The 71,643-nt window shown below is 46.6% G+C and overlaps 1 protein-coding gene across 1 annotated transcript; it reads left to right on the top strand.

The window, feature by feature from the left end:
* Nucleotides 1-11,951: 11,951 nt before the first annotated feature.
* On the top strand, nucleotides 11,952-47,998 carry KAT7 (lysine acetyltransferase 7; the record flags this gene model as incomplete). Its single annotated transcript, XM_079903967.1, is given in 16 exon segments — nucleotides 11,952-11,967; nucleotides 11,970-12,245; nucleotides 14,975-15,070; nucleotides 17,318-17,494; nucleotides 18,715-18,954; nucleotides 24,503-24,585; nucleotides 27,775-27,864; nucleotides 29,285-29,383; nucleotides 32,047-32,157; nucleotides 33,763-33,954; nucleotides 36,388-36,477; nucleotides 36,709-36,849; nucleotides 37,946-38,039; nucleotides 39,809-39,955; nucleotides 41,092-41,198; nucleotides 41,827-47,998. Coding segments are annotated over 16 exon segments (2,061 nt in total). The 3' UTR covers nucleotides 41,929-47,998.
* Between the last annotated feature and the right edge of the window lie 23,645 nt (nucleotides 47,999-71,643).

Genomic DNA, 71,643 nt, shown 5'->3' with positions numbered 1-71,643 from the left:
CCGCATGCCACAACTAAAAGATCCCACGTGCCACAACTAAGACCCAGAGCAGCCAAATATATAAATAATAAATAAAGCAACACTATAAAAATAAATAAATAAAAGCCCTGCAGACTAAAAGTAGGGAAGGCTCCAGGTTCTGTGAGGTCTAATACTTATATAATTTGGGGGTTCCTCTTTAAGTTAAATAGTAAAATAATTATAGAATTAGGGAGGACTTGGAAGCGTTCTGTGTAAGTGAGGGGATCTGACTCTTAAGTTTCATTAGCTTCATTGTAAATCTGTTTCTGACTGAAAAAAATGAAGCCTGGTTACATCCCATCCAACTCTTCAGCCCTGATTGATCAGGCGCCTATTCCTGGCTTTTCCTGTGGATATCCTGTACCCAGCACATCTATTCCACAAGAAGGTTCTGGCTCAACAAAATGGCCTTGGCAGCCAAGTCTCTCTATTTAGTGAAAAAGTCCCAAAGGGCTGGATTAACACTCCTCCCACTTAGTAAGTTGGAGGCACTTAGAATAATGCTCCTTTCAGAGCAGGTGATTTCTTGCTATGCATGGTGGAGGGTGAGGACCTTGTATCCAATTCTTCCTGGAAGACCCTGATGGCTCAAAGCCTCGAGGAGTTGCATTGTTATGCAGCAGAAGGGCCTGGAATGTTCCAGTACATTCCACCAGTGGCCTCTGTGACCCCTGCTTCTATTCAACTTGGGCAAAGGCCTGGTAATCTACAAAGTAGCGTGTATTCTGCTGGGGTAGGAAGCAGCTTGGTCTTACTTCTTCCATGCCACTCTGATAGTATCATACAAGTTGGCACCTTCCTTGGAAGTCCCACCCAGAAGCTCCATCCAATTCTCTGACCTACTGGGTGTTTGCCCAGAATGTCAAGTCAGGGTCTAGATCTCAACCCTGTTAACTTTTTGGCCATATACACCCAATTTTGAATTCTTCCCCAAAAATTCTTCCTGGGATCTCTGAATCTGTGGTGGGTCTGCATTCCTCAGAATTCCCAAGAAGCTTGTGCCACCTGTGGAGACACAACATCAGGGCCCCGGAAAGAAGGTCATATAATTAGGATGCTATAGACCATATGCCCCAACTACACAGCATAAAAGAATACTTCTGCTTTCTGGGAGCTTCCTATAGGCTAAGTAATTTGCACACATAATATCATTTAACCCTCAGTCCTAGTTATTATATCCTATCCAGTTGGTGTAACTATCCCCAATTCACAGGTGAGAAAACTGAGGCTCAGAAAGGTTAGGAAATGTATTGGAGGTTATCTAGCTAGAGAAGACAGGTTCATCTGCTTTCAAAGACTGTGTATAACCACTACTGGGGGGTTCAATGGACTAGGTCAGAGGGATGCAGACCTAGAGGTCCACCCTTATCCAGAAGTTGAAGGTCAGAGTTAGGAATACAGACCAGATCCTATAACCCACTTCCCTGCCTCCCTGTCCCCTCCCCTAGCCCTAAACTCTCTAGAACTCTGACTTTGTCTATAGCGCAGAGAAGCAGTGCTCAGAAATTATGGAGGTGAGTCTGGCAGGTTCCAGCTGTTCTTGGTGAGGGAGTTGAACATTTTTTGGAACTCCTCCTTGAAAAAAGCATGGACTAACTGCACTTCCTTTCTCCAAGCTTCCTACCTTGGGGAAGGAGAGAGATGGGGAAGCTGGGGGATTTCCATTTAGGAGAAACCAGAGACGATCAAAGGAGGTAGAACAGTGGTGCTGCCCTTTAAGAAAGACTGCCAGAGCTCTGGAACTTGGACTCTTAAACTTCTGTAAGGTGCCAAGTAAAGTGAGAAAGCTCTTCTTGGGGTCAAAAGAGGAGCTACAAGAGGAGGCCCTAGGGAAGACTTGGCAGAAAAGGGTGGGAAGGAAGTCAGACTCTATCCAGGACCAAAAGTGTGGTTTAATTCTGAACCCACCAAAACCAAAAAAAAGAAAGGGGCTCACCCCTTGACTCCCTATGTCCGGGGTGGGACAGCCAAATAAGGGGAACTCTTGCCGGACTGTGCTCTCCATTTTGACACAAAACACTGGCTGTACTGCCTGCCCAGCCTGCCAGAGAGCTGCTGGAAAGAGCCACTGACCGCTGCATTTGGTTGATAAATGATGGACACCCCTGCCTGCTGCCCATTCTCTTTTTTTCTCCCTGCTTAGTTTGCAGCCTTCTGCCTGGCAGGGAGCCCCAGAATAAGGGTGGGAGAGAAGGGTCCTCCAGACAGTATTTAATCCTTAGTGATTTATAGGCTGCTGGAAGGGGGTGGGGGGGAATGTCAGACAGGGGAAGCCCCTGGGACTAGTTTCCATGATGCATCAGCACACCATTGACAAGAGTCTAAGTATTTTCCTGATGCCTGTGCCTTCGGGCCCATCTTTGAGAGATGATACAGCCCTTACCGCTCTGGTACCAGGTAGGATGAGACCAGCAGAGCTGGCTGGGAAATGAACAAACAACCAAATCCTCAACCTTTACTTTAAGCCACACACTGCTGGGAGAGGGAAGAAATAAGTGAGGATGAGCAGCTCAATAGCTGTTTTTGGAGGATTTATTTTTTTAATGTACGAGAATTCTTTTGAACCCTCCATGGCTCTAAGAAAAATTATTTGAAATGTTCCTGCTTAAGGGGCCGGGGTGTGGTGGGGGGCGCGGGTAAGTGCCAGGGATTGAAGGCTAAATGCCAGGGAGGCTGGTTGCAGGGATTCTTGGAACCAGGGCTATTGGCCTCCCTGCTGTGGGCTCAGGAATACCAGCCCCAGGCTCTGGTTGCCCTGAGAGATGCAGCCATTTTTACTTCTGATTGAAGGGCACCACCTTCTGGGATTTTCCCTTCTTTGGTGAAAACCTGAGTAGAATATGCCCAGGGAACCAAGAGGGCATGTGCCCAAGAGTCTGGAGGGCACTGGAGATAACAATGTGAGAGGCAGGGTGAGATCAATGCTTTTTATAGTTTAGAGTTTTGTTCCTGTTGGTGGAGAGAAGATGCATTTTGTGAGAGTGTATGGTAATTGCCCTTCATAAGGATGATCTCAAAAGGTCAAGGGATGGGCCTTGAATAGCCCTAATGTCCCTGAAATAGTCTATTGTATAGCTATTGTCCATACATGTAAAGGAACCCTTCTTGACCCTATTCATACTTTTCTGCCTCTGGGATTTCCCAAGTGAAAATCATATTCTACTTTATCCCCAGACCCAAGTCTACCTCTTTTAAGCTTCAACAACAAAATAGTTCAACATACATTTCTTGAGCTCCTACTATGTGCCAGGCATCGTGCTAGGTGCTGGGAATATAGAGATAAATAACACACAGTCTCTTCTCTGGCGAGTCCACAGTCTAGTTTTTGAAAGATTTTCCTTCGCACTGACTTTTCGGATTTGGTAAATAAATCTGCATCTATCCCCTTTATATTTTCATATGCACGGATCATAGTCTCAGCTTCCATCTTTCCACAATCTTTAAAATTTTGCCTCATATGGTAACCTCCATTTTCCCCTTGACCAATTTAGATAACTTTCTTTGGACTCTGATATGTCTTCTTAGGAGTTGAGTGACCAGAATTAGACACGATATTTCATATACAAATGCTATATGAATGTGTGTACGAGAGTAATCTTATGTTGTCTAACTTCCTTCATTTATCATTACTATTGCCATTCTTTCATACATCCAATAGTTACTGAGTACCTCTTAAGCACTATGGACTGTGCTGGGTGCTGAGAACGCAATGGTAAGTAAAATGGACACTGCTCTCATGAAACCTAGCCTGGGTATGTGTTGGGAGGACAGAAGCAAAGAATCCAAAGAGTCACATAAATAGATATATAATTATAAACTGAGACAAATGTTATGAAGAAAAACGCCGGGTGCTGTAACAGTATAGAAATAAGGGCTTTGGTCTAGTCTGGAAGCTTCGGGAAATAGTTTCCTGAGGAAATGACATTTGACCTTAGAGCTGAAGGATTAGTGGAAAGAGGTGAAGAAGAGAATGAGGAAAGAACATTCCAGACAGAGTAAAGAGTATGTGCAAAGATCCTGAGGTGGAAGGAACCAGGGGACTCCTGAGAACTGCAGGAAGGCCAATAAGGTTAAAGCCCAGAGAATGAGGTTGTGTGGGACGGGCTGGAGAATTAACCAAAGGGCAGATCATGCGGTCATTGCAGCCAGGTAAGAATTTCAGTCTTTATCCTACAGAAGATCATGGAACCAAAGTCTTTACAGAAGAGCTTTTTTCCCCAGATTATTAATGTTGCTTATACTTGTCTTGAAGGGGAACAGTAATGATAGTCTGAACTGTTAGGAACTTTCCCAGTTTCCTGGCATGGTGTGGCTATGTCTGGCTGGCCCTGGGGAGGCCCAAAGCTGATGAACCGGCCCCAGCCTGGCAGCCCTCAGGCAAGGGATGGACACTGTCAGTATGGACAGAGGGGCAGGGGTGGAGGGTGGGTGGAGTGCTTTGCCTGAGGTATCAGCCCCACAGTGACATTTGGAACAGCCCCAAGCCTATGGCTCTTGTTCCTTGATAAGTCTATCATGTGTACCCCCCCCCATTTAAATGGTCTTCTCACCCTGCCACCCTTCCTACAGCAGCTGTGCGCCCCACCCAATCTGGGGAAGGCCTCTGGATAAGAACTCTGACTCTGCCCAGAACCTGAGGTCCTGGCCTTCTGAGTTCAGGCCTTAGTACTGTCTGGAACCATGTATATACATATTCCTGATAGTTTGGAGTTATTAATGGAAGCCATGGGAGAATAGGGTCATGATGGTTGGACTTGGCCTTTCTGAAGCCCTCTCTTTCCTTCTGGGCCTATCTTTGGAGAATGTGGTCTGGTGTAGTGACATCTACTGGCAAGGCTAGGCAGGTAAAAAAAATGACCAGATGCCCACTCATCCTCAAGTAATTTCCAGACTAGTAAGAAAATCATCCTTAACTTCTGAGATTGGGTTGGGTCAGTAATCGCAGTTGGTTACAGCAAGACTAAGAAGAGCAGGGTTGTGAGTTTGGACCATGTTATGTGCTGATTTACCTTAAATAGAGAAATTATTTTCCTAGTTGTAGCTCGCATCCCTTACCCTGGCAGTTGATTCACATTTGGGTACAATTAGTCACAAGGGAGATTGACTGAGCATGTGTAAGTGACTCAGAGAGAACCATTCCTGGCCCCAGTTCCTGGGAAAGCATCTCCCAACAAATGAAATGACCCTCAGTTTACAAACGGCAGAAGGCAGGGTCATTTTTCATCCTCCTGAAGTTGACTGGTTTGCGAATTTTTTTCCTAGTACTCAGTTTCTCCTAGGTCATCAGGAAAATAGTGTCAACACGACCATCTTCAAAGTTTCTACAGTGGGCAAGAGTGACTACAGCTTTTTTTTATTTTTTTTTGCGGTACGCGGGTCTCTCACTGCTGTGGCCTCTCCCGTTGCGGAGCACAGGCTCCGGACGCGCAGGCCCAGCGGCCATGGCTCATGGGCCCAGCCGCTCCGCGGCATGTGGGATCCTCCCGGACCGGGGCACGAACCCGTGTCCCCTGCATCGGCAGGCGGACTCTCAACCACTGCGCCACCAGGGAAGCCCCGTGACTACAGCTTTTAAAGCGGCCCCTCAGTTCTTGCTGAGGTAAGACATAACCTGCCTCCCCACTGCTTTCATCCATGTCATCTACACATTCTGTTCATAATATCATTCTCCTTAATAGCATGCATAATTGACAAAGAGTTTACCACTAGAGGTAATAGGGAAGCCAGAGAGAAAGAGTGAGGAGAAACAACTAGAGAAATTATTATGAAGCAAATCTTCTGCTTTCTTAGTAACACTGATTCCATAGCTGAATGTGGCTCAGACAAAGCATCTTTCACACAAACTTAAAAGAAAATCATCAAGACCTCAGTAGAGAAATGAGTAATACATAGGATTTCATGGAAGAGGAAACAGGAAACAGAAACACATGGAAGACTGAAGTCTATCCTAACTAGAAATAAAACGAAAAGCACATTTGAGGTGCAGTTTTCATTTTTTTACTAAACTTGCAAGATTTTATTAAGTGGTAACACTCAGTTCTGGGAACATCTTAAAATTGGTATCCTCCCACAGTGATGGTGACACTTTAAATTTGGGCAAGTCTTTGGGGAAAGAAATAAAGCAACGTATAAGAGGCAGAAATAAAAACAGGAGAGCTACAGATGCATGCAGACTCTCACTGCAGCATTATTTGACTTAAAAGACACTCAATAATCCCAAATAGGGGAGTGAGGGCACATTATGTCACAGAGCCACATTGCAATGGCACACGGCAATTACAATTATGAGGACTACAGATAAACACGGGAAACATTGAGAATGTGTAAAAAATATGAAATTTCATGTAAACAATGAGTGCATTTATACAAAACGTGTACATGTAATAAAATGTACACATGTGGAGAAAAATTGGAAGGCAATATGCAAAAAATAAAAATAGCTCTATGGCACCAGTGAGATTAAGGATGTCTTTTATTTTTTCAGACATTTATTTAGTGTTATTATACTGTGTTAGTAACTTTTGAAAAGGTGGAGGGGGTTGGTGCCGGTGAACGTCATACTCCCCCAGCCCCCTCCTATACACACTTGTCCTAAATCGTCAGCTGGAGGAGGAAAAGACCATGTGTGTTTATTCACAGTGTGCACTCAGCTCCTACCCAATGCCTAGCACTTATCAGATGTTCAATAAGTTGAATGAATAAATGAAAATGTCTGCAGTCTAAAAAGTCTCAACCCATGATCACAGAGTACATTCTATCCTGGGGAATAAAGAATTTGGTTTTGCTAGAATTAAAAATAAAAAAAGAAGGCCCGTCCATAACAGCAATTCCCTGGTTTTCTTGATAAGTGAATTTGGGCATGGAGAACCCAGGGAGAGACAGTCTGTTAAAGCAAACCCAATTACCACCCAGGAACATATGTTGCCCTGAGGCCTCTGCTGCCATAACAACATTGTGTAACTATAACTACAGCCCTGGAGGCTCTGGCCCTGTCAAATAAGGAAAAGGATGTCTTCATTGTATGAGGGCTTTGTGCTCAGATTGGCTTCCCTAGGGAGCTTGGATGGGGAAAGGGAGGTAGATAAGTGGAAGAAAGGGGGAGATGAAGGGCAGGAGTGGGAGAAGAACTGCTACTGAATCAGGATCAGAGTGATTTTTTTTTTTTACTTTTAGCAATTTTCAAAATGCAGTTATTTGACTATTTAGTTTTGGCCGTTATTTATAACCCCAGCTACAGAGGTGGGCAACAGTGACCGAGCCTGCTGGGATCTGTCCAATACCTTCCCCCAGGGCAGGGCTGGTGTGGGTGGTGGATAAGGTGATCCAAGAACCAAATTAACCAAGAAGGTAAGAGAAGTTTCAGGCCATCTCCAGCAAGAGTAAGAAAGGAGGGACCACTAATGACCTCACTGATTCTATTTTTTTCAATTAAAAAAAAGTATTTACTTATTTATTTATTTCTGCTGACTATTTTTAAGGCAGCTGTGAGTGAAAAGATTTTAATATGAATTATGGTCACATCAGCAAATTCTGAGATTCTTGCAGAGGGACAGAGACTAGGCCAATACTTTTACTCAGAAGTTACGAGATTGGCCTGGCTACACTAGCATTGTCTTTAAAAGGTCAAGGCATGCTCTCCCACCTTACAGGACAGTTATCTGCACACAGCGGAAACTGCTATCCCTAACCCCTCCTGGTCAAAAAGAGGCTTAGAGGTGAGAGGGTGGCTGGTTCTGTGCAAGTCTTTCCTAACTGAGCCAACACCTGGCAGAGGCCACACCATTTACCGAGCCCTTTTAGATGCCAGCAAGGGAGAAGCTGGAGACGATGTGGCCAGCCAGGCAAGGCTCCCAACCTCCAGGAACTCCCAGGCCTTTGAAGCAAACAATGGACAACTACACTTTGTATTTGAAATATGGTACCCACCATTTTACTGGCAAGGGGAGCATTTGAAAGGAAATTGAAGGATCTTTTAGGGAGCTTCAAGTGTAACTGAGGAGACAAGATACAGGTATGAGAAAGAAACTTCATAAGAACATACACAAAAGATTACCCCCGCTACCCCTGCCCTGTTTGGTTCCTCCTCAGCTCTGGGTAAGGGTATTATTATGGAAGCATTCTGACTGGTCTCCCTGCCACTCTGATCAGTCCCCCTCACAGCTTTCAGAAAAAGATCTCTAAAGTTCAAGTCTAATCGTGGGACTCCTCTGATTAAAGTCCTTCGGAGATTCCCCCTCACCTCCAGCCCAGGCTCCTCAGCAGGGCATTCAAGGCTCTGCATGAACTGGTTCCTAAAACCATTCATGCCTCTTCTTATGTCAACCACTCCAAATCCAGTCATGCCCTTAGTCACACACACACCGTACTGCTCCACACCTCTGTGCTTTTTGCACATGCTGTTCCCTCTGCATAGGAAGCCCTTACTCTCCTTGTCCGCTGGCAAACTTATTCGTCCTATGAAGTTCTACTCGTTTCACCTCCTCTATGCATCCTTTCCTAAACTCTCCTGATAAAACCGTCCACTTCCTCCTCTGTAGCACTTCTGAACCTTGCTCATCTTTCTATTTTTCCATTAATACCCTTATAGTGTTTTGGAACAACAAGCTTACTGGCCTGGGGAAACACGATGTTTTATCCATCTTGCTTTGACTCAATGCCTGACATATAATGCCTGGGTAATCAAACATCGAGACCATATAAAGCTATATTCACAAACATTAAGATGTTACTGCCATAACTAGGGTAACTGGAATAATAAATATCAGTAACAACAGCCATTTATTGCCAGAGTAAGAGCACTTACTCTGTCAGGAACTGTGCTAAGCTCTCTATAACAGTCATTTCCTTTAATCCTTGTAACAACCCTGTGAAGTGGCTATTCTCATCTCCACTTCACAGATGAGAAAACTCAGGCACAGGTAAATTTTATAACTTGTCCAAGAGCAATGCAGACAGAAAGCGACAGAGCTAAAATTCAAATCCAGATCTGACATCAAACCCTGTACTGGATGCTAGAAGACCTGATGAGTAAAACAAAGAGGAGTTATGTTCCTCTTACTTTTTAGGGAAGGAGAGAGGGAAACAGAACATCTACCAAACTGTATAAGGAAAAGTACACATAAAGCAGTAAGTGCAAAATAACATAAATCACTATGCCCTAATACCTTAGGAAGAATAAATCAGGAAAGACCTTCTGAAGAAAGCAAATATTAAAGAAGGTTGTGAGATGCATCAAGGCAGGAAGAAAAGCCTGTGTGAAAGCCTAAAAGCAGGAAGAGCAGTGGAGCTACCCATGTGAAGTCTGGCGTACGAGTGTGGGCAGGGGGCAACTGGTAAAAGGCTTTGAAACGAACATCAGTTCCTGCTTTGAGCAATAACTGTATCATGATGAAAATAAAACTCAAAGTAAAGATTATGTTTGGTTCAAAAAAAGAAAGGAAGAGAGCAGAAAGCTTTTAGGATTTCCCCTTCCCCATTCTAAATATACCTAGCTAAAAAAAAAAAGGGACTTCCCTGGTGGCGCAGTGGTTAAGAATCGGCCTGCCAATGCAGGGGACACAGGTTTGATCCCTGGTCCAGGAAGATCCCACATGCCAGGGAGCAACTGAGCCCGTGCGCCACAACTACTGAACTACTGAGCCCACGTGCTGCAACTACTGAAGCCTATGCACCTAGAGGCTGTGCTCTGCAACGAGAAGCCACCGCAATGAGAAGCCCACGTACCGCAACGAAGACCCAATGCAGCCAAAAAAAAAAATATATATATATATGTATATATATATATATACACACACACACCTAGCTGTTTGACTTTCATCTTTAGTACACACCTTTCTTACAATCACATTTCTACCTTCTTGGTGTTAGTTTTTTCATCTTTCTGCCAAAGGGTACACCTTCCCAGGACAAGAACCATGTCTAAAGGAAACTGTAAACTCTTTTAATGCTACCTGCAGTGTTTGAAAATTCGGTGTAAGGGATTAACTAATGTTGAACATCTGTAATGCTGGTGTTTGTATTTTGAATGGCTAAGTCAGGATTTTATTCTAAAACACTAATTTCTAGGGAGGGATACTTCACCATCTTTGAGTGCTATACATTCAGAGACTGTGAAACAGTAAACATATTCTGATTGACTAGCAAGAATTTACTGTACATAGAGCGTGGTCTGGGTACTATTTATTTATTTATTATTTTTGGATGCGTTGGGTCTTCGTTGCTGCGCGCGGGCTTTTCTCTAGTTGCAGGAAGCCGCGGCTACTCTTCGCTGCGGTGTGCAGGCTTCTCACTGCGGTGTCTTCCCTTGCTGTGGAGCACAGGCTCTAGGCGCACGGGTTTCAGTAGTTATGGCGTGTGGGCTCAGTACTTGTGGCTTGCGGGCTCTAGAGCACAGGCTCAGTAGTTGTGGCACATGGGCTTAGTTGCTCAGCGGCATGTGGGATCTTCCCAGAACAGGGCCTGAACCTGTGTCCCCTGAATTGGCAGGTGGATTCTTAACCACTGTGCCACCAGGGAAGCCCAGCTCTGGGTAATATTAAGGATGGTATTAAAAAAAATCAGATATGCTCTTAACATTAGAGCTCCTTACCAATAGTCGGGGAGCCACAACATCCAAGAGTAACCTCAGGAACACTCCAGTAAGTGCAAAATAACAGTAATAGTGTGAAATTAAATGCTTAAGTCCTGAGGGGATACAAAAGAAGAAACATGAGCCCTTTCCAAACAAGCTCTTACGTACAATTCAACCTAAGTAAATTATTCAAAGGTATTTATAGTAAACATTAAAAGCTAAACACTAAATACTAAAAGCTTCCTGTGTTAACACCAGCCCAGGATATCTCCAAGGAGAGTACTAACCAAGGGTCTGGAACTTCAATTCTTCAGCGTCCTCTGTTCAGCACATTAATCAGTTGTTTACCTTCTGCGGCTTTGTTCCTTAGCTCAGCTCCAGGGGGAAATCTCCATCTTAGCTACCCTCAGGTGAAACTGGGGTCCAGGATCCTAACTTAATGACTGAGCTGGGCTGGATTCCACCCATGAGCTCTGGGCCAAGCCTTGGTCTTCTCAAGGCTTTTCTTCCAGCGAGGCTAAATCCTCAATGCCTGCTGTCCACTTCCCAGCCTTTTCTTATGACTCTTCTAGTCTTACATCTTCCAAAACTTCTCCTTTCAAGGCGCTCTCACTATTATTTAAAAATCAACGCCTTTCTGAGCTCCAGCTTTACTAAAAATATTCCTTCCTCTTCCCCCTTCCCCCAACTCCTGGCTCAAGCATCTGCATTCGAGAGGTCACTTGGGCTAACGGGTTCAATGCTTCTCCGGCTCTGCTATGGCGCACACTCTCACCCTGCGGGCCACCCAAGGCTCTCAAACCCATACAGAATGTGCTCACCACAGAACTAAATTGGTAATTCTTTGGAGCTACAGCTTCTGGAGAATGGTTCTGTCTCCTTTCGCGAGTGATCGGATTAACTTACTTGCTGTTCGCTAAGGGCAAGGACAATGTCTCCTCTACCAGACAAGAAACTTCCCGATGACAGACGCTACCCTTTCGTTCCTTTCACAAGCCCCCATTCTCACCACTTTGAGACACAGGATGGCTGTTAAAATATAGTTTCTTCTGCAAAATATCCCTTCCCAACTTTGAGTTTATGTCATAAACGGAAACGTCCTTTAGCCAATTCGGCGACGAAGGGGTTAAACCTCAGCAACCTGATGGATTCTGGGGCTTTCCTTCTCCGACTTCGGAAATTAAAACGACCGGGAAGGGAAATGTTGCCCAAGGTAAAGATGAGAACCGTTAACTTCAACTGTCGGGCTTCTGCCCCAAACAGGAATGGCTACCCACGCCTACAAAGGGTGCCATTCCCCTAACTAAACACGGCTCACCCCGGTTTCCACCATCGGTGTCACTTCCTGACCAAGTCCAAAATGGCGCTCAGTAGCCTCACCGGAGGAGCGAACCTCCCAGCATCCTCTCTGACCCGCAACGTCAGGTGACGCGAACCCCAGCCGGAAGTAGAGGAAAAAGCGCCTCAGCCCGCGGCGCCTGCGCAGAAGGCTGTAGACGCTGTGAAGCAGGAGGCACTTGGGATCGTACGCAGGATTGGGACTGCTACAGAGGCCGCCACGGAGCCCGCCGGAGCCACCGTTCCTACTGCTGCTGCCGCCGCTGCCCGAATCGGAACCGTCGGGCCGCAGCCGCCGGCAATGCCGCGAAGGAAGGTGAGAGGAACGGGACAGGAGGGATGGCGGGTTTCTAAGGACAGTCTTTTGAGCAACGTGACGCAGTTGGCCACGCCTCACAGTGGTTGGATTCCAACTTCCCGCTCCCCCGAACCTAGCTCAGCAACCCTCTCTTCTGTCCATACCCAACAGAAAAATGTGGGCCCGACCCTGGCCTCGGCCTATGCTTGCAACTATTCCCGCCCTCTGCTTGCCTGGCTCGGAGGCGTTCTTCTCGTTAACTGGTCGCTGAAACGTCTAGAAGCATATTGATTGGCTGGTGACACCGCCCATTTGGGCTCAACGGTCACCTCCCCGCGTGTGGGGGCGGTGTCTGGGCCCGGCCCCACCGCTCTCCTACTGGCGGTAGAGAACGATCCCTTTTCTCTTGATTGGCTGGGCTTGGCAGTCTGTCCTGTGGGGGCGCGGTTTAGCGGGGCCGCGATTGGGTGGCACGAATCCCCCTCTCTTCCGTCTGGAGATGCTCATAGGAGGAGAGGCGGGGTTTTGGAGCATCCTTCCTTTCCCCGCGGGGGACACAACAAAGCAGAGGACTGGGTGGTGGAGAACCAGCGCCCACTCCCAAGGGATCTCACTCTGGCCTGTTGCTCCTACGCTGTAATTATTATTGTTTCCTTAGTTGGACAGCGCCTAGAAAATGCAGTTCGTAAAATCAGAAACTTTGTAGAATTAGATGGGACTTATGAAACCACCTAAGGACACTCCCATCCCTTCTTTTCTCAGCTAAACAGAGGCTTATTGGAGTGCCCCAAGCTACTCAATTAGGCAATGGCAGAGCCAGGACTACAGAACAAATCTAATTCAGTTCAACAAATGCTTATTGACTACTTGCTACGTGCTGGTTGCTGGGGATTCAGAAATTAATTAGACGTGAACCCTGGCTTAAGGAAATCAGAGTCTGATGGGGAAAACAGACATATAAATAACTGTAGAAGGATCTAGTAAATTCTCTACTTGGCAGTAATGTACAAAGCTTAATGTCAGAGAAGTGGGAGAGCAATTAAGTCTGTTCTGGAATAAGATGAGAAGTAGATTGGTGAAAGCCAGAGAGAAGAACTGAGTTCTACAGTCAAGCCAGGAAGGGATGGTCAGAGATGATCAGGGATTCAAATATCTGGGTAATTGGACTAGATGACCTTTAAGATTCCCCCTTTTATCCTGTCAATTTTCTGTGACCCTCTCTGGGGCCTCCACTCATTATCTGGGCAGATTAGACTTGAAATATTTGGAAAATTGGGTGGTATTGTTCACTTCTGAAGAAATGTTTCTCTTCACAGAGGCTTTCAAATATTTACACTTTTTAATGTCTCCTAAAATGACGTACATTGACAGGTGGTATTTATGTTAAGGCTTACCAAATGCAGGAATAGTACTGGTGCCTTGGAATAGGCCCACAGTCCCCTTTCTTCAATTCCCATATACAAAGAGCTCTTGAAAATGTAGATTTTCTAATAACTTATTTGGTGACAAAACCTGTCCTAAACTGTCCTGAGTTTTCGTGTGTCTCATTTAGTGTGATTGTTTACATATTTTGCTGCAGAAATGGTGTTATTTGCAGCATATATGCAAATTATTCCCTTTCCAAAATTCTAAAAAGTTATGAATTCTAAATACAGCTGGTCCTGAGGGTTTTGAATAAAGAATTGGGGACTTGTAATTTGAAACTTTGGTGTTTTTTTGTTTTTTATTCTTTTAGCAAATACATTTCTCTTTCTGGTTTAGTAAAAGGTATAGTGTTAATGCTCAGTTGATAAAAGTTATCTTTATGGTTAATCATGCCTCAGGAGGCTAACAGTTGACAAATAATTATTTAAAAGATGATTTTTTTTTTTTTTTTTGCGGGGCGCGGGCCTCTCACTGTTGTGGCCTCTCCCGTTGCGGAGCACAGGCTCCAGACGCGCAGCCTCAGCAGCCATGGCTCACGGGCCCAGCCGCTTCACGGCATGTGGGATCTTCCCGGACCGGGGCACGAACCTGTGTCCCTTGCATCGGCAGGCAGACTCTCAACCACTGCGCCACCAGGGAAGCCCTAAAAGATGATTTTTAAAAACCTTTTGTTTTTGCATACCTATGAGTCTTCATGTGCAAGCCGCTCCCTTCCCCGCTTTCTTAAAGCACTTCTGCCATTCATGTGGAGAAACTTCAAAAGTAGATAAGAAAGAAGAATGTTACTCTTTTTCTCCTTAAGTTCTTTTGGGATCAGAGTTGTGGACCATGACATTTTGAATTAGTGTGTAGTTTTTAAAAATGTAATAGCTGTTGATGGAGACTTTGTACAAAAGCTACTCTGAATTTCAATGGGGTCTAGTACTAACATTTTTCTCATTACTCTGGACTTTCTGTAAGTACATGGTTATGTCAACCGATCTGTTTTGAGTAGAATACTTTCCAGTTTGTGGTACTGACCTCCAGATGGACTTGTTTCAGAATTAACGATAATACAGTAAGAATTCTCTTTCTGTGTTTATTTAATAAGGGTGCATTATTTGTAGGTTGTTTCATTTAAATGCTCTAAATAAAGGAAAGTTGTCTGTGGAATCCTTTCTTAGGTTTGAACTTGGTGTTTTCAGTATCACAGTTCGTTTTTTTCCCAGTGTTAATTCAGACCCACAGAGTAAATGTTTCTGTGCTAATGTTTGGATCTATGGTGTTACAGAGGAATGCAGGCAGTAGTTCAGATGGAACCGAAGATTCCGATTTTTCTACAGATCTTGAGCACACAGACAGTTCAGAGAGTGACGGCACATCCCGGCGATCTGCCCGAGTCACCCGCTCCTCAGCCCGACTAAGCCAGAGTTCCCAAGGTAAAAGGCGGCTTCCTTCTTCCTGACCACACCTCACAGCTGACTGGACATCACATTATGGTGCTAGTTACTGTGGAAACTGGTCCCATGTCTTGATGTTGATGACAGAATCTGGTAAAATACAGAGTAAATGACTGCGAAGTATCAGGTTTTTAAAAATGGTTCTGTTGGGGGTACTGTCCAATTTGTAGACCCAAAGGAACTATGTCTGGTTTAATAGGTGTGTGACACATGTATGTCCTGAGTCATTTAATTTTTTATAGATTACTGTTTCCCTATCAGTAAAATGAGAATGCTATCTTTTCACTTTCGTTAGAATGGTTTAGGCCTAGGGACTTAAAATAGTCTCTTGAACTTGTTATTATAGGAGGCCCAATACTTTTAAAGCCACGTTTAATTCTGTAATATAGTCAGGTACAGGTAATAAATATAAATAGTTGACCTAACTATCAATTGTAAATACCCAGAATTTTGCTTTGGTAGTAAAGAACAGAGAATCTTGGTGTCAGAAGGTTCTCTAGTGCAATTAGCTATCTGGGCTTAGATTTGGAGGGTACCCCTAAACCCTCTTGGCTCTGCTCTGGGATTCCCTGGGGAAGAAAGAAAGTTATAATGAATACAAAAAGCTGATGATCAACAGGCGATAATAAGTTAAGAGGGAAAATATAATATACTTAGAGCGCTTAAACAGTGTTGATTTGGTTAGTGCTTTGTATAAGCATGTTGCAAAATGAGAGAAGAACATCTCTTCTTTCAAGCAAGAAAGTGGGAACATCCTCAGCAACTGTTCCTTACTTTATTTTTGAATCTAATATTTGAGCTGAAGTATAGATGTTGTCTCTTGATTTCTCAACTTTTAAGTTTTATCTTTTGGCATAATGGGAATATTGATAAATGGCTACTATAATTCAGGTACTATGCTATGTACTGGAATACCATGATAGAAAAATCATACTTCCTGCCCTCAAGGAGCTCACAGTTTAGTTCAGGATGTAAACTGGTATGGTAATGCATTGTGGAACCGGCTCTGAGAGAGGTTTGCATAGAGTACCGTGGAAGCCCAGATATGGAAATCTTACGGGATCTAGTAGGAATTTACAAGTTGAAAGATGGGAAAGTGTTATTATAGGTAGAGAGTACAGTATATGCAAAGGAATGGGCATAAGTGTTCTTAGAAAGTATAATTGATCATGCCCTGGACACCTGAAAGTTGTAAATATTCAAAATAGCTAGGAACTACACGAGCTCCGGGTCTCTTTCTAGTTATACTTTATGACCACTGAGTCACACAACTCCATGGGGCACCGTTCACAGTGTGGTCCATGTAAGATGACCCTCTCTAAAGCAAATGTAGACTATCAGTACATTGTGAATGGAGCCCCCTGGAGGTATGCAAACTGAAAACCTAGCTGTGTGCTAACTTTTACACAAGAGTTGGAGAATTTCAGTTTTCTTCTTTGCAGAATCTGTAAGATATACATGTTAGGATTTTTTGTTGATTAAAATATGCTTTAATTTTAGCTCTGAATTTCTTTTATTCCTTTTTTGAGTGTCATCAGAGTAGAGATGAGAAAAGGCTACTGGGTGCTTCAGAATAGACTTCTCTATCCAAAAGAATTTTAAAAGTTGTAATCTTGCCTTGCCCTTTACGAATCTAATACTATTTTGCTTTAGGGTATCAGATAGGGTAATCAGGAAGAAAAAAAAGAGATCCTTAAGGAAAGGAAATATTCGTATATTGATATACCTTTAGTAGTAGAGCATCTGTTTTCTGGTGGGTTAGATAAAGGAAGAAAGAGAGGACGTAGCTAATATTTATAAAGCACCAGATTTAGCTACCTAGGGATCATGTTAGGTGCCTTACATGAATTATTCCACGTATTCTCACACAAAATGTATGAGGAATATGCTACTAGTTTTGCCCCATTTTTTATAGATCAGGAAACAGGCTTGGAGAGATGAACTTGCCCAAGATGCCACAGCTAGTTAGTATGATGAAGTGGAATTGAATCACGTTCAGTCTTGATTCCAGAGCCTAAACTATTAATTCCTTGCTGTATTGCATCTCTATACCTGATCTATTTTGCTTATATTTAGTTCAATAAAATGGGTATTTTGAGGATTTGTTGGATTTTGTGAAATATGAAGAGGAGGGCCTATGTGCTAATAAGTCATACCACTGGGAAATAAAACAGATTTCCTTCTTTTTTCTTTAATTGTTTTATTGTTTTTAAAAATCGGGATCAGATTCCAGTCCTGTTCGAAATTTGCAGTCTTTTGGCACTGAGGAGCCTGCTTATTCTACCAGGAGAGTGACCCGTAGTCAGCAGCAGCCTACCCCAGTGACTCCGAAAAAATACCCTCTTCGGCAGACTCGTTCATCTGGCTCAGAAACTGAGCAAGTGGTTGACTTTTCAGATAGAGGTGAGTGGGTGTGGTATGATTTGGACCCATTACAGAGAGGGTCTAGTCAGTTTCCTCTTAAGGGAGGCTTGGAGCCACTGCAGATAGATAGATGCCCAATACAAAATTCAGCTAGGTGAATGCTGGTGTGTCTGATTCCTTTTTTGTGTCTTGCTGAGGTCAAGTTTGGTACTCTAGTACTCTTGAGGTCCAGAGTAGCTGGAATATATTTGATTGGACCTGCAGTAGGCAAAAGGGACTGGGTACCTCTTACCCACAGATGAAGAAGGCTTAAAGCACATTTTCTTACAGCCTGCTTGTCAGTCCATTTATCTCTGAATTTCTGAAGAGGAGTGACCCATCAGTAATGGGGAATGGTGAGGTATTGAGGTTGTGATTCAGCAGCCCAAATCAGAGGCCTTAGATGAAAGGCTTTAGGCTTTTAGCCTGCCAACACCCCACGGCATGTGTAACTTCCCCAACCAGGGATGGAACCGGCGGCCCCTGCAGTGGAAGCTCAGAGTCTTAACCACTAGACCACCAGGGAAGTCTGGTCAGCTGGTTTGATGGAACCGTATTTACTTTTTAAAAAAAGTTTTGTTGCCAGTATTTGAAAAAACAAAGATTTCATGTAAAAACCTGAGTTACTAGTTTCTTTTAAAAAATGGAAAGCTCTGGGAACATTAGGTGGCCATTCACCACAGTAATAATTGGCTGGAACTGAGTAGTAGTTGTCCCCTTGAGAGGGACAGTCAGCTCTCGATTTGGCCTTGCTCAGCCCCGGTAGGCATTTGGTTTGCAACCCCTAATTTAGAGTTAGTCAGGTCCATTCACAGTCTCACACCAAGTCTGTTCAGTGTCATCCAGAAAGAACCATTTTCGTTTATCTTCCATCCTGTGTATCTCCTGGAAGGAGAGTGGGGTGGTAATATTTTTTAAAGATTTATTCCCATCCAGTTTTGATTACCCATGATTTGGGGCTTGGGAGAAACACAGATAAGTAAAATGCATTAGGTAAACTCCAAATGGAATTTTAGTCAGGATTTAAAGTTGCAAAAGAGGAATGATGTTATTAGTTTCTCTTCATTTTCTATTTAGTTTTATGGCAGATAAGTGGCTAAAAGTTACTGGTTAAATCGTAGAAAGAGGGTCTTGGAAAGCCCATAAGCTCTTCTGAATATAATAACCCTCTAAATAAAATAAACCCCATTCATGAGTTCTACCAATTGCTTTTACTTTAGAAACTAAAAATACCGCTGATCACGATGAGTCTCCACCTCGAACGCCAACTGGAAATGCCCCTTCTTCTGAGTCTGATATAGACATCTCCAGCCCCAACGTTTCTCACGATGAGAGCATTGCCAAGGACATGTCCTTGAAGGACTCAGGCAGTGATCTCTCTCATCGCCCCAAGCGCCGCCGCTTCCATGAAAGCTACAATTTCAATATGAAGTGTCCTACACCAGGCTGTAACTCCCTAGGTAAGTGTGCCCAAGCCTCATGACACCCTGTGATATGTGGTTCTCTCTCCCTCTGGAATTAGGATCACCCAGAAATGTTCAGTGTTCCATTGCAACTTAGCTTCTTAGGCTCTTCAGTGATCACTCCTCAGAATAACTCTGAATTGCCCGCTTGAACAAAAGCATCTTTGGGACTTCCCTGGTGGCGCAGTGGTTAAGAATCCTCCCGCCATTGCAGGGGACATGGGTTGCAGCCCTGGTCCGGTAAGATCCCACGTGCCACGGAGCACCTAAGCCCGTGCGCCACAACTACTGAGCCTACACTCTAGAGCCCGCAAGCCGCAACTGCCAAAGCCTGCATGCATAGAGCCCATGCTCTGCAACAAGACAAGCCATCGCAATGAGAAGCCCACACACCACAAGGAAGAGTAGCCCCTGCTCTCTGCATCTAGAGAAAGCCCGCGAGAAGCAATGAAGACCCAACGCAGCCAAAAAAAAAAGCATCTCTGCTTCTTGGCCTCTTATCCATAGTAACAGATTTGGTTACAAGGAAATTAACTGTGATGGGCCATTCAGTTTATTGAGAGCTTTTCCCAGTGAAAAATTCTCTCATTTTTCCAGCAAAAACAAAACAGAAAACCAGTTATCTCTAAATATCTCATTGTGCGGTGCTTCGTTCAAGCTTACTGAGGACTAATAGACTGTAAGTTAGTGATGAATAATGGTTGTATGGCCATAGCTATTAAGGAAATGAGAAAAACAGATTTTTTTGGTCAAGAGGTTCTGAAGGTAAGGAGTACAGATGAGACCCTGGCCTTTTGTGACTTCTGTAATTTTAGGTCTTGTGGCTTTGTGTGCTTTAGTAAGTATAAACTAGATAAGCATTTCTTCACAGATAGATGAATATTTCATTATTTTCTTATGACTTATTTTTCCCCCTTACTGAGGGATTCTAGTAATGGTTTAAAAACCTTATTTGTGCTCCTTAACTGAGATTAGGTGCAAATGTTGGGCTAAGCTTTTGTCTAGAGTTGAAAGGTGCTGATTGGAAGATAAGGGGCCTCTCTTTCCATCTACAAATTTAGCCTTTGGGGACTTCCCTGGTGGCGCAGTGGTTAAGAATCCGCCTGCCAATTCAGGGGACACGGGTTTGAGCCCTGGTTTGGGAAGATCCTACATGCCACAGGGCACCTAAGCCTGTGCTCCACAGCTACTGAGCCTGCACTCTAGAGCCTGCGAGCCACAACTGCAGAGCCCATGTGCCACAGCTACTGAAGCTCGCATGCCTACAGCCCGTGCTCCACAGCAAGAGAAGCTGCCGCAATGAGAAGCACACACACCACAACAAAGACCCAACACAGCCAAAAATAAATAAATAAATAAAATTTAGCCATTGAATGTGGCCACCAGGTTCAGAAAAAAAGTAGAACAGAGTAAGTTGCTGCTTTGCAGACCACCAGTACATTTTCCCTAGTATTTTATTTATTTGGATCCTTTCCTGGTCTTAGCAGCAGTTTCTTAGGTAATTTCAGGCCATCAAAATGCATAAGTAAAGCAAAAGTTCCCCTGAACACTACACCAGTTGTTACTCAAGGTAGTTGTTTCAGGCCTAAATCAATTTCCTTGAGATAAATAATGAAAAAGAAAGAATAGACAGTATATAAACACTAGTACAAGAGATAGCTAATATGCTTTCAGACAGTAAGAGGATCTCATTGCCACACAGCAGGAGAAGGAATTTTCCTCAGCTCTGCTTGTTGGTATCCACGCATCCTTAGATTGTTACTTTTATTTTATGTACTACGTGTAATCAGTCATTCAATACTTATTGACTGTTTTAAATTCTGGGGGTGGAGTTGTGAACATGTCAAATTCCCTACCCTCATGTAGCTTATAGTCTAACTGGGGAAGGCAAAACAGATGTGTAATACATCAACTGGAGATGTATGCTTTGAAGAGTAGGATACTGCACATACAAGCGTGTGTGAGTTGGGAAAGCCACTCTGATATGCTGATATTTGAGCAGAAACCTGAGATAAGTGAGAGAGTGAACCATTTGAGTATCTGGGGGATAAGCATTATGGTAGAGGGAACAGCAAGTGCACAGGGTCTGGAGCAGGAGAATGCTTAACCACTTTGAGGAGTATTTTTTTGGGAGGGTTGGGGGTGCTGTGCCGTGCAGCATGCAGGGTCTTAGTTCCCTGACTAGGGATCAACCCGTGCCGTCTGCACTGGGAGCACAGAGTCTTAACCACTGGACCTCCAGGGAAGTCCCTTTGAGGAATACTTTAGGGGCCAATATGCCTGAAGCAGATAGACCAGAATGGGGAGGAGGAGACAGACCAGAATGAGGTTAGAGTGGGGGACTAATTCTGTGTTATTTATGTCCTGGACTCAGCACCCTTAATGTGGTAGAGACCAGAGAGTAAGTATAAATCTGCTGCATCACGGGAAAGTTGACTTGACTTTTGGTTTTAATGTATTGGCGAAGATTGAAAAGTATGAACCAGAGCTTCCAATATTATTCTGGATCCTGTTCCACTCTTCATCTTAGGCAAAACAGTGTCGTTAATTTTTTTTTCTTGGTAATTTTGGTATGAAAGTAGGATGTGCTTTTGAAAAATTAAAACCCTACAGGAGGTCTTGAGTGCTAAGTAAAAGTTCTCCTTCACTCATATCCCCAGAACCATGCCCTAGATATAATACTACTATTGGTAGTTTTTTATGAATGCTGATAAGTTTCTATACATATATAGCACACGTGTATATGTACATGTATTTCTTTTTTTGTTATTTAGAAAAAGGAAAATATACAGTGGTTTGACATCTTAGATATTTATTGGCACTCAGAGGTCCATCTGTTTAAAGGATATAGAGAATTCCATTATATTGAAAGTTCAGAAATTATTTAAATTGTCCTGTATTGATTGACATTTATATTGTTTCTCATTTTTTAACTTTTTTTTTCTTAAAGCTATTTTGAACAGTACTGTAATTGATAGCCTTGTATATATGTATTTTGGTGTCTCTAGAAAATCTGCTGGATAAATTCATAGCAGTGGAATTGCTAGGTCAATAGAACAGCTATCATTTTTAAACTTTTAATATAGACATATTGGTTGTAGTTTACATATTATAAAATAAAACAAACTTGAATAATTTATTCAGCAGTTACAGATGCATAGTATCTAAAAAGCTTGCCATAGCGATGATACTTTACATTTTGTACATAGTGTTTGATCAGTGAGGGTAGTATTTTGTGTCTAAGATAAATGTGTGGATCTCTAATATTACGTTTTAAATAATATAGTCCTGGAGACATGGCAGCCTGCATATCATATATTAATTCCCCTCTCCCCCAGTACTTGGACTGTTTTTACCCTTTATTTATTTATTTTTTGGCTGCGCTGCAAGGCTTGTGGGATCTTAGTTCCCCGACCAGGGATCAAACCCAGGCCCTTGGCAGTGAGAGCACGGAGCCCCGACCACTGGGCCACCAGGGAATTCCCTGTTTTTACCCTTTAAAGCTTACTCTGTAAATCTTGTATAATTTTTAAATCCCTTTTAAATGTCTCCTTTACCCCAAGAAAGATAAAGGTTTTTGTAGATTTGCAATTTAGCTTAGCTCACTTATCTTTTTATCTCATTAGCCTTGGCTCACCATCCCTCTCAATCTTAGGTGTTTGATAAACCTTTTGATTGAAGGGACATATAAAAATGAAATAATCAATTCTCTGTGTATTTTCACAAACCACATGAGAAATAGAAAAATGAAGAGATACCCTTTTAGATAAAATGAGCTTTCTGTATTGTTTTTCCTAATATCTTCATCTTCCCTTCTTAAGAGGGCCTTGTGCAAACTTCCTGATGAAAAGTTTGATTATGTATTTTATAAATAAATGAATGAATGAATAATATAAAAGTTTGATTATAGAAGAAGGCTAAATCTTTAAACAAAACCAGCCACCCCTCCAAAAGAATGAATATATTTAATCTGGTCCAAAGTTATCAAGGTATGTTTCCTTATGTGATAGAAAAGGCCACTTCCTTCTCCATTTTTCATAAGTTTCTTTTGATTTTTGAAAGAAGTTCAGGGGCTTCCGGGGTGGCGAAGCGGTTAAGAATCCGCCTGCCAATGCAGGGGACACAGGTTCGAGCCCTGGTCCAGGAAGATCCTACATGCCGTGGAGCAGCTAAGCCCATGCACCACATCTACTGAGCCTGCGCTCTAGAGCCCGCGAGTCACAACTACTGAGCCTGTGTGCCACAACTGTTGAAGCCCGTGCACCTAGAGCCTGTGCTCCACAACAAGAGAAGCCACCCGCAGTGAGAAGCCTGTGCACCGCAACGAAGAGTAGCCCTCACTTGCCACAACTGTAGAAAGCCTATGCGCAGCAATGAAGACCCAACGCAGCCAAAAATAAATAAATAAATTTTTTTAAAAAAAAGGACTTCCCTGATGGCACAGTGGTTAAGAATCCACCTGCCAATGCAGGGGACACAGGTTCGAGCCCTGGTCCAGGAGTATCCCACATGCTGCAGAGCATCTAAGCCTGTGTGCCACAACTACTGAGCCTGCGCTCTAGAGCCTGAGAGCCACAGCTACTGAGCCCACATGCCACAACTACTGAAGCCCGCGTGCCTAGAGCCCATTTTCCACAGTAAGAGAAGCCACCGCAGTGAGAAGCCCGTGCACCGCAATGAAGAGTAGCTCCTGCTCACCGCAAGTAGAGAAAGCCCACGTGCAGCAACGAAGACCCAACACAGCCAAAAAAAAAAAAAAGTTCAATTCAGATTGTATAACATTGCATAACAGAAAGGAAAGTGCTTACTATACATATGACTTGATCAGTTTAGCATAGGAAAGTTAAATTCCACCAAAAGAAAATATTCTTGCTTGTAACTTTGTGCCTTTTATTTTTATTTACTTATTTAAATTTGTTTATTTATTTTTGGCTGCACTGGGTCTTCGTTGCTGTGCGCAGGCTTTCTCTAGTTGCGGTGAGCAGGGGCTACTCTTCCTTGTGGTATGCGAGCTTCTCATTGCAGTGGCTTCTCTTGTTGCGGAGCACAGGCTCTAGGTGCGCAGGCTTCAGTAGTTGTGGCTCGTGGGCTGTAGAGCACACACTCAGTAGTTGTGGCACATGGGCTCAGTTGCTCTGCGGCATGTGGGATCTTCCCGGACCAGGGCTCGAACCCGCGTCCTCTGCATTGGCAGGCGGATTCTTAACCACTGTGCCACCAGGGAAGCCCAACTTTGTGCCTTTTAAATAAGTTTATGGGCTTAATGACATTTTGGAATTTGAGAAAGAATTATCAGAAAAGAAGGAACTATAATTTGTACTGAATATATGCAAGTGTGTTCAAAGATTGCTAGATCCAACCTGTGGAAGAAAAAAAATTATTGTGGGTGCAAGTTATGGCCCTAACAGCACTTACCTTTGATGGATTTAATCTGTAATCAGACATGTATGTGATAAAATGATACTGTAAAAAAAGGTAGAGAAAAATATGACTTTACAAGCTTAAATCTTTCATCTTGAGATAAAGTTTTTTCCTCCTTTAACAGGACACCTTACAGGAAAACACGAGAGACATTTCTCTATATCAGGATGCCCTCTCTATCATAATCTCTCAGCTGATGAATGCAAGGTAACTGTATTGTCATTTATTCAACATATACTTATTGAGTGCTTACCATTTGCCAGGTACTTTGCTAAACAATGGGGATACAGTGTGAACAAAATGGGCAAGGTCCATGTTCTTACATTCTAGAGGAGGAAACATTATAAAAAACAACTGTGTTAAGAAAAAAAACCAGACAAATGAATTATTCTACGTAGTGAGTGTTTTGAGAGAAATTAACAATGAGATTATCTATGGACTATTTGGAACATCATCCTCCAAGTGCTTTGATATTTTCTGTTGAAAATTATCTTCAAAGATTGCTAGGGACCTTTTCCACTAAGGAATAATTTGCATAAATATGTGATCTCAATATTTATGCATTAGTTTCTCTTCTTATAAATCTATGAGGACATTTTGCTTTTTAAAAGTTTTTCAAAATTCTTTTCCTCTTTCTTTGTCTGTTTCTGTGAAATACTTTTCTTTTTGTTACTCTCAATCACACCTACTCTTGGCTAATTCTTGTCTTACATTCTTGAAAAGTATAGTTCTAAATAACCTTTGGGGTTTGGAATAATGGATTTAGGAGTAGAGCCTAAGATCCTATTTTGTATGTTTCTCCATGGGTTGTTGCTACCAAGGAGGAACCAAGAAACTAATTATGGGCAAGCAGGAGTTGAAAATGTTACTAATTAAATGCATTGCTCAGGTAGTATTTGGACAGGTTACCCAAGTTGGTTAGACCAAAGTATTAATTGTCATTTTTATAGTTGTTATTTTGCTAAGAAGGCCAGGATAACAGGTTTATTCCTGTTTGGGCCAGTTTCCTCCTGAGAAAAATGAGATTCCCCAGCTAACATTAATTGTCCCTGATTCAGAAATATGTTCTCTTATTTACAAGTAGACCACAGGAGGGAAAGTTTCGTTCTGTGTTGTTTAGTCTTTCAGCAAAGTAGTATACTTTCAATGCTTACGTGGATTTTGAGGTTGTGGATACTTACTCTTATCTTCCTTCATCCCAGATCTCTAATACAAGCCAGGCAGTTTCTTCTGTTCTCTGTAGAAGTGGTAGGTCTTCCCATTATCTTCCCATTAGTGTGAGACCAGATCAAAACAGGAACAGCTCTTCCAACATCTGCATCAGAAGCTGACAAGTCATTAGGTGCTTCTTTCTCTGAAAATAACTGTGAACTCTGGTTTTTGAGAGTTGTCTGTTACCACTTGTCTTTAAATATAACGATCTGATACTATGGATGGTTTTACATAAAAGTCTTCTTAAGGTATAACTTTTTAAATTGTTGGCTAATAGCAGTATGAACATGTTGCCTTAAGCAATTTATTTTTAAAAAAGAAAAAGAGGGCTTCCCTGGTGGCGCCGTGGTTGAGAGTCCGCCTGCCGATGCAGGGGACACGGGTTCGTGCTCCAGTCCGGGAGGATCCCACGTGCTGCGGAGCGGCTGGGCCCATGAGCCATGGCCGCTGAGCCTGCGTGTCCGGAGCCTGTGCTCCGCAACGGGAGAGGCCACAATAGTGAGAGGCCCGCGTACCGCGCAAAAAAAAAAAAAAAGAAAAGAAAAGAAAAAGAAAATTTTCAGTGTGGGGAAGAAAATTCTGAAAAAAGGAACGCATTTCCTGTACTTTCCTCTTTTGTGCTCTTTTTCACAAGGGGAATCAGGCTCAGCATAACCCATCTTTACTACTGGACTATGTGCTTGTGCGGATCAGGAGAATTTCTGAAAGATACATATTTTTATTACATTTAGAATCCCAAATGGAAAGATGAGGCTAATTCCTCACATTTACTAAAAACCCAGAGTTTTTAAAGTACTTGCATGTACAGAATTACTCTGAGTTTTCCAGTAAATGATTGCAATCAGTGATATTACCATTTTATATTCAGTCAAAAGACTGAATTCAATGAGTTTACATTTTCATGGGGGAAGGCAAAATCAACATATAAAATTAGTAAGCAATTAAGAATTTCGTGTAGTGGTAATGCTGTGAGAAATGAAAAGGTTAAACAGAGTGACTGTTTTGGGGGTGACAGGGTTTGGCAGTGCTTTTGCTTGGGCTGTGGAGAAAGACATTTTATCTGAGCCATGGGTGACGGCAAAGAGGCAGTTAGTTGTGTCTAGGTCCTGAGGAGAAGTATGGGCAAACACAAAGGCCGTGAGACAGGGATAAACGGTTGCATTTGAAGGGTGGAAAGTAGGCCAGTGTGGCTGGAACGTGATGGGAAGTGAAGAAGCAGGATCCATATCATGAGGGACCTGTAGGCCTTGGCAAAAGGAGTATGCCTGTGTTCTGACGGCCGTGGGAGGCATTCGAAGGGCTTTAACAGAGGCGTGGTGTAATATCATAAACACTGTTTAAAAATCACAGCTTGCTGGTATGTGGAGAGTGGACTGGAGGGGGCAAGAGTTGACACAGGGTAGATAGGCTGTGTCTGAGGCTTAGGCAGTAGATGGTGGCTTGGTTTAGTGTCATTGTCAGTGGAGATGGTCAGAATTGGTTGGACTCAGGATATGTTTTGGAGGGGGGCAGCCTGATAGAGTTGCTGATGAATTCATTGTGAGGTGGGAGAGAAAGAGAACAATCAAGCATGACGTTCAAGTTTTTGACCTGATCAGTTGTTTAGAAAGTGTTGCTATTTATTGCTACAGGGACGATTTGGGGTGGAGCAGATTTGTGGGAGAGTGTCAGTCACTCTGTTTTGACCGTGCTGAGTTTTAGTGTTGATGTAGAATAGGGAGTTGGATATGAGTCCTCACTGCCCAGAAGATGAATTTGAGACTTGGAGAGCCAATGTGATTTGTCTAAGGTCGTAACTACAGAGTTAAATTTCTCTATAGACTTGATCCCAAGTATCTAACCTTTTCTTTGTACTTCTTTACTCTGTTCTTGCACTTCCTCACACATACTGTTGCACAATGGAACGAGTACAGAGGCTCAGAGTCATCAGACTTACTTAAAATCTTAGCTTTACCACCACCTGGCTGTACTTATTTCACTTCTCTGATTCTCGGATAATGGCTGAGAAAACAGAATGTGAAGCTTGCCTTATCTGTTTCTTATAGAGATTGTGGTACTAAATGTGAAGACCCTTTGAAAGTAAAAGTACAGTGTAACTTCAAGGGATTACTATTGTATTCTTGCACTTTAAGTAAACATAGTCTTAGAGGCAGGTGGATTGATTGACGTTGTTGATGGTTGCAGGTGAGAGCACAGAGCCGGGATAAGCAGATAGAAGAAAGGATGCTGTCCCACAGGCAAGATGACAACAACAGGCATGCAACCAGGCACCAGGTACGGGCCTTGTTAAAGCTCTGGCCATTTACAGTTGGAGAGCCAAGTCTTGGATCCCCTCTGCCCCGTCATGGTCTTTAGGTATATCCATGCCTCGTTTTCTATGCTGTGTCTGGCTAACTGGTCTTTGGTCATAAACTTAGAATCGTACTTTTTCCAAATAGTGAATTTTCAAGAAAAAAACTTCTCCCTCATAAAAGAAGGGATCGTGCTACCTAGAATAATAATAATAATGGTAATAATAATATTAGTAATAATAGGTGATCTTGATTATTTGAAAGATTATACTTGCTGCTCTATTTCCTTATTTGCATCCATTTTCTAACCCATTATAATTTACTTTCAGGCCCCTCTGCTCTGGTGGTATGTTTCCAATGTCACCAGTAACTTCCTTAGCATTTGACGCTTGTTGTTTATGTCAGTTTTCTTCTGCTTCTCTTTTCTGTTGGATTCCAAGATGGTGCTTCGCTCTAATCTTTCTGCCTCTCTGAACATTCATGCCCATTGATTACATTTAATTCCTTGTTCCCCCTGAATGCCTTTGGTCTTTCTCTTGCTGTTTTTCTCCCTAGAACTCTATACTTATACCAAGAATAGATTGTGTTTCTCCTTCAAGGCCTTGTGCAACTCTTAGCTGTTGTAGGAATTCTTCCCAAATCTTCTACCATTAATGAATTTCTTCCTCACGTATTCCTATTTGCAATGTTCTCAGATTGTAAGTTTAGCCTTTGGCACGTATTATATACACATAGCTCATCATATGGATGTCTGTTTCTGTGGTTAGATTATAAGTGGATAGCAGAGGAGGCACGGTGATGAGGGAGAAGTTTGACTTTGGAGCCAAACAGATCTGGATTTGAATACGGCGATTCTGTTACTCTAGCTGTGTGGTCTTGGGCAGGTCAGCTAACCTCCCTAAACTTTATTTCCTTGAATAATACCTACCTGGCAGTGTAGTCAGCTAAATTATGCATGTAAAGTACCTGTTCCCAGTGCTTGGCAGGTAAAAGCACTCTACACTTGTCTTCATTGTCTATCTTGGGTTCTAAATCAGTTTTTAAATTTTTATTCATTTTCGTATCAGTACTTGGAAAACTGTAAGCATTCAGTAAATGCCTATTGAATTGAAATGATCTTTTATTCCCGTTGCTTCCGTCCTTAGTTTATATTCTGTTTGGATCAATATTAAAGTATTATACATTTCCTGAGCTCGTATTAACTGACAGGGTAGTGTTCTAGGTGATGAGGGAACCCCATTTAGAGTTTTAAAATTACCGCATTATTCACAGGGTGCCCGTAATGCATCTGGCGTCCCACCCCCGCCCCCCCACCCCTTCTTTGGTGTATGTTACTTTCATTTAGAAACTTAATTACATAATGAGTTTTCTAGCTAACTTCTCAATTTTCTCCTTCTTTTTAGGCACCAACAGAGAGGCAGTTGCGATATAAGGAAAAGGTTGCTGAACTCAGGAAGAAAAGAAATTCTGGGCTGAGCAAAGAACAGAAAGAGAAATATATGGTGAGAAAATGTTAAATATTTAATTACCATGAACTCTTGCTATCACATTTGATTCCTTTTGGTTACTAAGATTCTGCTTTTCACATTTGCCATTTGGTATGCTCTGTAAGTAACAGGACTCTGGCAGTTAGAGTTCACTATATATAATTCCCCAATAAGAATGGAACTGGGAGTCCTCGAAAAACAAAATACTGTTAGAATTTAGATGAAAAAAAATTGAATCCTTTAGTTTGTAATCCTCACTTTAGGTTTAAAGGGTTAAATTTACCCGCTCGAACAAATACCATGATGTTGGAGATGTCTGTGTAAGGAAGAGTATTCAAGCTAAGCAGTAGTGCATTTCCTGTAATGGAAGAATAAAATACCTACATGATAAAAGGTATTAATTGGGTGATACATTGTATAATAGGTCTTTTTGTAGTGTTTTAATTTATTTTTCTAGTTTTAAAAGTAGTGCACGTTTGTAATAAAAAATATAGAAAAATTAAGGAAAGTATTCAGAAATAAACACTAATCCTACTACCTAAAAATAACCTAAAAATAAGCTAGCATTTTGAGATAAAACTTTCTAGCTTTTTACAATGCCTTATTTACATAGTTTGGATATTATTATAAGTACAGCTTTTAATTCTGTGTTTTCATTTACCTATCTTAAGCTGATTTCCCCGTTTTATTAAAAATTCTTCCAAAATTTTTTTGCACAAAATATTAATTTTTAAGTAAAGATTTATTATAAATATCTTCATAGCGTTTACTTTGAAAATACCAACTATAGAAAAGAAAAATTATAAAAAAATCACCCTCCCAGATATAAACCACTGTTAATGTTTTGGCATCTTCTTCTGATGTGTATTTTTATTTTTGCATGGAGTTGGACTCTTTGTTTACTTAGTCATTAGAATAGATTATTAAAAGTATGGTTTGTGAATACTTAGCATGGCTTCATTAAGACAGAAATATGCCCAACTATGTATTTGCTTTTGTAGCAAATTTACTACCATTTACTACCATCTCCATTTACTCATAAGGGTATCATTTTTAAGACAGTGTGGTAGTCATCACTGTCTTAAAAATGATACCCTTACGAGTAAATGGAGATGGTCCAATTTGAGATGTGTGGAGGCTGTGGGGTGAGTTTGTAGCTAAACACCTGCTCCAGACTGTGCTGGGTTTGTAGAGAGAGGGAAGGCTCTAGAAATGGGCTGTGGGGGGGAAGTTGTATGCTTCCCCTCTGTCTTGTTCAGTGTTTTTATCTACAAGTTGGGTAGAGGTGTAATAATACGATAATACCATTTATTGAGTGCTTATGTGCTAGGTAGTCACTGTGGTTATGTTGCTCCCATAATCTTTGTTACAAAGAAGGATGGTATTTCACCTGTTTTATAGATGGGAAACTGAGATTTAGAGAGGTAATTTTCCCAGAATCATACAGGTAGAGAGAGTGTCTGAAGTAAAACCTCCTGAAATTTACCTTACGTTTGCTTTCCACTAGTTTGGGCTAGGTTATTTGGACTGAACCTTCCTGGTAAAAATGCTGGATAGCATTTTTTAAAGGTTTTTTAAAAAAATTCATGAAACTAGAAGAAATAACTTATACTTAAAACCCAAGTATTAGATAACAGCCCAAATTAAAAAAGATATCCATCAGATGGGCCCAGATTAAGCGGAAGAAATTTTAATTTCAGATTAAGCGGAAGAAATTTTAATAGATGCTGGTGAGTGGTTTCTTCATATGATAATATATGAGTGAAATCTACTGAGTTCTTCCTGGGATGAGCCATCTGCTCCTCTTAACAACCATTATCTTCTGTTCTCTGGGTAGGAGGTGGAGTCTAGGACGGAGTGGGAAGGGCTAGAATCAAAGGTTAAAAGCGAAGTTTCCCCTGTGGAATTTCTTTCTTGTGAAAGGATATTTGTGTAGTGACTGCCATGGTAAGATTTGTTACTTATTTAAAACTGGATTATTTCTATGATTCTAATTTTCTATGTCTGTTCTGTCCCTTGTTCTTGCTTAATATTGAGTAAAACATTTCTCAGAGGCCAGCCTTTTTTCCAGTGCACTTGGGCTGGAGTTCTAAAGTAGGAGCATTATGGTACCTTTGGTGGATCGTGTAGTGGTGGGTGCTGCAGCAGTTCAAGTGAAAGAGTTTACAGAAGACTGCTTAGTCCAACTGCCCCTTCCTACCTGCAGATTTTATTCAGTCTAAAATCTTAGACTCGAAAGCTTAGAGATTCTAGTTTTTATTTGGTTTTGTTTTTAAATGGGGAGTATCCACCAAGGTTCCTTCCAGATTTTAGGATTCTAGGAATTGGTAGTGCCTTTGGGTTTGTTGTATTTTATTTCTTTGTATTGTCACGCACATTTTCAGAGAAAGAAATGGAAGCATAGAGTTCCAAAGAATGAAACTCACTTTTGGAGAGATTATAAGAGCATTTCCTTTCCAGGTTCACTAGGGTGGGTAGTGGGTGTCTTCTGGAATTAATCTGTCTGATAAATAGTTTATTTTGTACTCAATCCCTAGTGCCTAGTATAATGCCTAGCAAATAGTAGGCACTAAATAAATAGCTTATGGTTGTTCTTGGCCCTCTGGTTGGCATCCATTGAAATGCAATAGATTAAGTTCTTAGAAGCAGAGAGTATCACGCTCTGGTTATTTCCCTAGGAACACAGGCAGACCTATGGGAACACTCGGGAACCTCTTTTGGAAAACCTGACTAGCGAGTATGACTTGGACCTTTTCCGAAGAGCACAAGCCCGGGCTTCAGAGGATCTGGTGAGTAGTAAAACCTCCAAGCTGAGGACCACTTGTGAGGGGCACTTGGAACTGCCAAGAAAAATGATTAGCAGTCAATTTGATGGGGATTAAATATACCTTGCTGGTTGACTCTTTCCTCTTCCCCCAGCCATCCTTATTTGAGACTTTCTTCCTTCCCATTCATATTTAAAATTAATTACCCCTCCTCCCTTCCCTCGTCCCTTAAAGTTTTTCCTCCCCACCTCAACTCCTGGAAGGACCTGTTTTGTGGTGGTGGTTAGCTGGGTAAAACAACAGGTACCCCTTTGTGTCAGGTGGGTCATTTGCAATTCCAAGAACCTCTAGACTGGGAGATAACCCCTCTCTGTTGTCCTCTTAACCTAAACAGGAACTCCTCTTTGCAGGGTTGCCTCAGCCCTTCATTACAGCTATAAAAGAATAAAGAGAACGGTGAAGAGGAATAATGGACACAGTTGTTGTCAGATATTTGAAAATTATTCTTTGACACAGCCTAGTTTCATGTATTAAGATTTTCCTCTTCTGATTTTTATTTATAGTTACCATTTAGTTTTGATTCCCTAGGCAGAATTTTCAACAGTTTTGCTTTAAGAAAATTGTGAATGAGGGATCTTGCCTGGTGGTCCAGTGGTTAAGACTCTGTGCTTCCACTGGAGGGGGCATGGGTTTGATCCCTGGTCTGGGAACTAAGATCCCGCATGATGCACGGTGCTGCCAAAAACAAGAATTGTGCTTGAGTTTACCTCGGATTTAATGAATTGAATGTCTTCAAGGAAATTTAGCTTGTAAAGTGAATTTCATCTTCCTCTTTAAAAAAATTATATTGAATACTTTATTTAAAAATTCTCGAATAGACTTGTTGAAAGTTTTGTGGGAGGCAGGGTTTGATAGCTGCCCTTGGCTAGGCTGGGTTGCTGCTGTTGGTTTCCTCTCTCCTACCCTGGAACAGAGCATTTCCTAGGTCAGCTTTTCACAACTCTTTACCTGGTTATTCAAAATTATTTCTGTAGCCAACTCATAGCCGCTGAGTGGGCACAGGCATCCAAAAATATCTTCTACTTTCTAGCTTTAGGTTCCAGAATTAAAGCATCATCCCTCTTTCAAAAATATTTTTTAAAGGACCTAAGCTGAGAGGATGGCTGCCATGGCTGTATGTGATGAAGATCCTCGCAGCTTTATAAAAGCTGCAGATATGTAAAGCACATTCTAGAGAATCTTTTGTTTAGTTTTAGAATGTTTCGTAAAGGTGCAGGGAGTATTTGTGATAGATTTGCCTTTTATCATTCAGTTTGGTTCTGGCTGGTAAAAATAAAATTTTACCAAGGACTTGTTCAGGAGATGAGGCCCAGAGTGTGACAGGGAGCAGAGAAAAGCCACTATTGAGGTCTGTGCTCTGGGCTGTGCAGATAGTTACATTTTCTGTAAGCTTCCTAGTTCTGGTTATCTATGCTCCTGTAGTTCTCTTCAGTGCAAGTTTCTCGTGAGATAGAAGCCAAATCTGATTTTTTTTCCTCATAGCCTAGCATGGTGGCGTGCACACAGCTTAACAACAACAGAAATGATCAATTCTAATCCTCCTTTGACTTAATTTCTTGTCTACAACAGGAGAAGTTAAGGCTGCAAGGCCAAATCACAGAGGGGAGCAACATGATTAAAACAATTGCTTTTGGTCGCTATGAGCTTGATACGTGGTACCATTCTCCCTATCCTGAGGAATATGCACGACTGGGACGTCTTTACATGTGTGAATTCTGTTTAAAATACATGAAGAGCCAAACAATACTCCGCCGACACATGGTAAGTTGTTTGGGGGTCCATGACCATGGTGGTGATAAGCTGTGGGATCTCTAGATTTAGACATCTATCTAAGCACCTCTAAGTGGTCCACAGAAATGGGACGAAGGCACAGGAAATTGAAAGCCACATTTCAGAGTCGGAATATACAGCCTGTGGCAAGCCTGGGTGGCCCTTAACCACATCCTGTCATACTCATCTCCCTGTCTTTTTTCTTGCTGCCTGCTCTTGTCTGTTTCTCCCTTGGGATGTGAATTACCTCTGCCCACAGTTTTTCTATGTCTCAACTAGATGAAAATAAATGGACTTCATTAGATAGACCTTCATTAGACAGAAATGGGACGGTGACTCACCTTTTGTATCCCCAGCAGCTAGCATGGGCAGTTAATGCCCCATAAATGTGTGTTAAATGAACACTTGCTTAAGAAAGACAAATTATGAAATTAACAGAATGGGTCCTTAGGTCAGCCCCTCCCTTGAGTTGCTTAGTGTTTTCTGGTTTCTGAACGGTCTTATTCCTGTGAAAATAGGAATAAACACTTGAATCTGATTTTATTGTTGACAAATGTGCTCGCTAGGTATTTTGCAGTTTTAAGCCATTTTTCTTTCCTTAGTTATGGAATGAAAAGGCTTGTCTTAAAGGGAATTTCTGCCATGGAGCAGGGATGTGGAAGGGTCAGGGGTGGAGATTAGTCTGTCAGGTGGGGAAACCTATCTTTTTTCTTATTTCCATAGTCACAACGTAATTGTGGCTCTAAGGCCTTTTAGGGTGTCTCTTTTCCCTTCCCCTTCCGTCTTTATTTCCCAGGATTTCCACATGCTGAGAATCTATAACCCAGACTTCCTATGATTTCTGTCATAAGACTCTCCTCCCCAGTTTGGTGATAACTGCTTTTTGGTGTTCCCAACTCTGGAGTACGTAGTGGCCCAGAACTGCCACTGCTGATTAAGCCCTCTAGACTCCAGCCCACTAGGCTCCCACTAGACTGGGTGGGGAAGGATGTGGGGAGGGGGGACGGGGAGGGAGGGCAGGTGGGTGATGAGTGAGGACTGGACTCCATGATTGAAGACCATGGAGATAACCTCATTTAGGGTTTGCTATGTGAAAGACTGGTATTTTTACTGATATGAACTGCTTACTATTTGTGCCCTTTTTCTTTTTGTTTCTGTTTATTTAGTGGCACTAACCAATGAAGTAGCTAAAAGGCAAGAAATAGTAGTAGGGGGAGCAAACAGAGGGCCTAGATAAATCTGAGGATCAAGTAAACATTCTGAATATTTGAGGTTCTCTACTGTATTATATGAGTTACAAAAATTGAATTTCATGAAATAAAAACCTATTTTAGTTCACACGTCTGAAGATCCCTATTGCTTTAGGCACAATCACAGAAATGGGCTTTCTTTGGCCATTTGGCCAACAGTTTGGCTTCTGTTTCTGAAGATAATTGGTGTTCATTTGCTTATTGTTGGGAAAAGCCAACATGAATAGAGAGGTGGAGATAGGAACAAACTACAGGTGGAGCTTTCTTGAAACAAGACCAGTTACTGCATATGTGGCCTTACATGTGACAAGTTGGGGCATGATTCTTGAGTTGACCGAAAGAGTCACAATAAAATTTAATAAAAAAATATTCCATATACATATGCCTTTTAAATGATATTTTTAAAAGTATTTTACATAAAACCTTTTAAAAATTCACCCATTTACAGCAGTGGCTTCCCGGCTGCATTAAATCTATTAGCAATTGAGGGTGAGGAAAGTAGTACCTTGTGCCCCCTTGTGGCCAAATCAGTGTCCGTTGTCCTGTCTTCCTCCCTCCTCCGCTCCCCCTGCTTCCTGCTGCTCAACCAGGCTTCCTTGCCTTTTTTTTTTTTTTTTTTTAAGCCACAGAAGGACATGCTCCTATTTCATTACAGTATAACAAACGGAACACTTGGAGAGGGGGGCATGGTTTTTATCACTGGGTCTGTTTTCTAATCTGAAAAAAAGAAGACCATAATGGTTTAGGTGGTAATGAGAAGTTTCTGGTAAAGGTGAGAGTACCTTTACCTAGCAACTCTCAGCTGCTGGAATTAAGCTGCTTAAGAATTTCCTGTTGGCACAAGGCATTTTATAATAAGCTGGGGTATTATTTTTTTAAATTTATCTTGCTTTTACGTGGTAGATGATTTTAATCTCCTGGGTTGGAACAGTGCCAGAATATAATCCAGAAAACCTGTTCCAAACTGCTGTAAAAATACCGTAAATATATCGCAGTGGCTTTAGAAGCCTTTATTCGTTTCACTAAAAAGAAAATCTGTTTTGCTGTATGTTCTCAGGTTTGTCCACCTGTCCATCTCAGCTAACTAAATTTGACCTGTGATTCTTTTTCCCTTTTGAGCAGCATTCTTACTGGGAAGGTTTGTTTCTCTGATGTGAATTTCATTCTCTTGCAGGCTAAGTGTGTGTGGAAACACCCACCCGGAGATGAGATATATCGCAAAGGTTCAATCTCTGTGTTTGAAGTGGATGGCAAGAAAAACAAGGTAAAAAGTGCTGACATCAGAAAAAGGGGTGAAAGTGTTGTACATTCACAGGTTTCAGAAATTTGTTTTATCTCCATCTCACCTTGTAAAGAAGATAGAACTCTTCTATTGGCCAAAATACACAATTTCTGCTTCATTAACAATAATGGTACGATCTTTAAATTTTAGGCCTTTATCTGATAAGTATAAGAATCACTGGCCCACACATAAACGTTGTTTCTCTACTTCCAGATCTACTGCCAAAACCTGTGCCTGTTGGCCAAGCTTTTTCTGGACCACAAGACATTATATTATGATGTGGAACCCTTCCTGTTCTATGTTATGACAGAAGCAGACAACACTGGTTGTCACCTGATTGGATATTTTTCCAAGGTCAGCAGGATCTGGAGATTAAGAAGCTGATGACCAGAGCAGGGTGATTGATGTTGGCATATGGTGACGCAGATCACTGATGGAAAGAGGCAGCTCCCTGGGCAATGATGACAGCCCTTTTCTTAAAGGGTGGCGGGGGTGGGGTAGAAATCCACGTATCAAAGATTATTTAATGAAAATGTGCAATTCTTTATTAAAAGCTTCTGATTTATTCATTTCTGGACTTGTGGATTGAAGCTGCCCATTAATTAATGGCCAGGGCCCTGCCTACTAACCCACAAGCCCACATCTTGTAGTCAAGCCAACCAGCTCTCCTGGCTTTGCTCTTCTCTGTGGTATTAGCTTAAAACCAGGAATATGTTCCTTTTGCCTGGTTTTCTAGCTGGGCTCCTTCAGTTGATAACGCCACTGTGCCTTTAAAGACTCAAGGCCAGATTTTGCTTATGACTTTTTAATATAACAACTTTATTGAAATATAATTCCCCTACCATACAATTCACTCATTTAAAGTGTATGGTGTAGTGGTTTTTAGCATGTTCACAGAGTTGTGCAACCACCTGGCAGTCACCACAATCACTTTTTGTTACCCCAGTAAGAAACCCCATACCCATAAGTAGTCACTCCTCATTTCCACTCATTCCCTCCCAGCCCCACTGTCTATCAGTTTGCCTGTTCTGGACATTTCACATAAATGGAATCATGCAGTATGTGATTTAATTGTGTTTTGACCCCCTTCCAGAATGGGGACTTACTGTTTGGATTCCCTCCCTTCTCCAGTAGGCAACACTCTTTTGAAATACTGCTTTTAAAGAGGGCTGCTCTAGACTGACTCAGCGTTCTAAACCTTCTTGCCTTGCTCTGTGCCTGTAAGGAACCCAGAGTCAGCCCCCTTAAGATGAGACTGGAAATCTTAGAGCTAGGGAAACCCTGGGATCATAATAAAGGGTGTGGATGTACCAGCTGTGAGCCTGACAGCCACTCCTCAGGACTAGTTAGCATATATTTTGCAAGCAACCTTGTTTTGTATCTGTGGGACTGCTGATACCTTTGGTTCCAAATTCTCATGACCCACTCATCTGTTTGCTCTTGATTTTAGGAAAAGAATTCATTCCTCAACTACAATGTATCCTGTATCCTTACCATGCCTCAGTACATGAGACAGGGCTATGGCAAGATGCTTATTGATTTCAGTAAGTGAAACAGGAAAGTCATAAGTTCCACAAGCAGGGACCATGTGAATATTGTTGTTTGTCCTTTTGTCCTGTGATCTGTCTATACAGTTCCTGGCATGTAGTGGAATTACACTGGTATTAAGTGAATGAGTAAGTGGAAGAAACCTGAACATTGTCAGTTGGCCTGATACACATTGAACACTCAAATGAATACAGGACCCTGAGTTGGTACCTAATGGTGGGAGATATAGAGGATAGTAAAGTAAGCTCTTTAGGATTACCCCAGTTTGAGACCTACCGACAGCACATACATGCATAAGGCTTCAAATTTGTTCTTGGGTGTTAGGAATTTTAGTTTGTAAGCTTTTGTCTAGAGGCAGTCGTCTTATTAATCATGGATTCTGTATTTGGGAATTTGCCTACTCGTTAAAATTTATTCATAAGCCCCAAATCAACCAACATGCCCATGGCAGCAACAAAAAAAAAGTCACCATGCATTCCCAGATGAAGTTAAACAAGGTGCCTTGTTTCGGCTCTCTGTGTTTAAGCCAGTGTCCTTTTCATGGTCTATTAGTGCCATGTCATTCATATTTTTGTGCCTTTTTAAAAATCTTTATTTATGTGGCTGCGCCAGGTCTTAGTTGTGCAGGATCTTCATTGCCTCGTGCGAGATCTTCGTTGTGGCGTGCGGGACCTTTAGTTGCGGCATGCATGCGGGATCTAGTTCCCTGACCAGGAATCAAACCTGGGCCCCCTGCATTGGGAGCGCGGAGTCTTAACCACTGGACCACCAGGGAAGTCCCCATATTTTTGTGCTTTTTGTTATTGATTTTCTTTTCTTTTTTTTTTTTTTGGCCGCGCCACACAGCTTGTGGGATGTTAGTTCCCCGACAAGGGATTGAACCTGGGCCCTTGGCAGTGAAAGCGTGGAGTCCCAACTACTGGACTGGTTTTAAATGGTCCCTAAGCGTAGTGCTGAAGTACTGTCTAGGAAGGCTGTGATGTGCCTTACAGAGAAAGTGCGTTTTATAGATAGGTTTTATTCAGGCATACATTATTGTGCTGTTGGCTGTTAGTTCACTGTTAATGAATCAATGATATGTATTAAATAGGTGTTTTTAAACAGAAGCACATAAAGCGAGGTTATGTATTGATTGGTTGACAAAAATGTGACCAGCAGCCCACAGGAACCTAACCCTGTATCTCCCCTAAGAGCAGTGGTTCAATATTCGCTAATTCAGTGTTCACTGTGACTTTGTAGAATATAACTACTGTAAATAATGAGATTCAACCGTGTTTTATTCGATATTCACTGTAACATGACATATTTTAGTCAAATTAGAATTCTTAGAAACAGCTTTGTGATCCTTTTTTTTTTTTTTTTGTGGTACGTGGTCCTCTCACTGTTGTGGCCTCTCCCGTTGCGGAGCAAGGCTCTGGACGCGCAGGCTCAGCGGCCATGGCTCACGGGCCCAGCCGCTCCACGACATGTGGGATCTTTCCGGACCGGGGCACAAACTCATGTCCCCTGCATCGGCAGGTGGACTCTCAACCACTGCGCCACCAGGGAAGCCCCCCCCCCCTTTTTTTTTTAAGCCATCTGGTAAGAGATGAATCAGGAAATGGCATAATCCACTAAGGGTGTGAGGGGATTGTATATCTTTGAATAGGTAACACCTATTTTATAATTGATATTGCAAAGCAGACTCTGCTCCTTAAATCTTTTTCCATGTTGGTACATTGTTCTTACTAGGGTGAGATACAGTGTCTGTATTGTTCCCTGGCAGGTTATTTGCTTTCCAAAGTGGAAGAAAAAGTTGGCTCCCCAGAGCGTCCACTCTCAGATCTGGGGCTCATAAGCTACCGCAGTTACTGGAAAGAAGTGCTTCTTCGTTACCTGCATAATTTCCAAGGCAAAGAGATTTCTATCAAAGGTTGGTTTTTGACTCTTAGAAAATGGTTGTTACTCAAGATGTTAGTTCCACTGAATATTCTGACTTTTCTATTTGGCCCTGTTCATGCTTTGTAACCTGCAAAGAAAATAACCCCATTCTGTGTTTCATCTGAATATGAGAGCAGAAGGCCCACTAATGTGGACCACTCACTAAAGGTGCCTAAGGATTCCAGAGTGTTTGGCCCTTGGGACTTGTTATATGATTTGGTTTCTTGGGACTGGTTATATGATTTGGTTTCTTGGGACTGGTTATATGATTTGGTTTCTTGGGACTGGTTATATGATTTGGTTTCTTGGGACTGGTTATATGATTTGGTTTCTTACAGAGAAAATGTGGTGGGTTTTTTTGTTTTTAAAATTTTTTCTTTTGAGTTTTGAACTTTATTTACTTATTTTTGGCTGCGTTGGGTCTTCGTTGCTGCATGCAGGCTCCCTCTAGTTGAGGTGAGCGGGGGCTTACTCTTCGTTGTGGTGCACGGCCTCTAATTGCAGTGGCTTCTCCCGTTGCGGAGCACAGTGCGGGCTTCAGTAGTTGTGGCTCGCGGGCCCCAGAGTGCAGGCTCAGTAGTTGTGGCACACGGGCTTAGTTGCTCCGCCGCATGTGGGATCTTCCCGGACCAGGGCTCGAACCCGTGTCCCCTGCCTTGGCAGGCTGATTCCTAACCACTGCGCTACCAGGGAAGTCTGAAAATGTGTTTTATAGATAGATTTTATTCAGACATTCGTTATTGCGTCTCAAATCTCAGGTTGCTGACACTTCAATTCTCCACAAAAGTCAAGAAAGAAGAAAAACTTCAAGTCTTTTGGCACACACAGGAACTTCTAACATCCCTGAATATTTGTGAGGATGGGAGAATTTAGTTTGGTCTGTCTTTGACCTTGATTTCTATAGGGGCCAAGTGGTTTCCTGCTGTAATATCCATCTTCTGTAGTTATTTTAACTGGTCAAATGAATGCTTCGTAAATTTCTTCTGAACAGCTTGGGTCAAGTAGTGAAGATTCCAAACATTTGGAGTCTGCGTCTAGATTTCCTCCAAGGCAAAGGGGGCCTTGGTGGGGCAGGGTGGGGGTGGTGTCTACGTTTTGGCCAAGTTCTCAGTAGCTCTTCTGTTTCAGAAATTAGCCAGGAGACAGCTGTGAATCCTGTGGACATTGTCAGCACTCTGCAAGCCCTTCAGATGCTCAAATATTGGAAAGGAAAACACCTAGTTTTGAAGAGACAGGTAAAGTTACTCTCAGCCTCTTGCTCATTGCTTAATGTCCCTTGAGGCCTAGCAGAGCAAAGTGGGGCCTTCACACCTTACAGGTAACCTTCCCTTAAAGGAGTCTGGCTCTACGCATCCTTTACTTGGTCTCATCGTTAGGCTTATCTTAAGCTCCTGTCTCAGATTTGATGACAGACGTGTAAGCAGCTCCAGTTAAGCAGCTTTATGTCGCACAGTCGCACTTCTATCCTTTGATGATTTTCTTAGATCAGATGAAGAGTGCCCATCTGTGGAGGAGAATCTTCATAAACTCCAGGGCCTGTGGAAGTGGTTTTAAATTCCTTTAACAAATGCCATCTCAACTCATGCCAATTTAAAATTTTTTTAAGTTGACTTATAACGTTTACTGATGGAAGATGAATAATGATTTTCAGGTCTTACCGAAAGCATAGTAAGAAGAAATGGATTAGGTAGGAGAGCACTAGGTAAATCAAAAGATAATTTTTTTTTTATATACTTGTCTCACACTTTAGTATATTATTAAATCTTTGGCCATTTCTTCTTTGCTAATAATCATTTTGGAATCCACTTACAAACATGTTTTAGTTGAATGTATATAATAATTTTTCCCATTGTTCTCCCTCAGGACCTGATTGATGAGTGGATAGCCAAAGAGGCCAAAAGATCCAACTCCAATAAAACCATGGATCCAAGCTGTTTAAAATGGACCCCTCCCAAGGGCACTTAAAGTGACCGGTTACTCCGAGCCAGCGAACCCCAGCAGTAGGAATCCGTACCCTAGGGATCTGTCTGTCATTTCTGTTGCTCTTGTGATTGGCAAGTACAGTATCCTTTGGGAAGGCCATCCCCCTCAGGACTGTCCTGGCTCCGACCTTCGTGTACACTGCAGACGCTGGTTCTGAGGAACTGTTGTTTCGGCCTCAGTGAGGTTGCCTGGATGGGATCTGTATTAGACTTGAGTGCAGATCCCTCGTAGCACTGACCCAAGGTGTTCTGTTTTGGTACTGTACCTGTCCAGTCACTGGTTCTCTCCTCTGGCCCCATGAGGTTGTGTCGTGTCTTCTAAACTTTGTAATAGTGCTTCTTCTTGCCGCCCAGTCACCAGACCACCAACTACGGTTACTGCCACCAGGACATTCCCAGTTACTCCTTACCTGTGTTCTTGGAGGGGCAGGGAAGAGGTAACACTTCTGAGTGTGTGTGTGTGCTGGGAGGGGTCCCTTCCCTTTGGATTTCATCTCACTTTAAGTTTTTTCCTCCATTTTAACTGAAAGACCTGTTTTTGATCAGTATCAGGCTGACCAGAGCCAAATACTTTTTTTTTTTTTTTTTTTTTTTTTTTTTGCGGTACGCGGGCCTCTCACTGTTGTGGCCTCTCCCATTGCGGAGCACAGGCTCCGGACGCGCAGGCTCAGCAGCCATGGCTCACGGGCCTAGCCGTTCCGCGGCATGTGGGATGTTCCCGCACCGGGGCACGAACCCGCGTCCCCTGCATCGGCGGGCGGACTCTCAACCACTGCGCCACCAGGGAAGCCCCGAGCCAAATACTTTTGAAGACTCGCAGGGATTAGTCTTGGTTACAGCACATTATCTGAGTGAGATGGAGAAAAGAATGGAGAAGTGGTGATTCTGTATTTGGATTTGAGTTCACCTGTGGGCAGTGGGCAACGTCTTGGTGGAAGGGAATGGAATACTACTTTTTGCCTCACCAGAAAGTGCCCAGTGGTAAATGTTTTCTTCTCTTTACTCCCTGCCCGTCTTTACGTTTGCAGGTGCCAAAATACTTTCCAGTTCTCCCTTTCATGCTGCATGTTAACTGGTTAATTATACTGCAGAAACCTTTTCACCAGTACCAGTCTGATATAGCATACCTATACTTCCACATAAGTTACACTGCTTTTGTCTGAACATCCTTGGAGAAGTGATTGAAAATGACTTCCGTGTCTCAGCCCATGACTCAGCAAGGCAGAATGGCCACCCCTGCCAAGGTTTGCTTCCCTTTTCAACAGTGCCTCACCCTCCCTCTAAGACTGAAGTGCTTATGCCCTTCCAAGAACTCCTCCTCCATTTCCTTTTTGGGATTTACCACCATCCCCCCATTCTCTGGTCTCCTATTTTTGGTGGTGTTTAAGTGAAGGAAGAGATGCTCCCTCTAATTTCTCTCTAGCCCGTTATAACCTGCTATCTTGGGGCAGCTTTTGATGTATGACATGTCACCCTTTCCAACTTGGTCTCTACAACACCGCTGTCTTCATGTGGAACCCTCACCACAATCCCAACTCTGGTCATTTGTGCCTTTCTCTTGTCATCTTTGTACACTACTTATATTCACTGTGGGTTGGGGGGAGCTAATTTTAAGCATGTTCAGTGGCAGCTCCCTGCCAGTTTCAGTGTCACTGTTAAAATTTATCCAAAAGCAACTTCACTGGGGGTTTTCTTAAGGGGTAAAGGCCTTTTACAGAAGCTAATCCTTCCCCACATGTGGTAGAATGTGCTGTTCTATATCTACTCCTCAATAAAGCATGTTCTCTGCTCAAGTCTGTTTCACCTAGGAGATCTCATTTGAGTAGAAAATGGTGCCACTGACCTGCCGCTAATAGGTAATGCACTTGGGATTTATTTTCCTAGCAGTAAACTGACTGTTGAGGGATGTGGTTTGTGGCTGGGGAAGGTTGTTTCTTCCTCTGTGATGCAGGGTATCTATGGAGGGAGTGCTTACTCTGAGCTTGTTTAGTTGATGGGATAAACTCCCTGCCACACTCTGGTTCCAGGTAATAGGTATGCATAGCAATAAGTAGTCTGTATTATCCATTCTTCCATTAAGTTCATTAAGTTCAAGGACAGAAAACCCAGCAGGAAGTTAGGATATGTGGGGTACAATCGATAGCTGTGGGAGGTGGGAAAAGGTGGGTCCCTTCTTGTCTCCAGGCTTATTTGCCAGTAGTGAGCAGTGCCACCTCTAATCATTGTCTCTCTCAGGTTGAGATGATTTCTGAAAGTAGCTGCATTTTCCTGTAGCATTTACCTAGAGCAGGAAAAGGGTGGCCGGGCACTTCGCTATATGGTGGAGAGGAGGAGGGTGGAAATTGTATTTGCTGGGGTGGTTTTGCCCACTGTGGCCAGCATGGTGAGAACTTCTCCTGGCAGACAAACTAAGGGTCCTCCTTGGTAAGGTTAGAGTCCAGTGTGTCACTTGACTGGGGGTGGGAGATGGGATGGAGAGAAGCTCAAGCTTATAAAAAGACCCTTCTTACACATCTTAGAAAGATGTGTGCCCAGATCTCCCTGTTCTAGGTATTCACATCAAAGGGAAATTCTTCTCTCTCTCACATTTTGAAAAAATTTAGGTAGTTAATGTGGACCACGAGAATGGATGCTGAGAGGTCAAGGCACTTGAAGTTTTGTGCACAGTGCGGTCCCAAGCCTCCACTGATTGCCACCCCCTTTTCCTCACCTAGAAATCAAAGGAAGATTTCTCTGGTTTAAATCCTTGCAGGTATGGGAACAGACAGTTCACTTCCTTGGCTACTTTGAGTCAGCCTGTCCCCGCTGACTCCTTTTTACCTGCACAAAAGAAGCTCAGCTGCTTAGGCTCCTTCATTAGAAGAGCAAAAGTCTGGAGTCATTCCTGGATCTAGCTCCTGAAACTCTCTAAGTGGAAGCACCTACTTGCTATTTCTGGAGGGAGGAAGAGAGCCCTAGCACGAGCTGGTTGCTTCCTCTCTGCTCAGCACCGTGCTGGGTACCTTCACACTGCCTTGTTAGCGCAATGGAAATTCACACCGGTTTTGCAGAAGGAAACCTAGAGCACAGGGTGACGCAGGAAGCGTCAAAGACAAATATTTTGGTCTGTCCAGCTTGAGAACCTATATCATTTGCTTTCTTGGCTTTTTTGATTCCTTAATGATTTATCATCTCCCTTCTAGTTAGATTTCCTTGCTTCAACTGTAGACCCCCATGCTTCTAGTGGCTTCCACTGCCAGAAGGATGACAACACTGGTGAAAACTTTAAGATGAAAGAAGTGATTTTAGTTGCTCCTATAGGCAGCATTTGGAGGCCAGAGACCTAAACCAGGAAACAAAGATGTGCTTCATTCTGGCTCTGCTTCCGATTTAGGAATAAACTGTTTAGCAAGCACTGTCTGCCCATTTACTTACATGGTTTCCTTCAGTCCTTACAACGCCACCGCTGTAAGGTGAGTATTGTAGCCCTTTTCCACATGAGAAAATTTGAGGCTCAGAGGTCTTGCTGCTGGGTTATAGAAACAGAATGAGAGCCTTGCTCCTCTGATTCCAAATCCCGTGCTTCTGACAACGCTATTGTGAGTCATCTGATGCCTCTGTGCCTGCTTTCCCATTTCTCACAGGGGGAACAGTGAGTCATATTAAGTAACTTTTAAGAATATGGTGTGCCCTCTGTAGGGAAGATGATGCTTTTGACACGTCCTCAGCTTTGGTTTGACCCTGTAGTTCTGGGCAGGTTGCCTCGCTGGGGTTAGGAATGGCCTCTAATGGAGTTCATGGGAAGCCAGTATAGAAAAATACCACAGCTTGCTTACAGCACACATTCCTTCTGGAATATGAAACCAATGAAAAGCAGCTTTTTGAATGTATATTAGTAACTAGTCATAAACATGGCTGCCTCTTCCTCCTTTGAAGAGCAATTGATATGCCAAACATTGAAGAAGTGTAGTTTGTGTGAAAGGTGCTAGGATCGAGCAGTGTAGCTCTCGGCGACCCTTACCCTTTTTACTTGCCTTCTGACCTTTTGAGAATCTAATCAAAGCATCGAGTCTTTTTTAAAAAGTGTACATAAATGCAAATATGCACACATTTGTCTACAGTTGAGGAAATTGAGCCTTTGAAGTCCATTTCTGAACTGGGGTTAGTAAATAAGAAACCCTGGTTTGAGAAAGCTCCGGTGAAAAGGCAGGAACCCCACCTACCTGCCTTCACTCCCAGCCCATGACTGGTTCTTTGTGTAAGATGACAGGTCCCGTTAAGTGAGGTACAGTGATGACAGGGAGAAGGCCTGGCTCACGGGCTCAACGTTAGGATCCTCACAGGTGCGCATATATACACAGTGGGGTTTTGCATGTTCAGAGAATAAGGTGAAAACTCTTTTGCGAAATATATATGATGTATGCTAGGAATTCTAGAAACTACTTTTTGCTATTCGTTGATATCATGGAATTGTAGAATTGGACCTCCTCTGGGTTTGCTCCAGCACTTTCTGCTATAAATTTGTATGACAGTCTCTTCCAGACTGTCTCCTGCTGATGGGGGCAGTTTAATTGCCCACATCCTTTGTGGTATCTTCAACAAAATGCCAATGAATGTCACTAAGAAGAAAAAAAAAAGGCTGCCCAGTGGTGAAAAATGCCCCTTGCTGGACTATCAGTTTGTCTCTTCCGTCTTGTGCAATACGTGTAGATGCGGGTCATGCTGCTACCATTCTGGGGTTTGGGAGTTTGTTTATTTGTGCCCAAGAGTGGAGAAAATAACCTGTGCTGTTGCACAACTTTGGCTCCATTGCTCCTCCCAGATGTTCTATGTGAGATGTAAACAACTTTATCCTTGATAAGTCATGTCCATTCCAAGAAGTCAGTCTTTCTCAATTGGGTATTTGTTTCTGGAAACCACTCACCTTATGTTTAATCAGTTCCAAAGTTTTTAGGAACCTATACCCTTATCTCACAAAAAAAGTGCGGTAGATCACCTCCAGAGATGGCCACCAACAGTTTCTCCCATCTCTGGATGTGTGTGCCGCTCCTTCCAGTAAGAGCTAATTTTCCTTTGGAGTGTGAGCTGGACTTTTTTTTGGGAGGGGGGTGCTGGACCCTGGGAGGCCTGCAGTCAGGAGGCGGCTTGCACCGCCCCCTACTCCCACATTTCTCCCTGGACACGGGTAAGGTGTGAGAATGAGGAAGAGAGATGCCTCATGATGAACAGTCAGTCTTGAGATGGAGACCGTTTCACTACAGGTCAAACAGAAGAATCTTAACTGGTTGTGCAGACACCGTCTGGCCTCTCAGGGCCTCTGCTGTCACTAAAACCTTCCCTGGTACCCAGATGAAGGGCCTGGCCTCTCCACCAATGCCTTCTTCCCCTCCTTTTAAACAGCCTAACGACCCCACCCCCAAAGAATCAGGCACCCCCCCCCCAAGCCCCTAACCCATTTTCTTTTTGGAAAGAGGGACACAGAAGCTGAATGTTACGCAGCCCAGTGAATTAATGAATCGCCCTTTACCGCCAAGCCCACACGCCTCCCAGCTCAGTCCTTTGTTCACCTAGGTTTGGCCCCTAGGATTTCATTCTAGCTCTTTCTAAGCATCCTAGGGTCCTTTGTGTCCCGCCTGCCTATGAGCCACTGGGGCAGGACGATGGTCTCCCCGTCAGAAGGGGGGGGGGGTGGCGGCTTCCTGAGGTGGGACATGTTTCCTTTCTCTAGAGCTCTTCCCAGTGGTGGGAGCATGACTAGATGCCTGTGTCCCCAAAGCAGAGCAGTCAGTTGACGGGCCGCCTCATACACAAGAATTGATGAAGGACCTGGGACCCACTTCTGCCCCTTGAGGTTATGATGGTGAGTAGGGAGGGGATGTCTGCTTTCAGGCAGGGGCTTGTCACCTTTACCTGTGTCCCAAGCCTGTTTTCCCACCTCGGGTGGGGAGCACAACTGTTTAGTATTTCCCTTTACAACCCTGCAAAAAGGTCTCCCAACTGCTGACATGCCAGGCCACTGGGCAGGGTGCAGAGCCCAGGCCATCCCTGCCCTCTGCCCTGCACCGGAGAAGAAGCCATCCACTGTTCATTGGTTTATTGAGCCCCTGCTGTGTTCTGGGAGATAGAGGAGGGGGGGAGACTCATCCTGCTGTGCAGTGAGGGGGGGTGCGGGCAGGGTCACTAGCTCACAGTGGTGACAACAGTGCACTTATGCACGACTGCTGCTTGAGACCGAGAGTCCTGGGAGGAGCCCCAGTGAGTTCAGTGAGGGCCTGGTGGTAGGGACATGCTGGCGATGAGCCCAGGAGACACGGAGGCTGGCTGGTTGGCTGTCACGTCCAGGTAGGGAGAAAGGGGTTTTTCGTCCTCTGGGAAGCACGTGGCAGGGGCTCTCACTCTGACCAGTGGTCCTCATCCTCTGGGCCTGGGAAGAGTGCTGCACGTGGCCGGCGGTGAGGGGAGACTGGTCTGCCTCCTCCACCCTCGGAGCCCTTCCCTAGTCATCCACCCAAGGCCCTCCACGTCCCTAACTCGCGTTTCTCCAGCTGCAGATATCTAAGGCAAATTACAGGTTCATCTGGCACAGCTTCCATTTTTCAACCATAAACGCCTCCAGAGCATGGACGAGCCAACCCTCACTAATCCTCTAAAGAAAGGGAGTGGTAATCCACCACTCAAAATTCCAAAGGCCCTCCTGGGGCCACGGGAAGTGCCCTGGCCTAGGGAGCGGGACACACAGTGTTTAGTCCTGGCTCTGTTATCAGTTCAGTGTGTGACTTTGGGCAAATTATTTCCATCCCTGAAAAATGATTTCTAAGGCTCCTGCCGACACTCTGCATGGAGGGACATTCATTTCCACATTGGCATTGGGTTGACTTCCATGGCCCTTCACGTGGAAAGGCTCAGACACTTAGGAAAAACTCTTGGGGGAATATAGAGGACTTTCCCATCTTTATTCCCAAGAGCCTATGTTGGAAGGAGCAGGTATCAGGGAAGCTAGAGAGCAGTCCACAGGTCTGCGGCTCTGGGGGGAGAGGTCAGGTTTAGGAAAGCAGACTTGAGCTTGGCGTCTTTGATCAGCTGTGACACCCCCTGCCCTTCCTCTTGAGCTGACTGGCTTGAGCTATGGCTCCTTCCCCAGCTCGATTCACTTATCTACTTTCATGCCTGTTCATTTATTGAGCGTCCCCTTGAACCCCTTTGGGGTTGTGGCCCCTGCCAGAAGGCGTTAGCTGATAACTACTTAGGGTGTTACCCCTCCCAGGGCCATTTGCCTTTATTTATAATCATTGAAGATAGGAAATACCTTAAGACTTTCTAACAACGATTAGTAAGGGAATAAGGGGGATGTTCAGGGTCTGAAAAACCACACACTACTCTGTAGCTTCAGCTGGCCCTGAGAGGGGGGAGCAGAGTGTGCCTGGGTGTGTTGGGGGTGGAGAGGGTGCAGCTTCAGGGCTACGGCTGTTACAGGCCTGGATCATCAAAGGGATCACGATCTCCCTGCACCTCGACTGCTCTCTTCCGTGGGTCCTCTGCCTAATAGCTTGTGGGGAGCCTTTCTGTCTGGCCAGCTGCCTGGCCCCCACTGTGGAGACTGGCAGCAAAGTGGTCACTTTCTCGTTATGCCCTTGCAATCCAGTAGAAGCTCTCATCTATCTTCTGTAGATGGTCCTCCCCTGCCCAGGTGGCCCTGGACTACTGGTCCTCGTTGATACGCTGGTGGTGAAGAGAGGAGATAGAGAAGAAAAAGAGAGAGTGCAGTAGAGGAAGGCTGTCTTGGGAACCAAGAAAGACAGGGCCAGAGCTGGGGCCTCATGAATGGAGTCATTTCTCAATCAATCTAGGAGCTGAGGTTCATTCATTCACTGATGCATTCACTGATTCCTTCCTCTTTCTCCTCCATTCTCCCTCCCTTCTCCCCTTCCTTCCACAAACACCTCGTGGGCACCTCTAATAGAAACTGTGGGGACAGAGGAGATGGCAGACCTCTACCTGTCTGTGGGGTAGTTCCTGCTCTGGGGACACCAGCCATGTGACCCAGCAGAACAGTACAAGGCAGTGTGCCAAGGAGGGCACCGTGCCCAGGCTATGGAGACAAGCTCTGGGTAAGGCAGGCAAGCAGGCAGGGAAAGAGAGGAGCTAGGAGTCCTGTCAGTGAGGGCGCCTGGGAGGATGTGGTGAGTCTAGGGCGTTAGGTTTGCTCCTGAGAGCACTGAAGGGTGGTGGGTAAAGGTTGGTTTGTTTTCTTTTGATATTGTTTTTCCCTTTTCACCAAAAGGACAGCTTTTCACTTTTAAGGTCCTTCTGGATTGATTAGTTTCTCCAACTCCAGGCTTTAGTAAGACCCAAGGTAATTTTGGACCTTTGGCAGAACTAGGTTCATCCCCGTATTTTCCATATCCCTGCAGCTACTCCCCAGGTATGCACAGACCGCCTCTCTAAGGAAACAACCAGGGAGCCTAGCATGCGGCCAAACCATGCTGCCCTGGTCCTCCACAGTGCCAGCCTGGTGCACCCTGGCCAGAGCATCTCTCCCGCCCCCCTGGACAACTCGGTTCTCCCCAGGGAGCATGCTGGGGGAAGGTCTGGACAACACTTACCTCTTCTCTCTGGCTGGATGGGAGGTATTCCTGGGGGAAAGAGAGAGAAGGAATGAGGGCTGCACCGCTTCCCTGGGGGCCCAGTGAGGTGAAAGGGCTCATGGCTCTTGGGGATCCCGCACCTTTGGTGGGTCTTCAATGGAACTCCAGTCACTCCCTGTTGTCCTGGTGTGGCTGGGCCGCACAAGGTACACTCTGGGTAGGAGGCAGCGTGGGGTAGTAGGAAGTGCGCATACTTTGGAGTCATTGCTTCTGGCACCAGCTGGGCATCCTTGGGAAGGTATTTAGCCTATCTGAGCTTTAGCTTCCCTGCTGGTGGTAAAGGGGATATTGTGAGATTTAATCACATGTGAGCACAGTGTTGTTTTTTTTTTTTTTGGCCGTGCCACGCAGCACGCGGGATCTTAGTTCCCTGACCAGGGATCAAACCTGTGCCGCCTGCAGTGGAAGCACGGAGTCCTAACCACTGGACCGCCAGGGAATTCCTCAGTAAATATTTCTCATATAATCCCTTCCCCTGCTTCCTCATGGGTTGCTGGATTTGGAAGAGAGCTCTGAAACGGCCCAGTCCAAAACTCATTTTGTAGAGGAGGAAACTGAGGCCAAAAGTGTTTGCTCACAAGTTGATTTCCTCTTTTTTTTTTTGGTGGAGGTACTGGGAAGGTTTTCTCTATTTTTATACGCATTTTTTAAATTACAAAAGCAGTCTCTGGGGACTTCCCTAGTGGTCCAGTAGTTAAGACTCTTGTGCTTCCACTGCAGCGGGCACGGGTTCGATCCCTGGTCGATCCCATGCCATGTGGCATGCCCCCCCAACAAAAAAAGAAAAGAATAAAAAAGCAGTCTCTGAATAAATGCCCACTATAAAATGGTAATGTAGAGGATAGTGTCGTAAAAGTCCCTCTTAACTCTCTCCCTCACCTCCACTTCCTATCCTAGGCGTAAACACTGTAGACAGTTTGATATTTATCCTTCTGGAACTCTCCCTATGTTTTCATATATATATCTGTGTAAGTATGTAGTGTTTCTTTTAAACAGGTAAACTCCTATCTTACATATTGTTATATAACTTGCTTTTTCCACTTAATCAGTATCTTGGAGATCTTTATCTTTCCACAGATCTGCCTCATCCATTTTAATGGCCATAAAGGGTATGGATGTGCCCTATATATATATAAATATATATTTTTTTTAATATAAACTTATTTATTTATTTATTTTTGGCTGCGTAGGGTCTTTGTTGCTGTGCGCAGGCTTTCTGTACTTGCGGCGAGCGGGGGCTACTCTTCGTTGCAGTGTGCAGGCTTCTCATTGCGGTGGCTTCTCTTGTTGCAGAGCACGGGTTCTAGGCGCGCGGGCTTCAGTAGTTGTGGCACACGGGCTCTAGAGCACAGGCTCAGTAGTTGTGGTGCACGGGCTTAGCTGCTCCGTGGCATGTGGGATCTTCCCGGGCCAGGGCTCGAACCCGTGTCTCCTGCATTGGCAGGTGGATTCTTAACCACTGTGCCACCAGGGAAGCCCAAAGTACCAGTTCTTTCATATCCTCACCAACACTACTTTAAAAAATATACAATATTGGCAATAAGAAAAAGAAAACGGCTCTCTGTTCAGACTGTTTTCTCCTTGTCCCCCCAGGACATGAATCACGCGTCAAGCGTGCCCTCAGGGAACATAGGTTCATTTTAATAATTTTATTTGAGCCAAACAGAATCAACTAGAAAGCTTAGCTCATGCCTTTACTCACATCTACAGGCTGATCTTGAGCACCACCACCTCTCTCCAGTCATCCATTGTATTGAAGGAAGGGCGCCAGCAGGATGCAATGCATTTGTCCCCACCCTTAGGGTGACTGCACTCCCTGGATGCTGGAGACAGCCCTGGTTTGCACCTGTTGCCTGGCATAATTACCACTCTCTGAAGTATCCTGGTTTGGATGGTAATTGACACAGACACTCTATCCCATCTCATCACATGAGCGCCTCCTACTGGACTGGAGTAAGAGCTGCTGTAAGCTAGGGTCTCTGCTTGGTGTAACAGAACCCACCCAGAAGCCCTCCTCGCTGGGCACCCGCCCACTTCTGTCACTCACCTCCCACCTGCTTCCCCATCAGTCCAAAAAACTGGCTCGCTTTGCTCCTCTTCACTTCCCAGAGCTGGAGCTGAATGCTGGGCACAACATCTTCCTGAAGAAGCAGAGAGTTCCTTAGAGTTGGGGCAAGGAGACAGCCTGAGCAATAACAATCTCAATAACACGGGCTCTGTGCTGCCACTGAGCTCTTCTGCACATTTTACACAATACTGTAAATAATAATAATAATTAATAGCTAACATTTTACCATGTTCCTAAGCACTTGCATATATTAATTCACTTAATCCTCACCAAAACCACATGAAGTAAGTACTATTACTGTCACCATTTTACAGATGGAAACACTGAAGCACAGAGCAATTACCAGCAAGGATGTGAGATGAAGCCAGAACTCAAACCCATGTCATCTGGCTTAAAGCTCAAACACTCCAGTCATAATCTCATTTACTTTTCACAACAACCATATGAAGTAGGAACTGATTTATCCCTGTTTTACAGGTAGGGAAACTGAGACTTTGGGAGGTTAAGTGACTTGTTCAAGGTCACACAGGAAGTGGTAGAGCCAGTAGAGCCACTCAGGAAGTCTGACTCCAGAGCACAGGTTCTGCTCCATCTTGGGAAATATCTCCAATATAGACAAGGAGGGGGCAGCTGATGAACTTGGGGTGGGCACCCAGTTGGCGAGATGAGACTGCTTCCCCTCCAACCCCCTCTCTAACTCCTGTTTTCCTCTCTTCCCCCGGCACTACCACCATTGTCCTGGATTTATCCTGCCCCAGAACCTGGGCCTCCCGTGAGGATAATGGCATGTGGCCTGGGGTGGAGGCCACTCCCCTGGGCAAAGACATTTTCATCCTTGAGCTGATGGGGTGAAAGTTCTGGACCAAGGACTATAGATTTAAGTTCTCATTCCTCCGTTAACCTTTGTGATCTTGGCCGAAGTCCTCTCCTTCTCTGGCCTTAACTGCAGCCTCTGATGGAGGCCCTGCTTAGCTCTGCTGAGAGGGAGAGATGCTCGCTAGTGGAGAGAATGACAGTGTGTGACGTTCATTAGACCGTCTTCACATCTCTATATCCCCAGTACCTGGCACAGTGACTGGTACACACAGGAGCTCAGCATGTGTGGGATACAGGATGCTGAATGAAAGGTCCTTTCTCTGATAGTCTGGGAATAGGGAAGAGGATGGGGTCTCCTTTTCCAGGAAGGCTGAGACAGGTGAACAGAGCCCTAGAGTAACACAAGCCACCTGCCAGGAGGCTGGCAGCTGGGGTTGGGTCAGGGACTTGCTCTTCCATTCCCAGTTTCCATGTCAAAGCTGGAAAATGTCAAAGCTGGAAAAAAAAAAAACCTTGGAGATCATCCTCTCCCCGCTGCCCCCATTTTACAAGTGAGGAAACTGATGTGACCTTCCCCAGTTCACACAGAGTCAGTGGAGAAGGTGAGACTTGAACCTGGGTCTCTCCAGCCTGCTGTCTTCTCAATGGCACACACTTCCACATTCAGACAAACCAGGAAGGAAACCTGCCATGAAGGAAACCCACCAGGAATGGCTGTTATTCGATGGCTCGTCCTGTGGCCCCAGTGTGTTCACCATCCCAGGACTTGGAGGAGCCAGGCCCCGGCCAGTCCCATCTGCCCTCCTGGAGGCCTTCCCTGAGCACCGGGCCTGTTTGTCTCTGATCCACTGGCCTTGCTCCCCTGTCTGATTGGAACTCCCCAAGGTCAGGATCTTTGTCTCCCTGACCAGACAGGGTGGGGCACAGATGCTGTGTCTCTAACTTTGAGATTTATTCCCAGTGACAGAACTCAGGTCAGTTTAGTAGGAGAGACTGGCAGTCAAACCAGTACTTGTCAGGAAATAAGAGTTTCTGCATGTGAGACAAAACAGTGATCCCGCCCCAAGTTGACCCCCTTGAAAGGAAATGCTGGACAATGTCCTCTGAGGCACAAATACACAGAATCAGACCTTGGGCAAGGTGCACAGTTGTGCCTTTTTTAAAATAATTAATTAATTTATTTATTTTGGGCTGCATTGGGTCTTTGTTGCTGGGTGTGGCTTTCTCTAGTTGCGGTGAGCGGGGGCTATACTTTGTTGTGGTGCGTGGGCTTCTCATTGTGGTGGCTTCTCTTGTTGTGGAGCACGGGATCTAGGCGTGCGGGCTTCAGTAGTTGTGGCACACAGGCTCAGAAGTTGTGGCTCATGGGCTCTAGAACGCAGACTCAGTAGTTGCGGCGCATGGGCTTAGTGGCTCCACGGCATGTGGGATCTTCCCGGACCAGGGTTCGAACCCGTGTCCCCTGCATTAGCAGGCAGATTCTTAACCACTGCGCCACCAGGGAAGTCCCTGTACAGTTGTGCTTTTGAAGCTGCATAACCTTGGACAAACTGCTTGACTTTTCTGTGCCTCAGTTTCCTTATCTGTGAAATGGCGATAGTAATGGTACCTTCCCCACCGGCTGATATGAGGATTACAGGGGTTAATATTTATGAAGCATTTAGGACAGTGCCAGGAACATAGTATATGTTAAATAAGTGTTTGTTAAATGAAGTGTGAGTGCATGCACGCTCGCGCGCGCACACACACACACACACACACACACACACACACACACACACGCACGCTGTTGCTTCCATATGCATGCAACTCTTTGGAGGTCTGCCAGGCCAGGGGCCATGACCTTGAACCTGCCCAGGGAGGGGAGGCAGACACCCTACCTTGCAGTATACAACCTGCTCTCCTGGCAGCCATAAAGGGGATCTTCTGCCCCCTCCACCATGTATCATCCCCTGCTTCTCCCCAAAGGCACCTACCTCCAGGGTCACGGTGCCCCAGGACCCAGCTTCAGCGTCAAGTGGCAGTTCCTTGTCACCTGCCACAGTGCAAGCAGCCCCGTCAGGAGAGGCGGGGTGAGGCAGAGCAGCATGGTGAGCTCTGCCCTGGGACCCTCGGGGAGCCCCTCTCAGTCCACAGACCGCCACTAGCAGGCTCCGTCCTCTCTCTCTGGCTGCTCTCGGCAGGTGGGGGAAACTCCACCTGTTCTGTCCTCCCAGCTACTCGGCTTCTTCCTTCAGCTTATCTGACCCCCGGGGCCATTTCCTGTGACTGCCCCCCGCCCCCACCAGCTGGAAAAGCCAATGATACCGCGAGCTGCCCAGAGAAGGGACCAGGTCTCCTCCACTGCCGCCCCCCAGCAGTTGATCTCTGTTGCAACACCGCCTCACCGCTGGCTGCATTCCCCTTGGGAGGCAGGTGCACAATGGAGCAGTGTGTGGGGCCTGGTGCTTCCGGCTTCCTGACTGGAAGCCCCGAGCAGGCAGCGCCATCTTGGAAATGGGAAGGGGGAACTGCCTGGCTTCTCCCTTACCCTGTAAGAGAGGCCTCTCCCCAGAACTTAGTATTCTACCACTAGTCTCCCCTTCCAGTCACTGCACCCCTTCCTCGGCATTCCCCGCCATCAGTAGTCCTCATGTGAACATGGTTGCACACGTCTTGCCCTAAGAGGTAAGACAATACGTAAAGAAATAAGGGTCCTCACAGGCAGGAATTGGGATTTGCCAGAAAAATGACCTCCTGCTCAAGTGTCATCAGCTCTAAAATATCTTCCCACTGCTGGGATCTTTTCAAAGCCCTAACCTGACCTATCTCTCCCTGCTTACAGCCTTCCAGTGTCTCCCCACTGCCCGTGGCGTAAAGTTCAAGCTCCCTGGCATGGCGTTCAGGGCGCTTCTCCACTTAGTTCCTCCCTGTCTCCCATCCATCCATCTGTCCATCTGTTAGTGTAGAACAAGGGTCCTGTGGTCAGAGAGCCCTGAATTCCATTCCTAGCTCCCCCACTAAATAGCTATGTGACCTTAGGCATGTTACTTAACCTTTCTAAACCTTGGAATCCTCATCAGTAAAATGAGATTATTAACAGCACTTATTTCCAAAGTTGAGGATGAAATGGGATAATGCATGTGGGGCACTTGGCACAGTACATGATGGTAAATATTTAATACCCATTAACTATCATTCCTATTACTATTATTGACACTGGGTGAGGCACTGGGCCACAGAAGATGAATAAGACACTGTCCCTGTCCCTGTCCTACAGCATCTCACAGTCTCTAGGAAAGGAGACCTCTGGTTGGCAGATAAGCTGTGTTCAGTTTGCTCTGTGCTGGCACAGAGGTGGGGACAGGAGAAGGCCGCGCCGCCACCCCCCTTCCTAGTCTGCCCATTTCCTGCCCCCAGACAGCTTCACCACCTGCTCCCAGACAGGACAAGTTTCCCTGATTCTCTGCTTTGGCCTCAGCTGTTGCCTCTGCCTAGACTTCCTTTTCTACCTGGTGAACTCCCACTCATCCTTAAAGGTCTCCTTAACGATCACCCCCAGTAGAGTTTCTCTGTCTCTTTTCGGACTCCAGCAAGAATTAGTTGGCTCCTTTCCTAGGCTTTCCCAATATCTCCTACTCATATCTCTTGCAGCTCTGCACAGGCTGTGGTCAGAGGCTGTGCAGGTTGTGTCCTGCACAGAGGAGGCTGCCGACGGGGGAGTGAAGGTGGAAACCTGCCCTCACTCTGCTCACTGCGCCACACAGCCTGGCGAGAGGCTTCACCCCCTGCAAGAAGGTGCCTGGTTCCATTTCTCCCAGAGGGGCCAGCTGGGCTGAGGACAGCCCTGCTAGGCTGCCGTATTATGTCACGAATGCTCTGAGAGCGGGGCTGTGATATATGTGTGCTTGGCACACAGTGGGTCCTTAAGAAACGTGCAATTACTCTTGAGTCCAGGCCAGTGAAGGCAGAGATGAATAAGGACAAGTGTGGAGGTTTGGGGGAGGACAGCTTCATGCACACCACGTCCACCCCCTTCCAGGAATCTCTTTGGTGAATCCCGACCTGATGGTTTCAGAATCCCTGCATTTGCTAAAATGCAGGTTCCCCAGCTCAGCCCTTTTTGACACAGCCAACTCTAGTCTGTGGGTCTGAATCTACACAGCCCCTGGCTGAACTTTCCCAAGGGCAGGGCACTTAATAGCTCACAATCCACTTTGTTTTTCCACTGTTGTTAACAAGTTCTGCCTTACAGGGATGAACAGCCCCTTCACTTTACAGATGTGGAAACTGGCACTGGGTTTCACAAGCCAGCAGGTTGGGCTTGCTCTAGGTTACACTGAGAATTTGTGGCGGACTAGCATCCCGGGTCCCCAGTCAGCTGCTTCCCACCTTCCCACAAGGGCAAGCAGCACGTGGGTGGAGGCAGAGTAACAGCATGGCCCTCTGGATAGGGGTGATGCCTTCCCATTCTGCAGATCCAAACCAGGTGACCTTAGGAGCCAAGGACCCTCTCTGAGCCTCAGTTTCTCCATCTGAAAGTTGGAGCCACCCCTTATCTGGTGGTGGTAAAGGTTTCATAAATGCCCACCCTTAAAGAGCTCAGCAGAGTGCCTGGCACATAGTATGTGCTCAATTAATCCCAACTTATGTTTTGTGATTTTTCGACCTCTGGAACCCTGGACCTCGGCGCTGGTCTCCTGGCCCCAGCTGCGCGGGACAAGTGTGGGGGGTGCACAGCGGGGAGGGGGCGGGGCCCCGGGGCAGAGGAGAGGGCGGCGGGAAGAAGGGAGAGAAAATCCCAAAGGCCCGGAAGGCCGGGAGGGAGGCCGGGCACGGGCTGGAAACCGCGGCTATTTGCAGCTTTGCCCTTGGACTGAGGTCGGGCCGGCGCTCGCGGGCCAGGCTGCCGAGCCCGCCGCCCCGCCCTGTGCCCTCGGCCACCCGGGCTCTGCCCTGGCCGGCGGATCCTGCCTCGCCCGGTCCTCGAGGCCCGGCGGGGGGTCGGGACGCCGCAGCCGAGCGGTGACAAGGCTGCGGGAGCGGACGGCGCGCGGGGCTGGGGCGCGGGCGGCGGGCGGGCCGCAGGGTGAGTCGCGGCCGCGGCAAGGCTGCCCGGGCGCCGGGTGGGCGCGCACGATTGCTAAAGGCTGCGGTTTGGCTAAGAATGCGGAGCCGAGAGGAGAAAGGGTGCAGGAGGGAGGAGAGCGGGGAAGAGGGAAACACAAGCCGAGGGCGGGATGAGGGCGGGAAGCTGACGTTTCCTGAGCGCCGGCTGCGTCCAAAGGAGGTGGGATGACTGGCCCCACTTTACCGGCCGGCTCGGGGAGGCTGGGTGCCTCGGACTAGGCGTCCAGCTGTGAAGTAGCAGAGTCGGGAGCCTGATCAGTCTTTCCCCACGACTGAGAACGCAAACGCGAGCCGGGGAAGGGCGGAGCGGGCCGGGGTGGGAAGGGGAGCCGGGGGCGCTGGCCTTCTGGGTTTCTCTGCCCCAGGTGACGCCGCAGGAACCCTGCGTCCGTCTTCCCCGCGCCCTTCCAGCGCCCCCGTGTGGAGGCTCCTTCTGAAGCCCGATCTACCCCCCCTTCCCCGCCTCTGCGCGCCCCTTCCTAGAACTCGGAGTTGGCTGACCCGGGAGGGGCAAGAGCTGGGTCCGGTCTCACGGCCTGCCCCTTGGATAGAGGACGGGAGGTAAAGGGGAGGCTGGGCCCCCAGAGGAGGTGAGCCTCCTTCGGGTGGGCAGTGCGGTCCTTCCAACGGAGGGGGCAGGGTGATGGGTAAAAGGAGCTCGGAGTGTGTAACTGGGGCAATAGTCTTTGCACCCTGTGCTAGGACCCTTTCGCTCGCAATGACTTAATTCTACTGCGAATCTCTGAGGTTACACTCATGCATTCATTCATTGATTCTGGATTTGCTGAGACCTTACAACACGGGAGTTGCCCCAGAACACAGGTGAAAGAAACAGACAAGCATTATAACACTTTTAGCAGTGTGGAAAGTGCCGTGATGGGGGTATCTGGGGAGAGAAGAAGAATCCTGGACCCCCTTTACCCACATTTACAGTGTGGGTACGCTTCAGACACTTGTCCTAGACAGAACACTTTGGGTTGGAAAAGTGGGTCTCTACACACGGATTGCAGATGGAGCAAACAGAGCCATAATCCTCTGTGCCCACAGGTTGTGTAGGTATGGCAGACAATTTGGCCCAAGACTGCCTTGCTTTCAGCACTTCTAGCCTCTTAATAATATCCCAAGTATCTCTGGGAGGGCCTGAAGATATAGGTAGCCCAGTTTCAGAAATTCTCAGGGTCCTGAGGGTGATTCCAAACAGTCCCTGTCCTTGCCCTTTTCATCAGGCCCCTTTCCCCCCACCAAAGGTGCATCTTGGCCCAGGCCTATGGCCCTAGGAGGTTCTCACGCCATCTCCCTTCCTTCTCCATCACCTTTCTTCCCAGGGCCCTGGCCCCCACCTACCTACCTCCTTTTCGCAGTTAGATTCTATAAGGAAAGACAAACGTGCATGGTGGGGGCTTGTTTGTCCATAAGAAGGATTTAAGTCAAGAGTAGAAGCAAAGTGTAGTGTCTAAGGATAAGACTCTGGGTTCGAATTCTGACCCCACCACTTACCAGTGTGTGACCTCAGGCACCTAACCTTTCTGATTTTCACCATGAGATAGGGATAATAATATATTTTCTTAAAAAGGTTGTTGAGACGTTTAAATGAGATAATGCATAAAAGAACTTCATGCGGCATCAGGCACATTATAAATGGTAGCAATTATTATTGCTATTAATAATATAATTAAACAATAACACTCATCCCTATTTTACAGGAAAGCCAGATTAAGAAAAGTCATTTTTGGCATTCCCTGATATTTTCTTATCAGGTGAAGAGTTTCCTAAGGACAGGAACTGGGTCTCTCCCATCAGACTAGGAGCTCCCTGCAGCCAGGTCTCTCAGACAAGGTTCAGTGAACCCAACCTTAAAGTTAGGGTTCAGAAGCTTCAGGCCTGGGTGCTGAGGGAGGCCTGTGGAGGCCCCCCCTTGTTAAGGGGATGTGGGTTCTGCCCGGCCCTTGCCTCATGCATGGCGGTGAAGTCTCGCCTGTGTGCCCAGAGCTTCTGTTCAATAAAGGCCTCCAGAGTCTGACTCCATTAGTGGGAGAGGTGAAGCTCATGATTCCAATCAGCCTTTTCTTCCTGGATCTTGGTTAGCGAGTGTGGCAGAAAAGTGCACGACTAATTGAAAATATAGTTATAATGCACTGTCCTTTGTGCCTCCAGACCCCACTGTCTGAAGAATAGTTTGTTTCTCAAGTCAGGGAGGACGCCAGAGCCGGCCACTCAGAGGTGGAGGTGGTACCCACGGGTGGGGTAACTTGGCTGGTGGGGGTGGGGCACGAGATTCAGCATTGACTCCTGTCCTGCTCTCCCTGACCATGGTCTGGAACACCTGGGCTCTCAGAGGATTGCTGAGTTCAGTGAGACTCTGTACAGGCTGCCTGGGGACTGGAGAACAAAGAGATGAGGCCTTGAATGCCAGGCTAGGGAGTGTGGCTTTTATCCGGCAGACACTGGTGAGTCACTGAAGGTTTTAGAACAAAGATGTTATGTGGGATTCTGTTTTTTTCCCTTCATGGGTTCCCAAATCCTCCTCACCTCAAACATGTGTATGTTAACGCCTAGAAGAAGGACTGGCAGAATACACATAGGTGGTTGTGGTGCTAACTTTTGAGATGGACAAGTAAGCAAAGGGAGGTGTCCGTCATCTATTCAGTACCCTATATGATTTGAATATTTTACGATAAGAATATACCTTTACAATCTAAAACAAGATGAGAAATAATATAAATGTCCGTTAACAGGAAAATGGATAAGTCCATTGTGGCAGTGGAATACTACACAGCAGTGAAAACGAATGAATTAGAGTGTGTCTATCAACGTGGATAAAAGTCATAGAATGTTGAGCTAATAAAAGCAAGTTGCAGCAGGATTCCTAGAGTATGAGTCCATCTATGTAGAATTGAAAAACATGAAAAACATATATCCATATTATAAATGGATATATACACATGTAGTGAAAATATACATGGGGAGGAGGTTGGGGAGAGAACACAGGTGGCTTCAATTTTCTCTGTAATGATTCCTCTCTTAAACTAGGTAGTGAGGGAATTCCCTGGCCGTCCAGTGGTTAGGACTCTGCGCTCTCACTGCCGAGGGCCGGGTTTAATCCCTGGTCGGGGAACTAAGATCCCACAAGCCACACGGCCAAACAAACAAAAAAACTAGGTAATGAGCGTTCAGGTTTGCTGTAGTATTATGTATACGTTTTTATGTTCCTGATATAATTAACACATTTTGAAAAAGGAAGATTAGAAGAGAAATAGAAAAATATGCGGAGAGGGGTTATAAGAAAGAGGGAAGGGTCAACAGTATGAAATACAGAGCAAGTCCTGCAGTGAAAGAGCTGGGGGCAGAGCCTGGCCTGGCCTGAGGTAGGCGAGCTCCCACCAGTGTTTTGGGCCCATAGGCTCAGGGTCTGCTTTTGGTTTTTCTGTTAAGAGCCCTGCCAAGAGGGCCCTGAAGCCCATCAACAGCCAGTGGGCCACCTGGGTACTTCCCACTGTGGTCTCAGCCCTGCCGCCTCCGGGACACGCGAGGAGCCTTTGATGTTGCTGCTGACGATACAGTGAAGCTGTCCTCGTCTCTTACCCAAGAGTAAGTGGAGTCATCACTCTGGGAGAGATTTGTCTGAGGATCCAAAGGGGTGACAGTGGCCAGGCCAGGCAGTGCTGCTGGAGGCGTAGGTTGGCCCCGAGGCAGGGGGATGACCATGCTGACTTTGGCAGGAGACAGCAAGTCTCTGGTGCCCAGGGGGTGGGGGGGGTGAGGATAGTGTTGAGGCCTGAAGGTTTGGGGAGGCAAAAGCCAAGTCCTGGTGCCCAGGCATGGACAGCGGGCGATGCCCAGGCTTGGCAGACAGCAGACTGAAAGATACCATGCCAAGCTGGGGCTAGGGGCTGTCAGGGTTGGAGATCAGAGGAGCGGATGGGGGAGGGCCGGGGCACTGTCAGGGCTTGAAGCAGGAGGCCGCCAGGGGCAGGGTGGCAGTGGGTGGAGTGTGGAGATCAGTGAAGACAGAGGGTCACCGGGAGGAAGTGGGCAGTGCCAAAGGAGCAATGGGAAAGAGTCAGTGCCAACTTGGGGCTGGGGGGCAGGGGGAGGGAACCCTCAAACTTATTCTTTTCCCAGGTCTCATTCAGTTTGCGATAAAAACAGAGGCCTTTATTGGTGAGTTATAAACCCTAGAGTTCAGGGTTCAGAGAGGCCTCTGGGGTCATGTTTTCCACTTCGTTCTTTGTACAGATGGGGACAGCGATGCCCACAGTGGGGCACTGGCCTTTCTAGGGCTACCCAGTGAGTCGAGAGACATGAACTGGATGGAACCTGCCTGTGTGTCCAAGTCTGTGCCACACCTGTGTGGTGTAGGGTGGGGAGCTGGAAGGTGAGGGGTGCTGAGAGTGAAGGGCTCCAGTCTTGACCAAGGACACCAGTGGTCCTTGGGGAGATGAGGCCAAACACATCCAAACCCAGGCAGCAGAGCAAGGCCACGTGCGCCCCTGGGGAAATGTTCTGGGTCAATAGTGGAGCGCACCTCCTGTGAGCTGGGACCTTTGGGAGGGATTCCATGGAAATTGTAGTTTTGGTGGAACTCCAAACAATAGGGAGGTATTTAAAACCATTAGGAATTTATTTTCAATGGAACTCAAATATCCCACAGTACTAGAACGGATTTTATAAGACAAAAATACATCATGAAGGTGAGTGCTGAGTGCCTGGAGCTGACCTTGGTTACTCTGCTGTCCAGGGGGGTCAGGCTGTGGGTCGCTCCTATTGGCAGATAATCCCAAGGCCTGCAGGTCTGTTGGGGGACAGAGGTCTGTCATTAGCTGGAGGCCCAGGAACAGGTACTGCAGGCCAAGGCTGAGGTCCGTTGGGAAATGCCCCTGGGCGACATTGATCCCTCTCCTCTCATTTCACAGTGGAGCAGACTGAGGTCCAGGAAGAAGTAACATATTCTCCAGCACGACCATTTTTGCAACATTCCATTTATTTCTGAGATGTGTTTGGGAGTGCTTGGCCTTCTGGGAGGGCGTTGGCCTGAACCAGGATGCCCCAGAGGGCAGGCACTGTTCCTGGATGGGTGCTCAGAGGATTGGGCCTGGCTGGGCAGAGATGGAAGGGGCCATCTGCCCTGTTGTCCTCTGGTCAGCGGAGGGGCCGGTTGGGGCCTGAACCTCAGTATCCACCCATCCTGTTTGCCTGGGAGTGCCTGATTGCTTTGGAAGGGCAGCCCACCGTCGGGGGTAGGGTGGGGCTTCCAGCAGCTCCTGGGGGCTGCAGGATCGGACCCGTTTAGCCTCCGCAGTCATCTGACCCCCATGACTCAGGCCTGGCCCTGCGCTTGGAGGGCATTGGGCCAGTCTGAGCTCATCACCACTGCCCGGAGCAGAAGTGGTAAACAAGTTTGCCCTCTGCCTCCCACCCCTGAGAGGAAGCAAGGAAGAGGGTGAGGTGGGGGCCCACAAGCACCCCACCAGGGCCAAGCCATCTGCATAACACAGGTGCGTGTCATGGGTGTCCACGGGGCCTGGAGGATGTGTGCTGGGCTCTTGCATGTGGGCCACATGTACAGAAGCGTGTTTGCTTACACATGCGTCCTTGGGGGAGCTGTGCCCAACCTTTTCCAGGGACCAAGTTGGCCACGGAGCAAGGGACCTTTCACCCCATCCCTGGTGTCTGGGGGCCAACAGCTGAAGGCTCACGAGGCTGGGCCTTAGAACTGGGGGTCCCTGTGGAGTAACAACTCGTTTGACCTGCTGTTTCTCAGCCTCCTGACTTTCAGGTCTCATGGATCAGACTCAGGTGCTGGGGATGGAGCTGGGGCCCTGTGGCCCCTGGGAGCCTCTGAGAGACTGCAAATCTTCTTGGGCTGCCATTCTGGGCTGCCGGAGCCCGCGGCAACATCTGAGAGGCACAGTCCTTGGCATTCCCCCTCTTGCTGTGGGCCCCTGGCCCCATCTTCTCTCCTTCCATCTCAGTCCCTCCTCTACTCTCTCTCCCTGTTGCCTGTCTCTGTCTCCCTCCTTTCCTTTTACACCCACTTTTCTGCCCTCCCGTCCCTCCTCCCTCTCTTCTCTCAACCCAGTAACTAGCATTGCTATTTGTAGCCACCAGATGGCACCAGTGCACCATGTGTCCCATCCTAGATGAGCGTACCGCTCCCCCCTCCCCCCAGCCCAGGGCGATTAGACACCCTTAACCCTTCACAACATCCACACCCTGCCCAGCACCTTCCTGGGACTTTAAACATGGAGGAAAACAGATGCAGCCAAATATGGGCAGGGCCAGGGTGGGGGCCCGGAGCTGGAGAGGCTCTAATGCCTCAGGGTAACATCTACCTCGCGAAGGGTGTTCGCACACATCACAGCATTCCTACCTCAAACCCGTGAGGTCCTGCGTAGTGTTCACTGTGCACACGAAGAGAGTGAAACCCAAAGGAATGAAGTCAGTCGCCCAGGGTGGGGACATCAAATGTGTAGGGGGAGGGAACTTGAACCCCAGCTTTGCAGGTTCCCAAAACGGGGTTCTTGGGCTGGCAGGAGTGGGTGGAAATGGATGGTGCGAGGGTCCCCAGAGCAGGTGAGGCCCTTGGGCACTTTCTCCCGTGCTAAGGCCCGTGACTGTCCCTTTGGTGTCTCTTGGTTTGTTTCTTTCAAACCTGACACAGAATGATCCTTGCCCAGGGAAGCGCCTGCTATTATCTTAGCCTCTGGGTCTTCTCAGAGCTGAGGCATCTTCACACTAACCAGGCTCTCCTTTTCCTTTTGGTCTCTCTACGTATATTCATGCTCTGTCTTTTCTAATAAGGCTGAAATGTAGAAGAGGCAGCCCCTCTCTGCCTTCTGGGGAGCCCCCAGGATAGTGGGAAACACAACCCTGCCCCAGAAGCCTATTGAAAGGGGGACACAGAGGTGTAGCTTTCTGGGAGCCCCTACCGGTATAGAGCCAGAGCCAGGTGAAGGTATTCAAGGGGGGCTTCCTGGAAGAGGCAGGGGCCAGGACTAGGGAAAGGTAGGCTGAGTGAGGGCAATGGCAGCTGCTGAGTGATCCTCATGTATGGGGAGCAGAGCGGGTGGTCTGTCACAGCCCTGGAGGCAGGGGAAGGGCCCACGTTGGCCCTAACTGGGGCTAAACTCCCCGACTGGCCCATACCCCCCGCCCCACCCCTCACCCCCCGTCCCACTGGGAGGCCTGCTGTGGGCTGCGACAGGAGGCCCAGGGTGGGGTCCCTTCCCCAGGGCCGGAGCAGGATCCTGGGCCGGCTGTGGCAGTGCCCAGGAGCCAGAGAGGAGCCGCCGCCCCCCACCCCCTTGGGCCCCTCTGTAATTAGGGCTATTTTTAGCCCCCTCTTCCTTCCTATTTCAGGCCTCTGGACTGGGCCGGAGAGTGGGCTGTCCTGGGGCCGAGGGCTGGAGCCGCTAAACTGGGCCTCAGCGTGGGAGCTGCAGCCACAGCACAGACCACAGCCCGGGGCGGAGTCCTGGCAGGGGGAGGGGAACGGGGACGTGGCCAGGCCTGGGGCAGGGCCCGGTGGGGGCGTGTCCTTGGCTCGTCTGACCCCTCCCTGGGCCCCTCACTGATCTGCCCCCCTGGGCCCATCCCTCTGCCCCCTCCCTGTAGCGCTGCTGATTTGAGGCAGTTAGCCCTGGGCCTGCATCTGTATGTGTCCAAGAAGGTGCGGCCAGAGCACCTTCAGGACAGTGTCGCCCCAGAGGGGTGCCCAGAGTGTTTATAACCATTTATTAAGTGCTTACTGTGCCAGGTACCGACCCAGCACCTTACCTGTATTAATTCATTTACTGTGTACAACGACACTACGAGGTCCGTGCTATTTTATCCCTATTTTACAAATAGAAAAACTAAGGCTTGGAAGGAACCCATTTTTTGTGTGCCAGGCTCAGGGAGCATCCTGATCTTTTCCGATGGTGGTTTGGGGCCGGGGTGCCGAGAGACAGGGCTTTCTTCTTCATCTCCTTCCAGGCTCCACTCCTTGGATCCCAACACTCTATCCGGCGCAGCTCCGGGCAGCAGCCTCTCGATCTGCCTGTCCCTGGTCTGATGGCCGATGGCCTGTCCTGCAGGCGGAAGGGTGGGTCTTGCCCAGCTGGTTCCAGTTAGGCACAAGAAAGCTGGCAAGGGGTATATTTAGCCCTGGTTTCTGGAGGAGCCAGAGGTCTTTCATCGTTGGAGGCACTGGCCACAGCCGGACTCAGCTTGCCAACGCTGGGCTCCTGGGCTGCAGGGCAGACGGGCTTCGGGCAGGGAGTGGGGTCAGGGGGGAGAAAGGGCAAATGTGGCCGTGCCCATCTTTAGGGCTGGGGTCGGGGGAGTGTCAACGCCAGTCAGGACCACTCAGTTCTGAATGCCACGCTCAGGATGTGTCTGTAGGTTTGAAGGCTCCTACAGGCATTGGAGGGCAGGCCTGGGAGAAGACCTGCTGCCTGCCCCGGTGAGCCCAGGCCCAGCCGAGGCCTAGCGTGTCTGTGGCACGGGGCTTAGCTGGGCTTGGGAGTCTGGGGGCCTGTTCTTAATCAGGGAGGTGGGCAGGGGGCAGAGTTCCAGGGACAGGAAGGTGGTGGCTTTTCCATTCTCTCTAAGGAGACTGACATGTTTGGGCGTCAGTGTTTAGAGAAGATGAGGAGGGGGCAGGGATACTGTGCAGGAGGGAAAGAGAGGTGCACAGAGAGGCAGCCTCCTGGTGCCGAGTGGTGCTGGGCGTGCGGTGGTGTTTGCCCCATTGCCGCGGGTTTCGGGGTGGTGGGCTCTCACTGTGTGCTGGGGCCGGTGGGCTGGGACCCGTGTGGTGTGGGTGACTGCACGGCTGGGCTCTGGTGGCACACGGGTGTGAGATGACCCACCGGTGGCTATGGCATTGCTCCACTGTAGGTGACTAGGGCGGCATGTGACCCCGTCATGACGTTTCTGCGGGGCAGCCTAGGAGTATGGTGGTAGATGAGGGACTAGGGCTGTTTTAAACTGTCCAGCTCTGATCCTGTGGGGCTGTGTAATTATCCCCCTGGATGTGGGTCTCCGTGTGTGAGTCTGGGAGTAAACGCATGTGTGGATGCAGGGTTTAGGACTCAGGCTCTGTGTGTGTGTGTGTGTGTGTGTGTGTATTGTTATTCTGGGTGTGACTGGGTATGTGAATGTGCAGTGGGGCTACCAGTCAGTCACCCACCAGCTTCCCACTGCAAATGAGTCCTGCTCCCACTGAGGGTCATGCCCCTCTGCCCTTCTGGGGACCCCTACCCCAAAGCCACAGGCCCTCTGGGCTGGAGGGAGGGAACCCTACAAGTCGTAAGCGCCTGTCTCTCTCCTAATCCTCTCACCCCCACTCCCTCCGACCATCCCCACAGACGGCAGGCTTCTACCTGCCCCCGGGCGTGAGGCAGGGGAGAGAGAGAGGAGCCTGCCCGCCTGCCCGCCGCCCCTCTGTCGTCTCTTCATTCAGACAAAGAGCTCACCCTGGTCTCTGTGGGCGTCTGCGAGACGCTGGGGGGATTAGCTGCCCGCGCCGCCCTCTCCCCACCTCATGCCAGCCCACCCGGCTGGCACCGACGCCTCTGAGCCCAGGGGCAGTGCCCTCACCGCAGCCTCTCCAGCCCCGGAGGGTGTGTGTGTGTGTGTGTGTGTGTCCCCTGCCCCCACACCTGGGTGCCCCCGTGAGAAATGGGTCCTGAGGTACACACACTGCTGGCGGGGCCGTGTCTCCCCTGGGTTTCTCCTTCTCTGTCACTCAGCACGCGCTCGGCAGGCCTACATGTGTGTCGGCACCCCTCTGTCTTTGAACCTCTCATTCCTGGCCCTTGCACCCCTCCCCCACAGTTGACTGCAGCTCCGACCTCCCATTCCTTCCCCTCGCATTCCTGGGGGAAGGCGTGATCCGGCCAGTGAGCACTGAACGCAAGAGAGAGAAGGCAGTGGGCGCCCGTCTGGTGAGGGCTCGGCCCACCCCAGCTGGCGAAGCTGTCCGTTTCGGTGTGGGGTCAAAGGAGCTCCATGCAGGAGACCTGGGAATGACGTTGGTCTCGTGTTTCTGTGGCTTCTCGGTCGGGAGAGTGACTCGTCCTTTAGTCGTGCCTCCTGACGTTGCGGCTTTAAGTCTAGCCTTTTCCTTGTATTGTGCAAAACCAGAAGTGATTTTCAAAGTTCTTTCACGTTTACTCCCGTGGATTTTCTCAACAGGCGGGGCAGGTATTTCTATGTTTCCTATTTCAGAGGTGTTTAGATCAAGGCTCTGAGAAGTTAAAGGATTTACTCAAAATCACACAACTGGTGAGCCACAGAGCCAGGACGGAGCCCAGGGTCTTGCTCTGTAAGTGTCAAGGGAGACCCTTTGGACCCCTCCTAATCCCCACGGCTGGGCCTCTGCCTCCTCAGTACCCTGTCCCTGCCACCCTCGAAGAGTCTGCTGTTTCAGGAAACTATGGAATGGAGATAAGCCAGTGGGAGCTGGGTGAGAGGACCTGGCCCCGCCTCGAGTCACACCCCATCCTGAAGCAATCAGGGCCCCATGGCATGGACAGTCCTTGCACCCGTCCTGTGCTTTTGCAGGTATTTATGGATGCTCTACCAAAATATCATTCTGAGGTTTAGTCCCCTCCTGTCTCCTTTTATTTGGTCTTCAGTGGAGGCAACGAGGCACCAACACCATTCCTTCCATTGAAGGGAAGCCGCCAAGCATGCCAAGAAGGAAGCTGGGCTTTTCCCAATGACTGGGAAAGGGCGTGGAGGTTAGGGGTCTGGCTCCGTGCCTTCCGTATAAGAGATGGTAAACATATGAAGATGGAAATATAGTGCTGAGTGGGTGGATGAATATATAGAAGAGGGTGAGTGCACAGGTGAGTTGGGTGGGGGATGCCCGTGTCGGCTGGCGGGTGAATGGATGGACGGATAAGTGAGCAGGTGGAATGTGTGGATGGGTGAGCGGGTGGTGTTAGGATGGATGGGTGGGTGGGTATTTAGATAAATGGATAGATGAGTGAATGGTTGAACGGATGGATTATTAGGTGTGTGGAGGATGTTGGACGGATAGATGGATGGAAGAGTAGGTGGATGGATGCATGGAAGGATGGATAAACAGATGGATGGATGGACAGATGGATAGATGGATGGATGGAAGGGTAGAGATGGGAAAGTGGGTAGATAGGTGTGTGAGTGGATTTGTGGTAGAGATTTGGGAGCCTGGAGGAGCCTTTGAAAGACAGGCTATACACAGGGAATGAATTTTTCACAAGTATCTTGGTTTTGGTCAGCCCTCAATTCATCTGAACTGATGGAGAGAAACCATGTTATGGAAAAATCTAGAAGATGCTGGTTGGTTGCAACCTGATTTATATCACACTCAGGGGTGGATTTTGGCTCTCCCCTATGAAGTCTGAGGGTCTGAACTTTGCATATAACGTGTCAGTCATACGCATAGGTACGGCTCATCCTGGGAGTCCAGTTCCTGCTTTCCTCACAGCCTGCCATCATCTTTCTCCCTCCCATGCTGGGCAGGACGGCATCTCCTCTCAGACACTTACAGAGTGCAGTCAGTGTGCTGTGATTCTCCTGTAGCTCTCTGGTGGGCTCACTCCTTCTCTAGGGTCAGGGACAGTGGCTGGACTTCCTGAGGGTCTAGGGCTCTTCCTTCAGGTTTCTCTGAAGCTTAGTCAGCACTGGAGGAGCCCAGGACCACAGAGATTAGCCTGGCATCTGCCAGGTGGTGGGATGCTAACATGAACTTGATAGCGGCAGTGCTGCCCTGACAACAGAAGGTGGACACTGACCTGCTTTCCCGAATGAGAGGAGGCAAACGGAAGCTGTAACAAGACACATGGAGGTTAAATGCCAGGAGGGGGTGTGCTTGGCGGGGGATGGGGGGGTGGGCTGTGGAAGCATTTCTCTGTCCCTTCCCAGGTATCAGGCCTATTCTTGGATTCAAGAGGATTCTCTGTTGCCCTCCTCTTGGGGAAAATCTTCCCTTGGGGACTCTGGATGGCCTGGCTTCCATGACAATTATAGGAGCCTCACTCATTGAGAACCTTCTGGACGCCAGGCACTTTACATATGTCATCATGTTTAATTCTCACAGTATCCTTTCAAGGCAGGGAGTATTTCTCCCATTTTACAGATGAGAAAACTGAGGCCCAGCATGATTAAAGAATGTGCCTGGTATTACCCGTCAAGGAGGTCATCAAATCAGGATTCCTATTCAGGTCGACCTGACTTCTCTGCCACATGCCATTTCTCATGTCTGAGCCCCCACCCCCTCCCTGCAGTCTGGTCCAGCTGGTTAGAACGGGTTCAAGGAGCAGCAGTTGGAAGGACACACCAGAGGGATGTAGGTGAGGCCCCCAGAGAATGAGAAGGCTCGAGACCAAGGAGATGGGCTATAGCCAAGGACCTTTAAGTGTTTCTAGGGCTCTTGTACAGAGACCTGCTGGCCTCTATTCGAAATAAGAGGCAGCATGAAGGATTTGGGTGAGACTACCAGCAGGACTTTCTGGCCTAGAGGGCTGTAGAACTCTGAAAAAGGCAGAAGAGGAAGGGCAGAAAAATACATTCATTGCAGAAGGTGACCTATGGTGGTCCCAGCGCAGCTGATTTGCTGACCTGAGACAAGGGGTGGCCAGAAGAATTCATCTTGGGACATCCTCTTGCAGCCAAAAGAGGCCACAATGGCCTGGGTGGGAGTTGGGAGTCTTGAGAGCTGGAACTCTCCGGATCCAAGGAAAGACCCATCATGGGGACCGGTGCTGGGATGCGGAAGCTGGAGCAGTTCGGAGCCCACCTCAGGATCCCAAAAGTGGGGGCTGGGAGATGCCAGGACATATTTCTGGGGAGACAGGAAAGGGGGTAGCTGCAGGAACTAGAAGGGAAGCCTGCCCCTGCCCAAGCCAGGCAGTCCCTGAGGCCAGAAGCCTGCCCTGCCCCTGGCGATGCTGAGAAGGCAGCAGGGATTCGTGGCAGCCTGAGCTCCAGGCCGGTGACCAGGTGGCCAGACCTCTGGCCAGTCCCGAGAAGCTGGGTGGAGGGGAGCTGGCGGCTGGGGCAGGGAAGGGTGGAGCCTGGGAGGTCCAGGTGGGCCGTGGCAGAGGGTGGC

The sequence above is a fragment of the Stenella coeruleoalba genome (genome assembly GCF_951394435.1).
Source record: "Stenella coeruleoalba genome assembly, chromosome: 19".
Classification (NCBI taxonomy): Eukaryota; Metazoa; Chordata; class Mammalia; order Artiodactyla; family Delphinidae; genus Stenella; species Stenella coeruleoalba.
Note: the sequence above shows the minus strand (reverse complement) of the source record. Positions and strands in the feature narration are given on the sequence as shown.